The following is a 72,089-nucleotide window of genomic DNA, read 5'->3' as shown; positions in this document are numbered from 1 at the left end:
AAAGCACCAGTGTCGCAGAAACGATGGACAGTGGTGTTCGACGACGACAGATGAGAAAAAATCGGTGCGATTGTTAACGAGACGTCACTCGGACCACAAACAACAATTGCAAATACGAGAAAGAATGGCGTGCCTGAAGATTGTAAGTGCGACGAGAACTTAAATCCAAATTGTTCTAGAAATTAAATATCGTGGTAATTTAACTTACTGCGACGTTGTTTTCTCACCGACGATGAAATATTACAAAATAAATAGAAAATACTTCTTATAATTAAATTAGTATTTGTGTAAATTTAATACTGTGCTATTTTACATTTACATGACATTATTATGAAATTTTGATATTGTGGAATGACAGTCATTAAAGTGATATTTGCTTTATTTTATTACAACACACATGAGTAAAATCTAAGAGGATAGGTACATGTGAAAAATGATAATCTCATTGCGTGATTATCGCATTTCTTGCAACTATCTATTGTATTATATAATATTCCTAATCATTATAAATTTTTTCATTATACAAGATATTTAGTTAATGGAATGAGGCATTAAATGTAAAATTAACACTTAACCCTTTCAATTTTTTAATTTCTTATATTTTAATCCGTAGATAAATCATCAAAAGATTATTTTAAAGTTTATTTGTATTATATCTCGTCAATGTAATTGCAGAGGAGAAAAATAAGGATTTTGCTCATGTAAATTCCGTTTTCCTGATTTTAATTTTCTTCAAGGTACATTTAAGCTGCACTAGTTTCTTGGAATTTTTTTAATAAGTCTAATCTGCTGCTCGCTTTATTGTTGCAGTACCTTGTTCTGCTCTTAGCCGTTGCAATCGGTGTGGCAGTTGCAAAACCGGGATACTTAGGCTATGGATATGGTGGTGGTTACTATCCGTATTCCTATGGATATAGATTCCCATTTTATGGCGGCTACGGCGGATATGGACACGGATATGGACATGGATATGGACATGGATTTGGCTACGGTAGGATTTATAATGAAATTTGTTTAATTTATTTTAGAAGTTACATTGTCGTAGTCTCATTATAGAATTGCCATTTTCTCATACTTATATTTTTTTAATATTCAATTTTTATCATTATTTAATGTAACATTTAATTATAATAATGTATCGTTTTTTATAATAAAATATTATAAAATCAAAAAATTCTAATCCAATTTTAAACAATTTATTGTGACAAATTAATTATATTTCTTTGCAAAAGTATATAGTTTATCCGGTTGAAAAATAGAATAAATTAGTTATTTACGGCGAAATAATACATAGATGTTGAATATAAATGTCTATATAGGACAATTTTTTATTATACAAGTTTATATCACGCAAACTATGCAAACAGCTCACATATGCATGATAATTTGTCTTCATACAAAGAAATCGTTCACGTTCAGATATACACACGCATATTCGCGTTTTCTGAACAAAGAGATCGTTCATACAAAAATATTAAAGTATTTCTTCATTGTTGCTTTATTGTAGGATTTCCGTACTACGGTGGCTATGGTCATTACGGCGGTCATTACGGTTACCATTAAGGTGGACACAAAACAACGGCCTTCTTCTGGATTTTCTCTGAAATACCACCTGAAGAGTGCGTTTAATTGATTTACGTCGTTTTCTCTCTATTCTTTTTGTCGCCAAGATTGATCCAACATCGCGAAGAACATATTTATTCATGTAACGCTTGTGTCAAATTGTGCACGCAATATGTCTACTACAAAGTTCTAAAAAACTAATGACAAAGTTTCTTACAGAAATTATAAAATCACAGTGTTACAAAGTATATTTATATGTTATAAATATAATACTATCAGGTACAAATATATATATATATTTAAAAAAATAAATTGTGCATCATTAAAAAGATTAAATCTTACCGTTGTCGTTTTCAGAGATTTAAAATGGTAATGGGCTTCATCAGCAATTATTATTGTCATAAAAACTTTAATATTACTGATAAGACAAATAAATAAATAACTCGATATGATAACTGAAGAAAATTCAATTCAATGATCTGCTTCTTTGTTTTTAAAAATGCGAAAGGTAACGTCTTCGTCAGCCGAGCAGATCATCCTTGCAATTGTTTATGCAAAATACGACAGGTGCGACTAATGCGAGAATGAAGTTCCGAGTACTCTCGAAGAGGAAGAACGCATATCCGCCTACGCATAGAGGCAAGATGCTCACGGTACAAAGCTCTTTGTCTTCTTATTACAGACTGCGGTCGTCACACCTGTCTTCTTTTCTTTATCTTCTTCTTCTTCTTCTTCTTCTTACGTCACGCTTACGACAGCCGAGGACTGACCGTGTAACATCGCACGCCTCATCATGCCTGCGGCTGCTCTTTCAGTACCTTTGATATTTCATACGAAACGTAAATTCGTGTCTCTCTCTCTCTCTCTCTCTCTCTCTCTCTCTCTCTCTCTCTCTCTCTCTCTCTCTCTCTCTCTCGAATTATCTTTACATTTTTCGTTCGATGATTCATATTTTTACGTACGAGAACGATATTACGAAATGTTATTATGGATTATGGGATTACCAATATAGAGATAAGTAAAACTGATAATTGATGATTATAATAATAAAATAGTAAGTAGATTATTTGAGAATATTGTAGAATTAATTATTTTTCATGCACGACATGAAAAGGTCAGCGAAGATTGTTTTATAAAGAAATAATCAATAATAAATAATTAAATAGTCATTATTTTTAATTGTAATCAACACGGAATTGTTGTTTGACAATAAGAATAACAGTTCCATTAATAATGTAGCAGTTTGGCTAATAATTTATGCAACTATAGCTTCTGGGAACAACTGATAAATTCAGGATTCAGCCAATAAATGCATGTAATGGCTGATATTATTCTGGGAATTAAAAGCCAAGTGTTCGTCGAGCGATATTCTAATCGTGAGAAGTGACTTATAACATTCTCCATTCTACCTCAAGGCCGTAGAGAAGGTTACCGAATTTCAACTATAAAAAACGAAATCTCCCGTCTTGAAAGAACGAGTTTATTCGATCGCAATGCCGCAGAAACATTTTCAATCATGTAACTTATACATTTATTTATAGCCTAAAAGAAGAATAGACTATATACTCTCTTTGATTTTGGTAATTATAATTTTAAGTAATCTTAGGTGAATAATTTATCGAGTTTCACTTTTTGCAGTAAATTGATCTCGCAATGTTTGTCAATATTTTCTTTGGAGTAACCAATAAGAGCTCAATCAATGAGGCATACCTTCGTATTCCATAGAATTCATAAAGTGACCTTGATGGATAATTTATGGAGATATGAAGATAAGTAAAACATATGTGATACACGGCACGTCGATGGTGGTTATTACAGCGGTTAACGAGTCGCCTGCCACAAACAGCTTCGGCGCCCTCGTGACATTTAAATGGCGAAAATTTTGTCCACGAGGCCATAAGTGCATTATCGCTATCATTTTGCTCCTAGCAATACCGAACATTACTGATACAAAGTTGTTTTAAACTTTTTAAAGGATTCACAGTTAAAGAAATTTAGAAATTTCTAATGATATAAAGAAATCGCGATAAATTTGACGGAAAGTTAATTGCTTAGATTTAAGCTGTAAATTTCTCGGGAAATCCGGTAGGTAAGTAAATGATCGAGCATAATTAACAGGAAAAGAAATACCAGCAAGCTTCCGCTCATGTTATCTTGCGTGTTTGCCGAAGAATGCGCTGAATGATTCTGGTGCATCACTCAAAAGAAATGGGAGCTACAATCTCGGCCACGAGTATAAAGCGTCTTCAATAAATCGCCATTAACCGTAGTATATTATTGAATAAATCAGACTGAAATTATCACATTTGTAAATGAAAAAGATACCACAAATTTTTAGACAGAATTTTAATAGACTAAAATATAAATGACAATAATGTACTTTCAAACTTGTTATCTGTTCATCTTATTGTAATTTGCTCCACTTCTTAGGTGTAGCTGAAGTTAATAAACATATTATTATCTTATTGTAATGTGCTAACAACACCATATACTTTTAGCTGATATTATAATTTATTTTTACACTCTCATTACGCACAATCAACCTAATATGCGATGTTAATGATAAAAACGTTTCAGATCTCATTTTCATGCAATGTGTTTATATCGCTCCTCGAAGCGCAACAGAATTAAGAAGTTTTCAAGAAATAATAATGCGAGTGCCTCGACTGTGTGCGTATCTTCAACGAAAGGTTTCGAAGAGAGTCTGAAATCCAACAACAACGAAATGCTACTGCCGCGAGCATTCCTAATGAATTGGGAAATATTATGCGAACATTTTACGCAGTTAATACATTAAATAGAGAAGGCGCTGAATGTAGCAAAAATTTGTTACTTCATAACGCTTATTACCATAAGTAATACGTAATAGCGGCTGACGATGAGGGTAGTGGCGTTTTAAAGTTTCTTTCTCGAATATAAGCTCCTATTCCTTTCGCCAATACGAGATCTTAATCATTTAACGTCATAATTATTATATTATATAAAATGTTCTACGTGGAATGAGTAAATAAAGATAAAGAAAAATAAAATTTTGCAGACATTTCAGACGGAGACTGAAAAACATATACATATAAACTTAATGCTATCCTGTTGCAAGATTTAATTAATTTACAGCACTGCTATATTTAGTTAAAGACTTTATATTTTCTTAGAAGTCTGAAAGAGATGCATTGGTAACGAACTGGCCACGTCCTTCGGGATTTCCAAATTCCAATGACTTTAAGAATGTGGACGATAATATACGAACAATTTAAATGCAAATGCATGATAATGCTTCAATATTCGTTGTATCAAACTCAATTTTTAGTTTTATTTTTGTTCTTTTCACAATATTCTTTAAATCTTGTTAATATACATATATGTATATTTTAATATACCTACATATATGTATTTTTTAATATACATATATGTATTTTTTTCTTGTTTTTATTTTATTTTTTATGTAATCTGATTTAATAAAGAAAGAATTTATGCATCCGAAAATTAATTTAGAAATCCTCAAACTTTTACGCTCCTCAGGGACGCAAGTATTGCTTTTGATCAAGATAGGAGACGCCAAACATTCATCGCGGACGTGTTAATGAGAATCAAATTTGTATTTAAATTCTTAGAAATTCATGAAATCTACGTTTCTGAAAGACGATCTCGTCACGGAATTATAAAATTTATAGTTCATGGACGAGTCGGAAAGCGAATTATTCTAATCTCCAAGGTTGCCAGCTAATCTTAATACGCAGGTGTAGATACGTTGCAATAAACCTTTGCGGGTGATATACACCGTTAATAAAATTTTTCCAGGAGAAGGTGGTAATGCTTTATGTTAGGTCCTTTTTTGCCAAGCGGGCAGACAAATTTATATCAGCGCTGAAAATACTTTTTAGGAAATGTCTGCTTTTTCAAGCGTAGTGTAAACCGATCAGCTATAAAGTTGAAGTTATGAGAGATAGCCAACACTTATTGTTAATATCGCGTATATGCAAACCTACAAGTGTGTCGAAATTCTGAATAACTCATACGACCAATTTGTACATAGCGTTTCACGAAGCAAAAGCTATTTGCATATTCGTCGATAAGCCAATAAAATAATAGCAGTCTTGCCATAGTCATGTTAATGGAGTCGATAGGAACTGGTAGTAATGAAGCGTTTATTACGTTGGATCGATTTTTGTCATAAAACTTCAATGCATTCGACGACGAAACAGGCGCATCCTGATTGCAAAAAGGAACCGTGTCGCCTAAAGATCGATCAAAATTAATTGAAAATTGTGATAAATTTGCGAAAGTGCTTTAATTTCTGACAAAACTATTTTCTTTTTAATAGATAGTTGCTTCGTCGTTTAGAAACCGATTTTCCTGTTCTGTCGAGAGTATCCCTTTAACGACTTATCTGGCAGTAACGACGAGACAAGCGAAGGTCGCGCGGGCAGAGCGATCACGACCTTTTCTGTGGTTGTGTCGAGCCCCTTCATTCAAGAACTAAATACTAAGCGAAAGGTTAGCTTCACGAGAAGCGAATTTCATTCATGGATAATTACAACGTCGCGGGACTTATTTACGGTTCGCGGTCAGATCGAGAAGCGTACAAAAGTGCGGATGTAAGAGTGTCAATCAGGAAAAACATTTCAATTAGTCTTAATGAGGGCCAGCAGCAGCGATCTAAGATCATACCGAACATGATTTTGACCTTTGTGTGATTACATACTAAAACGTCGAGTGCAGTGAGAACGGACGAGAAAATTGCACGTTCTATGGAATCTAGATATGGAAATATCAAAATACTTTATGCATACATATATACCTACATATATTTATTTATTTAATTATAACTAACGATTTCCCCTCGCAGTTTTAATTCGGGAAAATTTACAGGTGGAAATCGTGAATTTTTTTCCCACGCGCGGTCGACACCCACGCCTCTGAAATCACCGCGCATGATGGCGAGTTAACTCGCGATCGGAGAAATTTCTCACGCGACGAGTGGAGGATGCAATCCTTTTTATTTGCGATCATATTTAGCTCGTCTGCATTAAAAATTCATTAGCCTCTATAATCACTCATTCGCATCTGACGTAATTTATATTTCAAGTGTAGTAAAATTAACCTTTTGAATAATAATGATAAGGATATAAACATGATTGCTGCGAACGAGGAAAAATGTAGAATGTATTTATAGTTAAAAAAAATAGATTTATAAAATAATGAAAAATAATAGAAATTCGCAAAAATCAGAATTTTCCAAAATAACTTTTTTATAATATTTTGCTTCATAATTACTCTTAATAATTGCGCAATAAGCATCTTTTATTTAACGCAGAATTTAGGAAACTTATCAAAAGTCGAAGATCTCACGCATTCGGAGACATGCTTTTTTTCAGGATGAATATCACACGGTAATAAATCTGGCGTGATGTTTATCTCTGTTTTTTTTATTAACGCAGCGATTTGCCGACGTTGAAAATATTATAAAGCTACGACAGAGAAAAAAAAACCGACAGTTGGGAGACATACCAAGTCTGTCGTCAAGATGATTGCATCTCTGCGTAATTAGGAATATAGCATTCCACGGAGACTAAACACCTTCGAGGACTTTTTGTTGACTCCTCATTGCTGCTACAATACATACATGTACAATACATACATATACAATACATAGATACGTTATAATTATTATTAATCGTAGGTAGTATGGAGAAGGAAATAAAAAAAATTAATTTATGATGATTTGATAATGTATACAAATAATGAAAATGAATTATTATCTATCAAAATGTTATTGCAGTTGAAATCAATTTCAAATATTTATAAAGTGGACGAGTCCAAGTGCATAATTCTAAAAAATTATCTAGTGTTTTAAGTTGATTCCTCTTCGCACAAAATTTATATGCTGAACAATCGAATCATTTATAATTTTCAGACATCGCAATTGACTGCCACATTGAAACAAACGAGAAGAGCGCACTGACTGAAGATTTCTCTAGATGAGTACTATTCCCGTTAGTAAATAACTTAGGCTGTTATTCTAAGTACTTGCGCCACTGGCACTAAACTTTTATTGGACTCCACGATAGCTGGTGCATCGCCACGCGCAATGCAAGCTCGCGTAACGTTTGCAATGACCCGTTGACGATCGTTGGAGCATCATTGTGTCTAAGCGTCCCGAGCCCGATAACGAGTTTACATGACTCAAGAAGAAACATTAATGCCTCTACTTTGCGCAATGAAAATCTGTCGGATTTTTTCGCCACTTTTTTCCCGCATAAGTGAAAAGTCGCCGTCGTGTAAAATGTGCATCTTGCAGTCAGATGCCCGCCACCCGTGAGATCAAGTAAGATTAATTGAAGAAATTATATATAATTAACGATTACAGAAATAAAATATGTTTTACGTAAAAGTTTTTACGTTAATAAAATTGTATTATAGTAAAATATCAGGGCAGAGACAATTTAAACTGTATATATCAGGTAATTACATATTTCTTTGTCTTATTTATATAATTTTATTGCAAAAAATAGGATATAAAATAAAAATAGAAATGGAAGAAGAAAGGAGTAAATCTAATGCATCGAATAACTTTTAGTCCATAACTAGAGGCAGTTACAGTTTTAATGCTTTTACGATGAGAGAAATTAGAAGATGAATATAAAAATTCTGCCAACAGCTTTCGACGTGCCGGCAATCGTAAATCGATTACATCACGCGCAGTACATAATACTCTTGCGCAGTATTCAAATGTCAACAATATCAAAATCCACAAGCGGTAAATACAAGAGGTCCGTGAAATTCGTGCAAAGCGGTCGTCACCCTCGCTTTACGACGGCAATTAAATTCGATCGCGTGTGCCGGCTCCTGCGTTACGTTATATATCAGCAGAATCGATAGAGACGCCTTTGACAGACATACGCACGGTAGACATTTACGATAGTAAAGTATGTTACAGTCTCTTCCCAGGCCGTCCAATCGCTTACCGTTACACGGCGATATTTATCGCCACTTTGAATTACACCCTTAGAGCTTAAAATGAAAAAGCAGTTGCATAACAGAACAGTGAAATTTATTGTCGTGTTATGGCATAGTAATTATACCCTTTCGTTGCTTAATTATGTAGCAGAAATATAAAAAAACTGAGTCTTGAGCCCGTTTATATTTAAATATGCGTAGGTCAACCCTATTTTGGGGATCACAGTGTGGAAGTTTAGTGTTCTTGTTTTTCCGTAGAGAAAAATGCAGAAAGAGGAGTGGCGATGTTGTAACCGATTATGCAGTTCGATCAAGCATAACTTGATTTATTTTGATCCGTTATTTTTGTTAATTTTATAACGACACAATCCAATCTTTTATATTAAATTTTAAACAACGTTTTAGACAATAAATTCTAGTGGCTCCTTCAATGAAGCTAATCAGAAAAAAATAACTTTAAGTGTGCTACACTATTACGACAGTCGATCAGGTTTTAAAATTAATTATTAACATGAAACTTGCATATACCTTTCAACACACACGATCACTTTCTATCGTTTTCTATCAGAATAAGGACATCGAGAAGCCTCGTTTCGGAGAAACGTCGTTCATCTTGCTGCCATCGAATCCGCGTGTTTTTTTTTAACGTCCACGAGAATGCATATGCACCCGCCGGCGACACGGATGCGATATCAGCATTCCTCTTTTTTGATCGCACGAGTGTCCTTGAGTCTCTCGAAAATCATCATCTCCAAACGTTCGTCGGCGCGCTCTGGGATCAGGGACGAATACGGAGTCCTTCGGCTATCGCCATTCAGCATCCATCGTTCGTTTGGTCGGACCTTTGTAATACCGCGGATGGCTCCGTCCTTCTCACGAGATGCTCACTCTCACTTTCTCTCTCTCTCTCTCTTTCTTCCCCTCTGATCTTCTCCGTCTTTCTCCGGGCTCTTTCTCTCCCTCTACCTTTCCAGTCCAACCCCCACCTGTGCATGTGCGTGGAAGTAGAAGAATTACAGCAGCCTCTCCGTGGACGTTTCATGCTTGGCGATAATCTTCATGGACCGAACGTTCTGTCCTCCCCACCAGCCAATCAGGTGGATCCTATAAATGCTCTTGGTCGTCCGCAAGCGAAGAAGTCACCTCCCGGGACGCTCGCGCTCTCCCGAGTGAGGTATGTGTTCGTTTTGAAGTGTCCGTTTTTGGATCATCTTCATCGGTGATCAGCGCAGCGATCTAGCCATGGTAAGTAGCAGTGCATCACGAATCGTGGACGCGAAGTGACGTGAAAGAAAATAGGCATGGGGGTGGGTGTTGGACTCAACGCGCGAAGGGGTTGCGCAAGTCCTTTTTCTATCGGGAAGTGTTCTTGAGAAGTGAGATATATAGTGAACAAAACTGGTGGAAAATTGCTGCTACTCGAGAACCGAGATCGAGAAATTGAACTTTGCATGATATACCCTTCACCGTTCGTCGATCTTTCATGCTAATGTCCCGAAGTTCTTAGGAATCCTTCTCGTGCAAAACATATCGCAGTAATGATGCATCTCGTGACAGATGGAAATGCAAAATCAGAAGTGATGATAATCTGGTTGCCATATTTAAAAAAAGTGATAGACATCGACATTTGTAAAAAAAAAAGTCGTAAAAGTTTAACGAGAAAACTTATGTAATGGTAAGGTGATTTCGATTTTCACTTGGCGAGCTTTTTATTTGGCATCTTTGGTATAAAATTTTCAAATTTTTAATTATTATTTAATATTAATATTAATATTAATATTAAATTTATTTAATATTACACTCTTTCAATTTTCGCAGGAAAAAATTCTTTAAGAAAGATTTATGATACTATCTAGTCCGCTGTATCGTTACATAAGTTTTTTATTAAATATATTTTGCATTGTGTATTTCAGCTTTAAAGTTTCAATTTTGTCGTGCTGCAATAACGTAAAAAAAAATCGCGGTAGAAAGTATCGAGCTCAGCGAATGTAACGGTAAAGATGCAACGGCGATAATTTATTCCGCATGCATTTTCGTGACAATGGCGAGAACACTCGGTCGCGCCTTCGATTTTCGACTCTTATGAGTATTAACACCCGTCGTATGCACTTTCCTTTCTGTAGAGTAGCGTTTTCGTCGGTGAGCTTGTCGTTTGGTATTTACACATAAACCCAATCTTCTCGCGGGAATTAATAGCGAGACGGCCAGCTGTTGCAGCGGTCGCAAATGTCAAGGGTTATTATTGTTCCTTAACTTAAAATCCTTGTCACATACTTTTTTTAAAATCCTCTTATCACAATAAAAAATATCTTTTTTTTTATCAGAAAAGATTTAAGCTACCGAAGTCATTGTGTACAAGTAAAAAAAGAAAATTAGTTAATAGATATGTTTCGGAAGAGAAATTTTTATTTTTCAAGTATGTTTTATTTAAAGTACGATTTTGGCTATAGTTATTTTGAAATATATTAACATGTTCGATTAGCAAATTTTATTTAGAAGTATTATTTTCATTAAATGTGAAGCTTACATTCTCTTCGCGTAGAACAATTTTAATACATAAAATTTCTGTAGAACACCATTCACTGACTAATCCGCGCCAACTTGTTCACATTTATTTCTACAAAAATCATTTTAGACTATCATCTCCGTCTGCTTCGTGACTTCTAAAAGCATTCTAAAACAAAACGCTATTATTAATTTTTTCTCTTGTAAGATGTATTAGTCACGAGCTGGTAAATTCAGTTAGCTGGTGAATTAATTTTATAGCGATCCTGCATTGATGATGCAGATACGAGATCCCAATCGGAGATCGAGAGTTAGCAACTTATGCAATATCTATATTTCAAATTCTGTCGATCGAGTTAGAAATGCCTAATTCTTGCTTAATACGTGGATTTAAATGGAAATGATCACGTAACAAAGTAAATTTTCGTCCGATAAAGGTCAATCGCGCAGTTCTGCGCGTAAAAAGTTCACGCCATCAAACTGTTCGGTTCGCGTGCCGTTACAAGTCTCGAGGATCTCATGACGTAATACAACCGCGTCTTCTATTCGGTATCAAATAAGACACAGTTACGATACTTACACAAGTCTTTCACTGGTTCACGGCCTAGCACGCCCTATGCAAATTAGACGAACTGTATACGGATCGACAGCGCGGTCTTTTGGCGATCTTAATCGCTTTCATTTGTCGACTCTCACTTTCCATTCATTTCTCTGCTTCGGCAAAACGCAATGTTCCAACATCGCGTTTATTATTTATATTATTTGAAAAATAATAATTGAATAATTGAGTTAAATTTAAAAAATCTATTTTAATTGAGATTTTCGTTACAGAGTACTTTAGTTTTATTAATTTTTTGAACATTGCAGTTTTTCAAATTCTACAACTTCGTATATATGATGTCGATAAATTTCTATTACTTATAACAACATGTGTAGCATTCTTGCTACAAGATTAGCTCGTTAGCTAATCAAATGCTTTCACGGCATAGTCCCTTGATTAAATATAGTCTGGACGTTAACGAATAACTATCGACGCGAGTAGTAGGATTGGCGAAATTGTCGTGCAATAGTTTTGCATCGTACATTTTGCATAATGCATAATTGAAATTCTTGTTCAAGTTAACCGAGGGTTAAAGATCGATGTACGATTAGAAATTGCATAATTCTTTATGTACATATAATTAATTAGTGTCGTCGTTTAGCCTGTAAACAAATTTTTATATTGTCATAAAAATTTATATGATTGATTCGGTGACGAAGTAATTCTACAGTTATGTTTGTGATATTTGCATATAGAAATTATGAATGAGACGTAAATATGTAATGATAATCTTATACGTCATTGGCACAATTCTACATGCAAGAACGTCACACTTTGACGCAACACTCAGCAATATTTAATGCACGACTTAATGGTAAATCGTTAACGGCAAAACTGCGCCAGTCTCACGTGAAAGGTTTTCGCATTATGAAAAATATTAGGATCGATACTTTTCAATTAATGTGATACCACAGTAGCTATGCAAATATTACAGCTATAAAACGTCTTATAATTAAATAAATATATTTTTTAGCTTTTCAGAATGTTAATTAAATGTAGAAATATAAATAAAGAATACATATTAAATGGCAAATTATTAAACTTGCAATTATGAAGGAGTACGTTATAATAATTATTGATTGGTATAACGTAATTTAAAGAAATTAAATCTGATACATTGTATGTAATTAAAGAATCATAAGGAATAAGTAAGTAATAATTATTATAATTAATAATTATTATTTTATTTACAAAATGTATATTTTTTACAAATTGTAATCTACGATTAATCGATTATGATACTAATTGCTTATTTTACAACGCAATCACAACTTTCACTGATCTATTCGCTGCTTGGCATCCATTCGGGCTGAATGTCAATGACTGTGCATCGTTAGCGATCCGCAAAAATGTCGTAATTACTGCCGAAGCATGTGCTCGGCGTGTTACGCAAACAGATCTTTCACCGCGAGAAGAATTCTTCTTCTAAATCCCCAGATTATTGCCTGTCGACAGAATGATAAATCGTCGTGTTGACGATTCGTCACATCCGAGAATCTCGTCGAAGAGATTTAATTCGGTATCTTCGTTTTACTCTGTTCAATGGTCATGATTGCCATCGCGAAACGATTTATTCGATCGCTGAACCATTAGAACTGGTATGTGTTACGAACAATGTGAAGATGATATAGTAATTGAATAATATTTTCGTAATTTACTTTAAGATTATAGTCGTCTTTTGTGTCATAAAATTAATCTTATTTTGATTTTGCACTTATTTCTCGTAAGGTAAAGACTATTTTTAGTTATTTGGAAGTAATTTTCTTGAAAATCAATTACCCTAGTATAAACAAAAACATAAGCATTATAATAAAATTTTTAATCAGTGTAATTTAACAGAAATTATTTATTATGTAATTAAAGCGAGCAGTAAATTTTTACATTTATAATATCGATAGAGTGTTACAAATTGAATTATAATATCAGTTTGTATAGATTGTAAACGCGATCATTTCAGTGAACAAATTGACGACTTATGATCGTCAATATAAATTAATTAAATCCTTGGAACTCCGACGGATTATGATAATTTTGAAATTAATTCGATGCAGTCATATTTATGGCTCATCGTCACATCATATCTCGATAGCGTTAAATAACGTGTTAACATAGAAATACCGGAATTATTTCGATAGTTCGCCAAGTAAAAATGAGAGAACTCTTGATGTCACTTAGCCGTTTTGGAAGTGACTTCCTAAAAATAAACATACCTCTACAATATGCTGTTCGCTTAGCATAAATGCGTGCGTTCATCCAAGTACATTTCGTAAGCGTCCTCGGAAGTCTTCTGACTGTGTATCGATCGAACAGAACACTCGACTTCGTCATTCCATGGTTGTCAAAAAAAATCAATTGATGAAATTTGCGATACCATTAAAAGAGAATCATTGAAATTTATTAAATTGACAGTATTCAAAAAATGCCATTAAAAAACTAAGTTTAGGTCTTCCTCGAGGCTGTCGCGACTTTAAAAAATGTTTCCAAAATTATAAGAAATTTATAAGTTGCGCAAGGAAAATTCTTGAAATTATAAGAATATAATTTAAAAATTCCGAAAAAGCTTTAACATTTAGAGATTAAGGATATTTTGAGATTTTATCGTATTTACATAATACAAGAATGCATTTACAGGAGAAGCATTATTGACTGTTTCGCAATTACATATTTTAAGACTCGGTATTTCAGATATATTTGCAATGCCCAAGCACGTTTTTCAAGACTGCAAAATTTAAATTGCATTCGTTTTATCATAATTATTTCAGTGCTACGTATTTTCACGCAAAAATTTTTTTATTGTTTACAAAGTGCTTTTAAAGTTCACCCACGTAATGGAAAGATGACCGAAAAGAACCAAGTGAAAGTCTATGACAGCTTTCATACGTAATTTAACATCATCGCAAGTAACTTTCAATTTCTTAGCATATTTTTTAGTTTTGTTGCAATTGATTTAATCCGCGACAACCATAGAGTTATTAATTTTACTCATACATCTATATTAGTATATAGAATAGAATACAGAAATTTATCCACAAAAATAATTCCGATATCTTATGGAGGTCTTTAAATATAATATTTTTTATAATGACAAAATTAAAAAATTATAGGAATATAGGAATAAGCAGTATAGCTCAAGCTACGGATAACATAACTTTTAATCGTATCTTGATTTCAATTGAAAAAACTTCTAAACTTGAACTATCAATGCGTGATATGATATCCTCGTTTGAAATACAGTCCTTTGTTACGAAAGAAATGCAAAGCAGCGTTACGCGATATAGAAAGTGATCCGGAGCATCTCAGAATCCATCGTTACAGCGAGCCGATCGCTATCTATCAATATCAAACAGTCACTCGTCAACGAGACTCGAGATTTTCGCGGTAGGACGTCCGTTTCACACGTGACTCACTACCGTGTATTGTACCGCTCGTACGACGTAACGCTGACATAAATACGGAGCGCCGACGTTTATATTTGCATTTATCGGGCACCGTCCTCATCTCCCGTATTCGCATCGATCAGCCGAACTGCAGCCAGGCGACCAGTCGACACCAGCGATGTCGTTGATTGTGGTATTTTTGATTACGCCATAACGGGTCCCTGCGGGACAAAATTGGTCAGTAAATTTCAAGATGAGTCCACGCGTCCTTTCGTAATAACGATAAATACCCGCCTGTCCTTTTTCTTCTCCCACCTCGTGCTCCCCCTCGTTTTTCTCTTCGCGAGCCGGACAGGATCGCCGATCTTGCGAGGTCAACCGCCGGTCCGCTTGCGTAATGCAATTATAATGCGGCCCATCATCATCGCGGCGAGCGCGCGAACTCCTGCCTTTTGGTAGCAGCGAGAAATTCGTCGCGACACGAGATTGAAATCTTTTTAATTATATGCCGAGATATCCCACCACGCTGTTTCATGAAATATAAACTCGTCATTCTCTCTTACCATCGCTCAGATCATTACTCAAAAGAACGCTTCAAAAAATGTAGGATAGCCCGCCAGCGTTGCTTCGACAAATTCGAATAATTAAAAAAAATATATATATATATATTCTTTTCTCTACGTGCTACAAAGTGTTGTATCACGTCTTAAGTATGCTTTTAATTTCAATTTAACTTTTATTTAATTAACATTTTTACAGCGCGATCTTATTGTAGTTTCTGCAATCTAGGTCTTTAACTTACAATCAGATACAACTCGAAGTTTTTACTACAATGCCATCGCAGCATGAAGCAGTGTAATTGCTTACATACCGTTACGCCTAATACGAGGAGGAAAGTGGTACTTTTTACGATATGTCCGCGGCGAACGGATGAGTTACTGCAAGTTTCTTACTATGTAACACGCGATCGGTTGAACGCACGTGGAAATGTCATGGGGTTGAAAAGCAAAGGCACGAGTTTTCCGTTTGCACGTACCGATGCGAAAGAACGGCTCTGTCATGTTAAGCAGTGAAAACACGGTACTACACGACCGGGACTTTTGTCGGCGTTCGACAATAGCTCGTCAGTCTTTCCGAGCCGCGTTGTTCTTCGATGACAGAGACGTGGCACCGTATGCAGAAAGTAATTACGAGTCGCAGGTGCGATAAAACGTCGGTAATTGCAGATGTTTTTATACTTTTTATATATGATTGTACCGTGATGCATAGTAATTAATATTGACTTTATTAATAAACAAATAATTAATAATGACGCATTGATATTGACCGGTGCAAGATATTATCTTTACTTATATTCGTTACTTATACATTATTGTATGATAAGCAACTTAGAATACTTAGAGAATTGTAAGCTGCTAGCGAATTAATAAAGTACACATTGCTCTAAATAGAAAAGGAGCTTCGCAGTTTTTGAGAGAAAGGAATTAATAAAATCTTTTACAAATTTGTGAAGTAGATTAGCTAAATAAATGAGAATCATAATATAGTCCTCATATGTTTGTTAAATTCGAAATTTTGAAAGATAAAGAAGATAAAAGAGTTTATACTTCACAAATTGTATAATACTTTTTTAGATAATTTTTTCTTCTGTTCGTCATTTCGCTGCTATGCATAACACAGTGTATTCAGCGTCGTGACTTTTACTTCATTTTGAGATATGACACAATCAGTGAAGAAAATTATGAAGAAGATTACGCTAATCGATACGAGCATTTATCATCGTTGAGCGAGATAATTGGAAAGCACCTGTCCCGAAGGCTTTAATCGTATTTTGTTAGTGCTAGTAAGACGCAACTCGCTGATGACTCTCTTGCACGAATTATGCAAGAAACTATATTTGCACCTTATAAGGTTGACCCGGCTGTGTACGTTTCACCCATTGAACATACACGCACCCCACGCTGATTAAGCCTGTTTTGCTAAGAGCGGTCGGCCGCGCGCGCGTTAAGCCGAACCTGACAAATTGCTTTCTCCACGGTTAACGTCCACTGACTAAGGCGCGATTCGCAGTCTGGGTGTCGCTCGCGAATTATGGCACCTGCTTTTTTCTGTCAAGGATGCGTGTTACGCGGAGAATCACGTCTTGCGAAAGAAAGTTCTCCCCGAATGTCTGTCGCATGAAATATATTTTTATATATGAATTTTATATATATATATATATATATATATATATATAATTATATATATATATAATTATCTTGTTGCAATAATCTTGCTTACGTTTTATCTGATTTCTGCATATACGACTATAAAATAGGGTATTAATTTTTCCAGAATTTTTTATCATACATGTTTGTTACATTACCTGATTTCGTAATGTATGCTATAGACGAATACTAATAACACGAATACAGCTTTATGAACCGCCAGGTTACCAAAGGCCACATAATCACGAAATGACAACCATTAACTTAGTTAAGTCTTTTTACCGCAAGTTTTTTTTACAATTAATATTCAATCAATGAGTAACGCGATTATATGTTAATAGGCAATGTGATTCGGTAATCCGCTGTTACAAAACACGTAATGTGACTATCAATTAGACATTACCAGAACTTTTTATTGCCATACACATTCTTCACGTGAACACCATTCGGAATATTGATTCGACAATATTCCCCAATGCTACTGCTTTAGCTATTAGCAACTTTTTAATCCTTGACATTTATTTAAGGAAAGGTTACGTGATTTGCATAAATCCGGTACAATCCTTCGAAAACACTACTGATACTAGGATCCACTTGTTCGTGAAAAACATTATTAAATAAACTTTCTTTGATAAGATTTGATTAAAGTCTCTCGTGAAGATTTTTCAAGCCTTATATCACTTTTGACATTTATAGAAATTAATATAAGTCTTTTATTAAGTGGTTATATTTATATCAATTGAAATTTTATTATTCTAAGATTATGTAGAAAGTTTTTAATTGGATCTTGCTGTTTTTAATTATTATAATAAAATCTACTTTTTTATAAACTGGGCTTGCAACATTTCCTGGAGAACCCCTTTATTTATTCGTGCAATTATCTCGGAAAGGTTTATACAAAAAAAATCTATACCTTTAGCGATCACCTCGCGATTTGATCGACTCTCTTCCGTATGTCCATTAGCGACAATCGCGCGATTAGAAATTTCAACGCTCGATTACGTTGCGCAAGACATTTTGCACCTTACACGAGCCATACGTCGACCCAATGAGAAAAAGGCCATCGAGGTCCATGTCGCTTATCGGCCAGCATCTCGCGGACTCTCGCTTTCTCCAAATGTAAATGAAGCGTCTGAGGATACTTTGTGAGAGTGATCGATTGTTTACTTAATCGGCACGGACCCTCGCACAGCGCTGAACAAACAGGATAGCGCACTGCCGGGTGTCCGCACAGTTAATATGCTCTAATAATTGTCCTACTTATCGCGTCCAGCGAGATAATCGTTCGCGATAAAGTAACGTGCGTGTACTCGTACAATAAAGTTTCGAAATTAACTCCTTTACGTTCTATTGCGTTGCATTTTAAATTTAAATGATCTCTCGAGACTCTTGAGAAAGCGCAACCTCTCCTCTTTCTTAAAACCTTTTGAGCATTCTACAGTTGCAAGGATAGAATGATTACTCATGTCACTGGTAAATGGTTTGCAAATAAGTCCTGTCATAAATTCCATCAAAGACTACTTCTGGCACTCGGCAGGGGAAACGGTCTACATCATGCAAATCACAGTCTTGTCTTTTTCACGAAATAATGTGCCGTCTCGCAGTTGCAAGGCGCTTTGCAAGAATGTTGTTCACGAGTCCCTTTACATTTACATAACTGCGACCTGCGTAATCTGCCGAGAGACTTGAGCGAACTTACGCCGTCCTCAATAAAACTAGTAACGTTATTACCGAATACTTCCTATACAGAATTTTTATTTACATATATAATTTTAATAAATGACTTGAAGTCTTTGTCATGATTCGAGTTCATGGTTAATCATTTTAAAACAAATGAATTTTTGAACGAGGAATTGAATGAGAATATTAACAAAATAAATTCAAAATTACATTAAAATTAGCAAATATATATAAAACAAATTTTACAAATAGCAGACTAGTTACACAAAATAGTTTTAAGTATAATATAAAATATAATAAAGGAATCTCTCTCTCTCTCTCTCTCAGTTTAAAAAAATCAATCTTATAAGTAGACTTCAATAGCACCTTGAAACTTTTTAAAAACTTTGAACAGTCTTTGCATAAGCAGTGAAAATCTGTTCGAGATCATAAGTTGCCATTGACTTATCCGACATGACTGGTTAGGTTCTTGTGATTATTGTGTCGCCTCAAGCAAAAGAGAACTCCCTGTTGTTAGCACAATAAGGTTCCTACAATGGCACGTTACGAGAGAAAGCTGTCTAAAGCAAATATAGAAAAGGCCAAAGGTGGAACAGATATAGTGACGAGTTAATGGATCGTAATTCGATTGACTTAGATGATGCCATAGATATATCATCAGGGAAGTGCAGAAATTATCTGATAGGTACATTGTTTCTTATAATACCAATCTTCAAAATAACAATGTATTATAATAAGCTTCCTTGTGAATTGTAAAAATTTTGCTCACACTATTTTTAAACTATTTACAATAAGTTCTAATTTAAATTAATTATTTCTTCGGTTTTTGGTCAATTTTTGTTTTCGAATGAGTTATAAATTTAAATACTTTACACTTTTATCATTGCTATTTTATATACTTGTGCTCTTATATCATTATATACCTAAAAAGTTTAAAAATATTTGCTCATCAGTTACAATTCCTGCACTTCTTTTATAATAATTTTATTACACGTATTGTGCCATAAATATGATATGCATGACGATATTACTATTACATGTTTAATGCTAACAAATGTTGATATTCCATTAGATCTCTCCATTAAAACAATTCTAATTACACAGCAATTAGAAAGGGACTGTACAATCGGTACATAAAAGTCAATGTTAAATTCAAGCTCCGCTATATCATTTTTAACTTTTTATCGGTAAAATATTTAAACATTTATTTTAAAATTTAAATAATTTGCCTCAAAGCCCAGAAATCAGAATATTAATTTGGAATCATTATTCTCTTCATGAAAAAAATTAGAATATTAAAAATGTTTATTTTAATAAGATTTTAATACTTTAAGAATATTAATGTTTTTGAAAAAGTGTAAATTATAATTTAGGAATCTTACTACATTGTTAATTTTGGGACATATAGTGTTGGTGATCTGTATCGCTTCTTTCACCGATTCCAGCACTTCTACAACAAAAACCTTTCACATACTAGCAAGATACAAGTCGAGAGAGGCTATCTTTTCCCCGTGACACACGCGCGCACGCTGCCATCTTTCTATATAAATTATAAAGCTAAAGGTTACCAGACGCGCTTCTTCGAGACAGAATCATCATTCGTCGAACACACATGCCGTCGCACAAACGTTACGGCGATTTAATTCGCAAGTCAAAAGTGCCAGTTGAATCTGATGAAATGAAACGGACGCCTTTGAATCCGCTAACGAGACCGCGATGTATCTGCTTGGAAGTGTGAGATTATCCCTATAGATTACAAAAACAAATACAGTGAATTATAGAAAGACATCTTTATTTTAATATAAAAGAACTTAAATATAAAACATGTTATATACTACAAATATTAAATAATAAAAATTAAACAAAAAAAAGATAAAATAATAAAAGCAGCATAGTATAAACACTTAAAACTGCCGTATAAAAATTTTTATATATTAACGGGAAGCATTTTGCCTAGTTGCAGTAAATGGCACTTTAGTTTGCATCGTCGAACGTTAATCAATGAAGAGACGATACACCGTATTCTACGCTCGCGAACCTTTCACGATCATCATCGTCATAATACATAGCGCCTCGTGGCCGAGATGCGTTATGTAAGATCACCGTGGGTGAAGCGTGAGATTATCCCACGGAGATGATCTCCAATCTATTACGATTGCATACGTAAACGCTCGACTAATTATCGCGAGAAAGAGTGAATAAAATGATTTTTATTTATTCTTTCAATCGGCGATCGTTGACGCAATAATTATCTAGGAAGCTTAAATGCAAAAAAATATTTGTAATGATAATTACCGTTAATCTAATATATATACAAACAGAATCAAGTTAGTTTTATATTATTTGGAATTGTGAAAATTTAACGAAAGCTATGTTGCAGTGGAAGCTGCTGTGGGCGGCCGTACTGGTGGCCGTGCTCTCCACGTGTCATGCAGATGCAATCCGTGAGAGAAGCAAACGTGCGATAGAGAACAGCCCACAGTTCCAGGGTTACATCTATGAGCCACCATCTAAGCCTTTTACTTTACCCCCTGAGTAAGTAATTAAGAATTTTAATGCTTCTAACACTATCAGCTTGAGATTAAATTTGCCTTTAAAAAAGGCATTTGTAATCAAACAATACTTACGTAAAAATAAATAATAATTTCTTATCGAACCCATATTGTAAATTATGTTTATGTTGACAGAGGATCACGGACAAGCATAGTGACGTTAAGGCCAACGACGGTGACATTGCCACCGTATACTTATACAACTCCGAGGACTCCCTTCCCGACGCCGCCTAGAACACCACCACCGCCACCAAGAACCCCACCACCACCACCAAGAACGACAACACGTGTAGTGACAGATGGATATACATATACAACTCCGAGGACTCCATTCCCGACGCCGCCTAGAACACCACCGCCGCCACCAAGAACCCCACCACCACCACCAAGAACGACAACACGTGTAGTGACAGATGGATATACATATACAACTCCGAGGACTCCATTCCCGACGCCGCCTAGAACACCACCACCGCCACCAAGAACCCCACCACCACCACCAAGAACGACAACACGTGTAGTAACAGATGGATATACATATACAACTCCGAGGACTCCATTCCCGACGCCGCCTAGAACACCACCACCGCCACCAAGAACCCCACCACCACCACCAAGAACGACAACACGTGTAGTGACAGATGGATATACATATACAACTCCGAGGACTCCATTCCCGACGCCGCCTAGAACACCACCACCGCCACCAAGAACCCCACCACCACCACCAAGAACGACAACACGTGTAGTGACAGATGGATATACATATACAACTCCGAGGACTCCATTCCCGACGCCGCCTAGAACACCACCGCCGCCGCCTAAAACACTACCTCCAGTAACTACAGGAGGATACGTTTATTCAACTCCAGCTACAGAGTTTACGTTGCCACCGAGAACGCCACCACCATACGTACCACCCCCACAAACTCCGCCACCGAGAACGCCACCACCATATACACGTCCCCCACAAACTCCACCTCCGAGAACGCCACCACCATACGTACCACCCCCACAAACTCCGCCACCGAGAACGCCACCACCATATACACGTCCCCCACAAACTCCACCTCCGAGAACGCCACCACCATATGTACCACCCCCACAAACTCCTCCACCAAGAACACCCCCACCATATGTACCACCCCCACAAACTCCGCCACCGAGAACGCCACCACCATATACACGTCCCCCACAAACACCCCCACCAAGAACACCTCCACCAAGAACACCTCCACCATATGTACCACCCTCACCAACTCCACCACCAAGAACGCCACCACCGTACTTACCACCTGTTAAGACTCCTCCTCCGAGAACACCGCCACCGAGAACGCCGCCACCATATACTCGACCCCCACAAACACCCCCACCAAGAACACCACCACCATATATACCACCCTCACCAACTCCACCACCAAGAACACCACCACCATATATACCACCCTCACCAACTCCACCACCAAGAACACCACCACCATATGTACCACCCTCACCAACTCCACCTCCGAGAACGCCACCACCATACGTACCACCCTCACCAACTCCACCTCCGAGAACGCCACCACCATACGTACCACCCTCGCCAACTCCACCACCAAGAACACCCCCACCATATGTACCACCCCCACAAACTCCACCTCCGAGAACGCCACCACCATACGTACCACCCTCGCCAACTCCACCACCAAGAACACCCCCACCATATGTACCACCTCCACAAACTCCACCTCCGAGAACGCCACCACCATACTTACCACCTGTCAAGACTCCTCCTCCGAGAACACCGCCACCGAGAACGCCGCCACCATATACTCGACCCCCACAAACTCCGCCGCCGAGAACGCCACCACCATACACACCTCCCCCACAAACACCCCCACCAAGAACACCACCACCATATGTACCACCCCCACAAACTCCACCTCCAAGAACGCCACCACCATACGTACCACCCCCACAAACACCTCCACCAAGAACACCACCACCATATACACGTCCCCCACAAACTCCACCTCCGAGAACGCCACCACCATATGTACCACCCCCGCAAACACCTCCACCAAGAACGCCACCACCAAGGACACTACCTCCGCAAACGCCACCACCATATACTCCGCCTCCCCAAACTCCTCCACCAAGAACACCACCACCTCCTCCACCCCCACCTAAAACCGCACCTCCTTACCTGCCGCCATCTTCAGCTAGACCTCCTTACGTACCCCCAACTCCAAGAACAACAACAGAAATATATACAGATTATGGAGCTGGATCATTTGAGACTGGAATTGGAATATATACTACGAGACAGCCATCTACCGCGAGAACTACGACAAGAATTCCTACACAATATACAACGCGACCTACCACTCGATTCAGTACGAGAGTTACTGCTCAACCATCTACCTACCTTCCGCCTTACTCTACGCCATCCACCAAATATACTCCAACTGTATACACGACAACTCCTTCCACGACCAGATACACTCCAACCACGACCAGATACACTCCAACCCCGACTAGATACACTCCAACCACGACCAGATATACGCCCACCACAAGCAGATATACACCTACCATAACTAGATATACGCCTACCACTACAAGATATACATCAACGACCTACGTGCCTCCCCCGGAAACGCCGAAAACCCGACCACCACCGTATCTTCCTCCGTCAACCCCGAGGCCGGTATATCCAACCGTGACGGCTCCGCCGCCACCCTCGCCCATTTACAGCATCACACCCAGCACGCCGACCTTGCCGCCACCAACCGGAAGACCGGCACCACCCCCAACTCTGCCGCCCACGACAGTTAAGCCATACGTAGGATACAATTACCCGATTCCCGACATCCCGTTTGAAACTCGCAAACGATGAGAGCCGCTGACGCGGGAGGCTTGCAATGTGTTACCGATCAACAAAATCTTGGATATTAGTATGCGTAATATTAATATTAGCAAAGATTATTATTTAATGACCGATGATAGCGCTGATTCGTTCACCGGACATTTAGAGAGTATTGCCTTTTTATATATCAATCGTTTTCGCCACACTGCTTCCAGATAAGGATTTAGTGTCGACCAACCAGTGTCTTTTTACATGTGTAACGAGTGTGGAAAAGGAATAAAAGTTTTTTTTTAAATGCTACCTACATACCTTTCCGCCTTAACGTAAAATGTGTTTTTGATTCGTGCGAACGTTGAAATCAGAAATATTTCCCAGATGTTAAGTATATTACATTATTATAAAATTCAGCAACATATTTGTATTTAACGTGTGAAAATAAGACGTGTAAAAGATTGCATTAATTGCGTTAATCAGTGGGAAGTGTACTTAAAAACGCAATTATAACAATACATATACGTTTAAACTGTAACTACACAGTTTTATTTCGTTTTTTAAATAAATTAACAAATTAACATATAACGCGCTATCCATTAAAATACATTTAATTAAAATGTTTTTGTTATAGATATATTTTAAGAGCTTTTGATGTATATAAGATTATTAGTACTATTATACCCCAGTCGATGTTTATTTACAGGCTCTCTCACATGATAGTCACACGTAAATATATATATATATATATACTTTTCTTTTAAGGAATAATATTTTAATAAGTCAGTTTTTTAAATAGAAATATATTAATTTTTATTTATAGCTTGCAGCAACTTACAGTATAGATTTCTATAAATACCTACTCCGTGTAACTTAACATGTTAAAATCTGAAGGACTTTGCTGTAAACGTCCGACCGCTTTCTATTATTTTTGATATTAGCATGTAGACATTTGTGACAAAAGTGCACATCACGAGTAAGAAATTGCGGTGTCGCTTTGGCGAACGAGCGGACGAAAATGGAGCGTTAGAAGCGTATTTAGCAGGTCAAGCACCGGAACGGTGAGAGATTTTCCTCGCATGTCGTGCGCGCTCGGTGGCACTCGAGTCGTAGTAAGTAGCCCATAACCACCTGCCTTCTACTTACCATAACGAGCCTCCCCCACGAACAAAGGAAATCTCTACGGCGCTGATAGAATCACCAGTGAAAACTGCGTGCCGAGAAATGTGCGATCGTTAGTTGCGTGGGAAGCGGCGAAAGAGCAACGTCGCGTGCTCCATATAGACCGAAATAGCGGCTGTACCATCGGGCTAAAGCAGTCTTCTTTCGTTCGTCAAAATAATCGTTGCCGAGGAACACCTGTTGTCGATCGTTCGCGATTACATCTGACAATGGCGAGGTGAAACAAATTGACAAATCGCGGCATGTCAACGGTAAGCTGATTAATTAAGGATGTTCAGTATCGTCAATGTGTAATCGTAAAGGATACAAATCGCCAGACCTCTCGGAAGGCGATGCTTGAAACCGGCAGGAGATCCGCCATAAGTACATCCGAGCTAGGGCTTTATTCTGACCGCGGTGATCGTTATAACAGGAGTCGCTACGGTTTAATTGTGAGAAAACTTGCGATCGGAGTTATGGTGGTGGTAACGGTGATATTGGTGAGTAATCGTGAGCAGAATTGCAGACATTATTGATTATTGATTTGTTACACTCGTTGTTAGGAAATATTTCAGAACACAGCTGAAGCTTATAACTAAAATTCACAATTGAAGTTCACAGTCAAAGCTCAAAAGCAGAAAAGTTGAAAAAGCATGGTAACTAATTCTAATCAAGTGTACCGCAATTACACGGCAAATAGCTTGAATTGTAGCATTTAATTAGGTATTTTCTTACATATTCTAACAATCGATATCTCTTTCTTCGTGGCGTGAACATGGATATCTCTTGATTGCATCTGTCGTGGCATAACAATGATCCTATTCAATGAGGAAGCATTAATACCGTACTACAAACAGCTTGTTAAAATCATTGAATCTTCAGGATTAGGAATATACAACCGAAGGTTGGCAGCAGTCGGGAGAAAAATAATGCGTTACAACTGAATAGATAAAGCGGTGCTTGTGGCTTGACACTATTCATCACCTTTGTGCACATCTTACAATCAATGATTTCGCTGCATTGTTCTGTCGTACAATTTCTATCGGACAATGACCTTGCACGACAAAACGTCTGCACAATGATTCGCGACGTATCCTGTTTCGCACAATTTTGTTACACGCGCCACCGAGATTATGATAATTAAACGGTACGGAGTTTTTCGCGAGTTTCTTCCACGCGTGAGGAACAATAGACGTAATTACAATTCGCGCGTTTTCTCCGGTAATTAATGTCGGAGACGCGTGTGGAATTGTAATTTCACCGTGAATCTTCGGCTATCCCTTCCATGCATGGGGAGCCAAGCGAGCGAAGATTTCTGCACGCTTCACATATAGGGCGTTAACTGTGTTTCGGTACGAATTAACCGTCGTTCGCCAGTTGGGAACGTCGGTTAATTGCATCTTTGTTGTTTCAGAAGCTGGCTAAACATCGTTCGCGGCATTATAAACGGTTGATTATACAATTTTGCGTTGCAATCGCTCATTTTCTTTCTGCAGTCAAATTCGACATTAACGTTTTTCATTAAGAACTAACATCGTGTCAATCTTGTTAAAAAGTAACGCAATATTTAATTTATTGAAATCTTATAGAAAGTACTAAATTTTATTTCTCCTTCTCAGATATTAAAAGCAATAATTTTATTAATATCTTCGTATTACTAATTATTAAGCTCCGCTTGAGAACTTTTTATTTATTCATCGTCAAATGCTATAAATGCTATTTAAATATTCGAATTTTAATGGTTTAATATTATTATAGGTGGCGATATTTATGTACGATTTTACATCCACCACATCGGGGAATAGTAAAATCAATCAGGAAACAAAACACATATATATACTACAGAATGCTCTCAAGAAATCACCGAATCTCTCGAAAAAACCTACGAATACCACGATCCTGTACGAAACCACGATTAATCGTACAGACGATCTTTCCATGGAAGATCGTTCGGACGATGAGAACTACGAAAGTTTCATGCAACGAAATACAACGAGCATTTTAATGCCGATCGAGACACGCATCGCGAACGAGCCCGAGATGAGAGCGCAGAATCTGCACAATTTCAAGCAGCGAAAGAGAGTGCTGAAGTCCGTGGGAGATGCTAATGAAAATGAAGAATTCGATACCAAGCCATTGTTCGACAATCATTCAATCATTTATCGTGTGAGACAGAGGTAAACGATACGTCATCGTCATTAATCTCCTCAATCAACTTAATAGCGTATCCGATTTCTCCGATCGTTATTCATCAAAATAAACGAAAATATTAAGAACCGAAATTTTTTTTTTCTTGAATAGCGATTTGTAACGATTTGTAAATATCGATTTGACACGACATTACAACCTTCGCACGATGCAACGCAAAAAATTAATACACCTGCAACTAGCGATACTATTCTTTCATTAATAATCCCGAAAATATCATGAATATCATTGACATCTTTTTTATGATGTCAATGATACAAGGAATACTTTCTGTGTTATGTAACATTGTGCCATTGCGCGCGCTAAATCGATTCTAAAAATTGTACATTGCATAGATCTCGCCGATGTAATTCATCATCCGCTCACATTTTATCGTGATGCGTAGAGAGATTAATGATATCGCAAAAATTTACATAATGCGTCAGATAATTTTTTACGCACTGGCCAGTTTTACCCGATGGTTCTTCATCAATTTGGCAGGCACAAATATCCGGATACGGACGAGGACGTGAGCACGGAGGATACACGACCTACGCCGTTTCACTGGGAATTCAAGACACCACATCCGTCATCGTTTAAACGGCCAAGATATCCACAGCTGTCGCAATATCGATACCCGCACACGTCCAGGAGCATTCAGGACATCATCAAGTATCTGACGAACAGAGGTGAGATGCCGAATCGCGGCATCAAGTTCACCGGCGTCTACGTGAATCCGAAGAAGTACGATCTAATCCCCGACATGGGCGAGATGATGTCCAGTAGCGATAAATCCGAGGAAAACGAGATGCCCCCCTATCCGATCAAATCGGGGTCGTACAGTAACGATCCCTTTTACCAGTACAAACCGAAACACCCGGCGGACGTCAATCTCCTAGCCACGTCTAACGTGAGGTTTGTAACGAAAAGAAGTTATTATTTAATGCTTGAATCTAAAAGAATATTAGATATTAATGAATCGAGTTGTAGGTGAGATAAAAATTTATTATATTATTATACAAAATTATCTTTTATCTCATAATAAAATATACAACTTTCTATTTGATGAATAAATCATTATATTATTGTGTCACAGATTAATTAATAACAAGTACTAATCAAATCGTTTTCTTTAAGATTCTCTCCGAGCGGGATACATCGATACAGCCCTTATTACGATCCCGTATATTCTCGACCTTTAATCAATTACAACAAACCGATCATAACGGAACCGCAATACGAAAGCGCCGGCTCCTACTCGATGAACACCGTAACGAAGAGCCGGAAACCGAAGCCGTTCAGCGTAATGCTCGACATTTATCCTATTACCGATATCATGGAGCAGAATAAGAAGACGACGTGGCCTAGGCCTCAAGGATCCACGGACGATTACGATATCAGAAGGCCCATCCAATATCGTGGACAAAAATTTTATGGGCCATCCCCGCAACCTATACCCATTATGGCTGTACCTAGTCCTACGACTGTATCGGAAGAAGAGGAGAGAAAGCAAATGATACTTCATCTAAACTTGTATCCTCGGAAAAAGAATAAGTTTAACAGGTGCGGTTCTTAATACCTTTTCGTTAATCACCTTTGGTTTTTATTATTTCTATAAAATTCGCTTTAAAAAATTGAATTTGAAGTTTGTCTTGCCACTAGAAATCGTAGCTTAATAAAATTGTTTCGCTCTTATATTTATCGAGAAAAATTAAAAACACTTGATATCTTTGTTATCAAAAATTTAATTTGATTTTTAATTTAATAATTTTAATTTTATTTCTAGAAACGATATCATACATAAATCGGCATCGATGAAACCCGCAGAGCAGCAGGAATTTGCAAAGAAGATAATGTCTCCCTTGGAATCGATCACCAAACATTTGACTGATCATTCCGCGATCGAGGAGTCGAAGTTGGAGGAGAATCAAAACTCAGAGACAACCAGTCTTCCGATAACGCGATATCACGAGATGAGTTTGGACGATAAGAACGAGAAAGAGGGAGATCTTCTATTGGATAATGATTCAGAAACCTATTCGGATCTGGTTAATAGCGATGTTACCGTAGGAGATGCTATCGTGCCTTCCAATCATAAATTAAGCGTCGACGAGGATTATGCCAGCACGGAAAAGTATGATATTAATGCGCAAAAAATGATTGTGACTACGGAGAAAGATAGCGCGAATTGCGACAACACAACGATGATCGACAGCCCGGAGGCCAACGCGAACAAAAGCATCGATCTTTCGAAGGATATCGATATCTTCGAAGGATCTCAACGTTTCAGCCTCTTCCGCTGAGATTAAAAATGTTATTGGAGACGTGATTCGTGATTTGTGAGGAAAGATTATCAAATATCTCTTGATAATTCAATGTTAAACGAGACACTCTAATGTTACATAAAAGATTTCACGTCACGTCACTATTACTTGAATCATCAAAAATATCTTTATGCAATGCAATTGTTATCGTATTTTGTTTTGACGAAATATATTTTTGTAGTTCTGCCATTGTGTTTTAATCACAACTTCTCCGCAAGAATTTATTTTAGATTTTTGGAAACGTGTGCTGTTGTTAATTTGGAGAGATACTGCCGAAAGAGAAGGCAAAAAAAGTAATTAACTTGTAATAAGATACAGCATATATCTGTAAGGATATCTACAAGGTAATATGGAGATTTCAACTGAGTTCAATAATCGCGCGACAAACTTTCATTAATCACCGGCGCGGAAAGTGACTCGTTTCTGTTATACGTTAAGTAATTTTGGAGAAAAGAATGACGTCAACGTGCTTTTCACGTAACCAGACAAATATTTCAATACTGTGTTTATAGTCCGTTCGAATCCAGCTCGGCTTGCTTCTTCGCCTTGACATTTTCGTCGAAGGCATTCGGAAATCTCTCGTGATCTTCAGCGAGAATGGACGGGAGATATTCGTCGCTTAATAGAAGATTGCATCATAGGCCACTACGTTGGATGTAATGCACATTTACTAGATGAGATTATCAAATTTAAACAACTAGAAATCTTCAATTCTTTTGCATATAAGTTCTGCTGCAATATAACAAATTTTGAAGAAGTTTAAATCGATTTAAAATAATAGAGCCTGAGTATAAATTTATTTATTTTATTTTTAATTTAATTTATAATATATCTCGGTTTTTACAAGCAGAAAAAATTTTCGACAATGTAAATTTTTATTGTTTCGAGCAATTCTAATGGCCAGGACAACTTTCAATTGACATTTATCTGACATATATACTTATTATATATATATAAACTAATTCTATGTATTACGTTATTATTAACTAAAAAAGGATGTATAACACATTTATAAATTATTTGTTGTAGTTTTAGATATAGGTAGATGTTCATCACATTCTTCTATTTAAACACAGAAATAAAAATCAAAACTAGTTTATACAAATTTGAAAATGTATATATTGTCGGCTATAAAATGTACAACTTTATTTTGTCTTACATTATATTACAACAGAGAACGCACTTGAAGCTTCTTAACAATATCACAAGCATAGTACAAGTAAAATATACAATTCTAAATTCGTCTAAAGTTTACAGTTGTACATTGTACTTATACTATGTTTGTATAATTATAATATATATACTATTAGTCTAATCTTAAAGTTACTTAAGGATAACACATCGTAAAATTTTACAATTTATGTGCTTCATTACATGTGTGTGTCTTACAATCGTACAAATACTTTTTACATTTGCGAGTATAGCACCATCGATTTTTTTCTTCCAAACGCTTCTCTACGTTCTCGAACCCAGCGTACTCGGATGGTAAAGCGTCGTGTCGGCGCCCCATTCGTACGGGCCCTCATGTGGGCCCAGCGTGACCATCGTGCCAGGACCCAAAGTTGTATGAGATCCAGAACTGACCATAGCTGGCCCGGAAGACACGTAACTGAGAGGTGGTCGCGGTTGATCGCGCAAACGCGCGTGTTTCACTTGTCGTTTATACCTGAAGGAGAAATATAGTTTGCAATATTAGGAGAAAATATAGATATTAAAAATTAATAAAGTAATAAAAAACACATCACATTACTGTCAAAAATAAAATAATTTTATAAAACTTCTACTTTTAGACAATTTTGCTGTTATTATATATAAACTACTAACTACTAATAAATAATTGATAGATTGACAGAGAGAAAGAGAGAGAAAGAGAAAAGGAGAGTTACCTGGCATGCATGCAACACAATGTACAGCTGGAGACTATGGTAGCGATTCCGACGAGGACCGCGATGGCCAAGACCCATATCTGCGTCATGGAGGCATCAGCGCGGGCTACCACGGCTGCACAATGCTGCACTTTCTCTACATGATATGTCTTATACACTTTCCTCAGTTCTTTATTCCTCGGGTCAGTCAGCAACGATCGCATCTCGTCCAGGTCGTAGGACTCCTTGCCGACCATCTGGAAGCACGAACTGGTCGAAGAAAAGTCCAGGGAGTTATCCTCCTTCGAGTAGAACTGCGTGTCGTAGACATTGACACTGATCGGCAGCGAAAGAGCCTGTTGAACCGCTCTTTCGAAGTCCTCCAACGTCTTCCTGACTTCGACCGGCGGCTTCGAGAACACGAACTTCAGCATGTCGCGGTCGCGCAACAGGAAGATCCTCACAGTAATATTAGTCTCGCCTCCCGGCGTCACCGAATTGTTCGCCGATACAATCATCTCCATAAAGCCGTCCGCGTATCCCGCCATGGAACCCGTCGTCCTGAGCTCGCCAGTGCGCGCATTCAAGGACAATTGCGACGGTATTTCCTTCTGTGACATGGAGGGATCAACCAGAGACGTGAAAGACACCTTGCTCATGTTGTAATTGATGGACAACGCGCTGGAGTCGGCATCATAGGCCTCTAGGGTGATTAAGCTGGTGTCAATTGGCACGTTCAAGCGAACCCCCAGAGTCACGTTGTCCTTCTTGAAACGCGGTTTATTGTCGTCGATGTCCAGGACCCTGACGAGTACCTGCCTCTCCGATGGGTCCTGTCTATTGTACGGTTTCGGTACTGTGTCTGACTTTTTGGAAGAGTATTTGAAACATTTCACGGTCAATAAATGAAACTCGGCGGTTTCCCGATCGAGACGACCATTCGATTTGATGATCGCGGAATTATTTTCCAGGCGTTCCACCACGAACAACCCCGCCTCGTTCCCATACACGATTTCATAGCCGATCATTCCGTTCTCACCGATATCTTCATCGACCGCTTCGATCACGCCGACTTTGGAACCCACCGGCTCTTCTTCCAGGACGTTCAGCTCAATCGGCGGGCTATCCAGGTTACGTTTGAAGTGCGGTTTGTGATCGTCGATGTCGTTCACGATCACCTGGAGCACCCTGGTCGCCTGTTGAGGCGGCTCACCGAGATCCTGCGCTACCAAGATCAACGTATAGCTGTCTTTGGTTTCTCGATCGAGTAACTTTCGCGTGCTGATCAAACCGGTGTCGCTGTTAATCCTGAAGGCGCTCGCATCCTTGCCAAAATTACCGTCCTCCAGGAAACGGAAGGTTATTCTGCCGTTCGGCAAATTTGGGTCGTCGGGATCGGACGCCACCACTTGGAACACGGGACTACCAACGGTGGAGTTCTCCGCGATGTAGGCTACCTCCTCCAATGTTGGTCTGATAAATAGAGGTACGCCGTCGTTGCTCACCACATCGCCGATGTACAGGGTAAGGCTCACGTCCGAGTACAGAGTTGGCTCGCCGCCGTCTTGTGCTCGCACTCGCATATTGTATGGCTCGGTCCTGCCTTTGCCCGTCAATGCTCGTGCCGAGTAAATCTCGCCCGTTGTATGATTTATTTTAAATAATCCTGAAAGAGTAATCAAATACACAATCAATATTCTAACAATTTATTATCACAAATGTACAAACTATTTTTTATTTCTTTTTTATGTCTTAAAATGTTTCATTTTGCTTAATTTCTCTCTATACATAAAAATAGAAAGAAATATTCTTAAACTTATAAAATAATTTTAATTTCAAATCATGTGACATTTTTATATCTATATTTGTAACTAACTTTAATACTTTGACCCTACCATTAGCTTCGCCTTCGTCGATGATCTCGAAGTGGATCGTCCCGCCTTCACCTTCGTCCGGATCGGTAGCCGTGGTGTTCACCACGCTGATTCCCACCGGTGCGTTCTCCGGAATCACCGCGGTGTAAGATTCCTGTTCGAAGCTAGGAGCGTTATCATTAACATCGAGGACATCGATCGTCACCAAGGCTCGACTACTTCGTTGCTCGGCTCCACCTTGGGGCATGTCTGATGCCACGACATAAAAACGCAACACCGATTGTCTCTCTCTGTCGAGAGTCGTGTTTGCGGCGATCTATAAATTATTTCTTTCATTATTCGTCTTATTTTAAAAACTATAAAAATCATGTAAGAAGACATAGTTTAAAAAAATTGGAGTATTTTTTATATATTCTTTAGATTTTACGTTATTCTTTAGATTAGCTTTGAAGAAATAGAATCTTTCAGATATTTTTGGAATATTTTTTTATTTTTTAAGTTCTAAAATTTAAATTAGAACATTGTTAGAGATCACTAGGGGAGTTTTACCTGGATATTGCCCATTATGGGATCCACTTCAAAAAGATTGGCGTTCTCGCCTGTTAAAGAGTATCTCACTTCACCATATCCTCTTTGGACTTCTTGTTCAGTTTTAGAGCTATCCATATCCAATGCCTGCACATTCAACACGATTTTCGAAGGTTTAGCTGACTCCAATACAGAGATCTTGTAATCTTTTTGTCCAAACACGGGACTGTTGTCGTTGATATCGTGAACTTCGACGATTACGTTGGCCTCCGACATCTTTCGCGTTATATCGTAATCTCTGGCAAGCGCTCGTACTTTAAAGCGAATAAACTGAAAGTAGGAGCAAAATTTTACATCTTAAAACATACATTAATAAATATCTCTATAATCTTGCTAAAATTTTATTTTAGATTTTCCGATTTTTTTATTACACAATTTTTAGTCTCAACATTTATGATCTGCATTTAAACCATGTAGTTTTAAAATTACAATTACCTTCTGATTCAGCACTTCGTAATCCAGCCTCTTGCTTAGCACCACGTTACCGCTCTGAACACCCACATTAACGTAGCCTTCGTCATCGTCCTCTCTCACCAATTCGAACCTTTGAACCGAATATCCTGTCGTCGGCTCTTTCGCCGACAACATTAACAATGTCGTACCCAAGGGTTGTTCTTCCGGAATCGTGATTTTTATCGTCGGATTATTTGGTGACCACCCGGAATTGGTGAACGTCGGATTGTCATCGCTGTAAGCTTGTATGTAAATTATTACCTCCACCTTGGCTATCTGTTCATCCTTGTCGACGACGGCATTCAAATCCTTCGCCTGCACCGTAAGTATTATAACAGCGGCCACTTGATAATCTAGCATTCGGTTCACAGTTATTACACCGGTCGTCGAATTTATTCGAAACGCCGTTTTGTAATCGTAAGAGGCAGTGCTCTTCAAGGCGACGCCGGTCTTGTCGACAGCCCGTATCGGTTCTACCAGAGAATACTCCAAATATGCGTCTGCGTCGGGATCATTTGCTACCGCCCTCAATACAACTTCACCTGTTCATAAGAAATTCTTCATAAGCAACAATAATTTACCGACAAGTAGTTAAAGCATCGGAAATAAAACCATTATGCGATATTTTCACAGAAGCTATATTGTCTGAAAGTATTTAATAATAGCCAAGTATAGAAAATCTAGGATCTTTAGTTTTAATTCTAAAAATGACTCGTTTGATGTAAAGTTAATTTTTAATAGGTAACTGTTTATTAGCAACGTACCGATGGCTGCGCGTTCCGAAACATGAACAGTGCACGTTGATTCATTGAATGTCGGCGGTTTATTATTTACATCTATGATGTTCACGGTGACGGTAGTGGTGGCAGTCTCTCTGACAGGTGTACCTGAATCAACGGCGTACACAATCACCTCGTATTTTTCACCGCCAGTCTCCAGATCCAAGCGAGCGTCAGGTGAGACAGTTATGATGCCAGAACTGTAATCAGCCGCTCTTATTAACTTTGCTGGTGTCGATCTTTATTTTATTGTATCATGACTATTAAATCTTGCGAGTTAAAATAGCGAAATAAAATAATTATAATAAAAACAGGCCAGAAAAAAATTAATAAGAGAACGGCTCTAAATTCTCTAACATATTACATTTCAGTTATCTAGTGGACTTTATATTGCACCTGGAATCGATAACGAAATTATCCTTGGAACCGGACGCGATATAATACTGCAGCAAATTATCTCTTCCGTCGGGATCGTTAGCGATTACTCGAATGACTTCCGTTCCGGGAGATGCGTTTTCCAAGAGCCTTGCACGATAAGCATTAGGACCTGGTAAGTTCGACTTGTAGTTTCCTCGGAAGATAGGCTTCTGGTTTCCAGGAACACCGACGCGAACAAAAAGCTTCGCCTCGGAATATAATGGCGGTGTGCCGGTATCAGTCGCGCGAATCATCAATTCGTAAATGCCCCTTTCAGTGTCGCCAGAACGAACCGGTTTCGACATAGTTACCTCGCCTGAGTCCGGATTAATCTGTAAAATTCATATTTAAAAGCAAACGTTAAAAAAATGCATCCCTATAAAAAGATGTAAAAGCATTTTAACGACGAACCTTGAAGACGTCATCTGTCATACTATTATGCCGGCTAATCGAATACACGACTTTCCCATTGCCCTGCATAGGTCCGTCAACGTCGGTCGCCCTGACGAACATTTGCGGATCAAAGCTGGTAGCATCTTCGCGAACGGTCCTAGAATACTCCGGCTGTTCAAACGTCGGCTTGTTATCATTAACGTCGTCGAGTTCAATAAGAATATTAACGGCGGACACTCGACCGCCGCCGTCCGTCGCCTCCATCGTCAAGGAATAAGACTTCTGCGCTTCGTAGTCCAATTTGTTCGCCACGAATATCCCGCCCATCTGCGAATCGGTCTTGAATTTGTCCGCGCCGAAACCACGCAGAGTGTACGTTAATTTGCCGAAAGAACCGCTGTCGTAGTCCTTTGCATAAACATCACCGAAACGAGTGCCGGGTTCCGCGTCTTCCGAGACCGACAGTTTGTACACCGACCGAGAGAATTCGGGGCTGTGATCGTTGGCGTCTAATAGCTGGATGTGCACTCTGCAAGTGGCTACCTACAAAACAATGATTTTCTCTATAAAAACCACATTGGCAAGGAGGAATAAAATAACTGATTATTTCTATTTTACGTAAGAATATAGAAAATGATATACATTTCAAAGTTATTTAAATGATTTCTAATTGACTTATTATAAGTTAATCACAAATTCTTTAAGCGATATAATTAAGCTATGTAATGATATTTTTAATTTTAAATATTACAAAGAACTAACCACTTCGCTCGCTACAGTCGCGATGACGTCGAACTCAATTTCTCTCTTTGCAGGATCGTCAACATCGTAATCGAGAACATTGACATCCTTAGCCTTGATCACTACCGGTACTCGACCCTGAGCCTCTTCGGGACTAACAATGAATGCTTTGCTGATTCCAGGGTATCGCGGCACATCTCGCAACGCCAGGAAATACTTGGCATTGTCGCCCACGTCGCCATCGCTCACAATCATATTCAGACCTGCTTAATCATGATGTCGTCAAACACGAGGATCTCCCCGAAGAGGAAACAAAAACGGTAAGTAGAGAAACGCGAAATAAAGAAAATCCCAAATTTTACTACTATCATTTTTATAAATAATCAACACTTATATCTGTTTTATAATTAAAAGAGTAAAGAATATATAATAAAATTTAAAATTATCCTTTAATCGTTGAAACAAATTAGAGAAAAATATCTCAAATTAATGATGTGGAAACACTGATTCATTTAACTTTACAGAAGGAACACGATTTTTAGCAAGCTCAACGACCTGGTAGAGGAGTGTCCTTTCCAATATCCTCGGAGATCTTGATGCTGAAATAATCCTCGTTGAAAGTAGGCACGAGGTCGTCCACGTCTGTGACGACGATTGTGACGATCGACGTCGCGGTGTCGGCTGGTATTTCATTGTTGATCAGCTCGGTGGCTCTAACTTGGAAGGTGTAAATACCGCCGTTCTGCAGGATCCTGGGATCCTCGCGATCGAGAGACACGTTAGTCGTGACCAGTCTGCCAACCGTGACATCACCGTCACGGGACATCTCGAGATCGAAGTGACCCGCGTCGTCGTCCTCCAGCGTCAGCAACAGATTTCTCGATTGACCGGTGTCACCGTCACGTGCTCGTACTATCAAAACCGTGTGACTAGCTGCTGTGTTTTCCGGAAGCGCCGCGCTGTAAGGCGCATTCAGGAAGATAGGTGGCTGATCCTGAGAGAGAAATTTGTGCAAAAGTTTATTTCGCCGTTTACAATATAGCTCTTTTACAAGGAATTACTTTCTTATCTGTTTCTATTGATTTTATAAGGCCTATACTTTGCTGATTTAGATTAACATTACTTCTATCATTAAAAATTGAAAAATTGTGCGTTTAAGTAAATTAAATTGTAATCACTGAGATAACGAGTCTCGCAATTTTTTGGCTATTATAAGTTAATATTCGTCTCTATTATTCAAGATTTCTACAATACAATTAAACTTAGCTTAATAAAAAGTGACATTAAATTTAAAATCAATATCTAAAAATAGAATATACCAAGTATTTAGTAGTGCGAGGAATATGAGATAAAAATAAAATTGCGATAATCTCGTTACTTTAACGTGAATGACCCCTGTGCGTTACTCGTGACCGAGATGAGTCTTCACTTGATAGCGTTCGCGCTGACAGGCAGAGATTGAATAACAGGTTGATGATTTCCTACTAATTTTATCGTAAACGATGTTATTATCCAATATAGAACTACCGCCACGCCGACTTTGTGCACAGTTATCTTAGTGATGATCAAGACCTACTTACCTGAACATCGAGGACATCAACGGCAACGGTCGCTCTGGCCTGCAACCTCTTCGACGGATCATTGGCTCCGTCGACAGCCAGCAAATTAATCAAATATGAATTTCTCCTCTCATAATCTAACGGTTTCACTAACGTGATTTGCACGTCGTATTTCCCTTCAGCGAGCTGAAACAAACCGCAATAATCTCAATCATTTTCCATCAAAACTAAAGAATAATATACATATGTATATTTTAAACATATTTATATTTATGCTTAATTTAATTTGAGCAATTAATTTTCTTAATTTAATTTTTCTAATAATCACAAATTAGTTACCTTCTCCGTGGAGACGTTGAAGACCTCGCAGACGTCGTCGTCGCGCGACGCCGAGACGCATTGCACGTGAACATCGGCGTTCACACCACCGTCGCGATCGGTGATCATGATCGTGCCCGAAGGAAGTAACAGGTCACCCACGTGCGCACTTTCCGGCACTCTGGCTGCATACGGCCGGCCGTGATAAACCGGTGGATTATCGTTTTCGTCGAGCACCGCTATTTCGCGACGAAGTGACACCGTATTAGGTTCCGACCCGGCGACACCTTCATCTGGAACGAGCAAATTTATTCTCAATAAATTCAATCAATTTTTCTCTTATTGTGACTCGATAAAATAACTTTGTTATATTTCATTCGATACACAGTAATACTTATATATGAAGATATCTAATATAATGGTACATAAAAAAATATAGAGCAAGTTTTTTAAATTTTAATTTTGTAAGGATTGTTTATAGAAATTTAGCTATGCATGATGATTTAATTTTGTGAGGATTGTTTATAGAAATTTAGCTATATATTAATGTATGATGATTTTGTTATGTAATAGATTAGCCATGTCATTTTACCTGTTATGCTAATAATGACTTCGATGAGGTCTTGTACTTCTCTGTCTAAGGCTTTCCTCAGGGTCACTACCCCAGTCTCCCTGTTCACGGTGAAGTATTCGCCGCTGATAGAGTAATGCAATCTGGATTCTTCAGGATCCTCCCCCCGGAGAGTATAAACGGGAGCACCGGGTGGTGCACCCTCTGACACAGCCAACCTGGCCATGTCTCCACCTTGAATGAAGTGGGGCGCCCTGTTTATCACTTGACCCCATGACGAAGACCACGTGGAGACCAACAGCAAAAAAATCGCCCACATCGTCACCTGCGATTAATTTGTGCTATAAGTCAGTCATAGCGACAAAAAGCAAAACAATAAGATAAACCAATTAAAGTTAATCAAATTTAATTTAAAAATTAAACATAATAATAGAAAATAAAATATGGCTTATTATTTAAATATAAATCTTGGAGACATAAATCAGACAATTAATTTTATTCTTATTTAAATGGCAATAAATAAAATTAACGCTTATCTCCGATACACAAAAGAGAATTAGATTACAATTATCGAAGCAGAAAAATCTGCTACCGAAAATTATTATTAAAGCCTGTAGGATTGTCGTGCCCAAGTTCGTCGAACCATTATTCGAAAAGTTACGATCGACGCATGCAAACGAGCGTGCGGATAGGAAACAGCTATCGCGTGAGTAGGATACAAGATTCGCGCTTTAGCCTCCACTTAAATGCGACTATCTGCCGTCTACTACTACATTCTTCTTAGTCGTTGTACGGGAGAGAGAAGTTTGGCGTGCAGGCGATCCGCGACCGGTACTACCGACAACCTCCGCAATCGCCAGTCGGTCGGCTCGTCGAAATGCGTTTTCCGCCGAGTGAAATGCCGTTAGAAATCAGATTCCATTTCAGGAGTTCGCAGAAGCCGATCTATATGTGAGAATGGCTCGACGACGTGACCAAATCGAATCGCAGGGAGAATCGAACGGCAGAAATGCGTGACTTTTCATAGTTTGCATGAAGAAATCGTGCGAGTTCGAAGAAAGCTATTTTTATAGGGGAAAAAATAGGGTCTGCTTTAAGGGCCTAATTCATCTTCTAAGAAAATTTATGTTACAAGAAAAATTTGTTTTGTAGAGAGAGATCTTTTTATATCTTACGATACAAGAAGAAGGCTTTAACTTCGAAAAAAGTGTATAATAATGTATCACACCAACATTATTGTATGTATCTAATATAAATTTTTATATAAATATCTAAATTTTACATAGGCTTAAACATTTCTTTTTAATAACGAAAACGGCTAATTTAGAATTTACAAATTTAGAAATGCAAATTTGCAAATTTAGAATTTACATTAGCAGATTATTATTGACCGTCGTAAAAAATTGTGCTCGCTTTCTTAACTACTACTCCCACGCAACGTTCGCAACGAGACATCAGTCGCGTCCTACCCTTGATATCGCGTGGGCAAATACGACGCCTTGCGTTACCGTATTACTAGGCACTAGAAAGGAATGATGCCGGCAAGAGCAACAGTGACACACAGCGTGGGGTAATGGCCCTGCATTTCCTCGACGCCTTGGTGCGTGCAGAGCGACCTCGACTTCCGCGTTCTGCCGGCCGCGGCCGGCATCGAGAATCGCGTCTCGCAGCCCCGGAAGATGTAATTATCAATCGGCCGGAGGAGGAAAATTTACGGTTGCCGTACATACTTGATGCTACCCTACCCCCTTCTTTTCGTACATCTTAAGAACAGCTCTCGAATGCGAATCCATATTTACACGCCGCGCCGGCTAGAAGGAAGCGCGTGTTACGCGCGATGCAAGATGCAATCTCCTGCAGCGAGGATAAGTGCGACACGCGAACGAACGCGCACGAGCGAGTTCGTAATAAGACGAGAAGCAATGCTCTCTAAGGATACGAAGACGATGGTTGATAAATGCGAATAATACGTGCTTGTGTATGCTGTGGAATGTCTGAAGCTGCTAGTATTAATACGGATTTAAGTTTTATATAATAATTATTTTAGATAACTAGATATTTTTTGGGCTAAAAATTTCTTCAAAACTCTTCAAATATTTCTTTCGTATGATCGTATGATCGTTATAACTTGAGCTCTATTTGGTAACGTTACATTACGTCATAATGCTGGCAAAGGCACCGTACGTATTAAATCTTAGTTTTCATCATTGTTCCTTTGTACCACCGTGATTAGATAAAATGCAATTTTCTTCAGTCTCTTGTCTTCCTTTAGTTTTTATAAACGAACAGAATTGAGAATCAAGCACTCGACTGTGAATGCGCAATGAAAGTAGAGGCCTGTAATTACCATACACTAAAAGCGAGATTTCACTACCTAGAACAATTACTCTTAATTGTTGAACGTGAGTCAATGCAGATTCGCGGACAATGAAGCAAATTTATCCTTTTAACGAAATGTCTAAAACTTGAAACTTAAAACATTAATACTTAGTTTCATGTTCTGAATACTTAAGATAAGATAAATGTACTCCTATACTATATACGAAAGAAAGAGAAAGAGAGAAGAATGAATTTAATAATATTAAATTTTTGTAGAGTTTATTTATCAAATATAAAAATTTCAAAGTTCAAACAAGATTCTTTATGCAACTAATCCATAATTGAAAGCCCCTATTATGATTTCGCAACTCTTATTTAACACGAACATTGAATGATGCACACGTTAACGAGAGCGCATTATCTCGAAACGAACTCGGTTTCTCCGACTTCGTGTACTTGGAGTAATGCGGAAAACTGCGAGGTGCGAAAACCGTGACGATAACCGCGTGCGTATCGACGCTTTACCGAGTAGATTGTGACACGTACGGAGAACCTTAAACAGAAGCGACTGTTACTGCAAGCCAAGTATAAAATGATACCGAAAGATTGAATGATGACTGCGGTCGCAGCTGTGCAGACGAGAAAGGAGTCAAGTGCAACTCCCATGCAACGAAACTGTTTGGAAATTAACGCTTGCGAAAGATCGCCACGGACTCATCGCTACTCTATGTTTAATTATTGTGGTTTTACAACTACTGCAATTTTATTTTTATGACAAGCAAATTTGTTACTATTGTTTTTACACATGCCTGCGTATTTGTATTAAGAATTTAAATATATGCATTGAACAGGCAAATGAAAAATACATTGCAGATAATATAAAATAATTCCTTAGTTTGTCTATAATAATTCTTATTCTTTTATATCAATAGCATTTTTTACTATAATAAAACGGTATAAATCAATTTCAAATTTAATTAATGTTTTACATCTTGCAAGTTGATTACTCAGCGCGAATAAATTTCTTGGACATTTAATAAATAAGATGCTGATTTCTGCGAATAATGTGTGTCATATATTAATCATTGATTCTGGGAATAATTTCTACAAATCTATATAATATATCAAATTGAATATTCTTTCGTTACAGAATGTGCATACATTCTTATCTGCAATTTTTTTTAAAATTTAAATAACATTTCTTTAGCAAATAAAGAAATATTGATAACTTATAGATAATTTACGCTTTTGTTAAAGTGATGCTAGACATCAATAAAAAAAAGAGTAAAATTTTATATTGTAATTCGTAAATATTTTAATTTATTACTTATAAATCTGTACAACTTTCTGCAAATCATAGAAGTGAGTTTAATTTACCGCGAAACTTTCTATTATCTTTTTATTTCCTTGGAGGTAAACAATAACAGGAATGAATTAAAATTATGTAGGTGATGAGATTCAAGCTTATCGGACCTATTCTAGAAATAATTTTAAAAATAGATGGTTAGTTCTAAGGAAAGGGGAAGTGGGGGAAACGGGGAAAGAAGAGCGCAAGTGGGACAAATAGCAGGAACGAGCGAAAGAGGAAGCCATAAGCAAGGAAAGAGCAAGAGAGAAAGAAAAAAACCGTTACACCCCTCTTCCTCTGGTCTCCGTTACGTTACGCGGTTGGAATCCTGACACTGCGTGACCAAGTGATGCCAGGATGAATGACGAAGAAAAGGAATATTCTGGTGTGCGCATCTTTTCCTGCAGATCTTCACTTTCATCAGCACGCTTCGTAAAGGACACGGCAATTTTTTGAATTTCTTAAACCCTCGTAAATGATCCTTAAAATAAACTAGTAAACCACTTATTTTTTAATTCTTCGTATTATATGAGAATTTCGCGTATACGGTTTATGATTTGTTCGCGAATATAAGACTGCTCGCTCCTTTCGGGTTACTGGAAATTCCGACAATCTCTGGAATCATTTGTCCTCTTAATTGACGGAAGTCACGCAGCACGCGCGCAAGAAAATTGCCGTCGAAAAATTCGCGCCCACGGCTTTTCCTGTTCCTCGAACTTGACACTGGTTCCTTGAATCCAGGACTTCGCCAGACCGCAAACTCACTGCCGGAACTGGTTTCTCCGCGACGACTGACGAAAAAGACAATAAGAATTTGATCGAAGACTTACGTGGCCTCGCCAGACTAAGTCAATTATCCGTAGCAATATGTTGGAATTTTTGACAATGCATCAATCAATTCTCAAAAATTCTAACACAGCACGAATTAATTTAATATATTATATATAACATCGCGATAAGTTATAATATAATATATTGTATAAAATATTTAACATATGAATATCCAAATTCTTTTCTCTATTTTTCGATATTATTTGAAGTTGTTTTATTGAATTTATATATGTCGTAACATATAGATATTATTAAAACCAGATAACCGATACAGGTTTCAGTGCCGTCGATGTATCACCGTTCTTCAGGTACCCAACAAAAGGAGAAGCACGATTATACCGTTGCACCAAGAAATCGTCGAAGAACGAGACGACATCCTCAATCGACGACCCCGATTCCTCGATTTGCATGAGCGTCGATTTGCAATCGTGTTCAGATCCAGTGTCCAATTTGGATCCCTCTTTTTCTGTTATATTATTTCATCAATGTGCAATGAATTTAGAAATTGTAAATAGCGCTCTCTAATGTATTCAACTGAGAATAATAATTACGAAAAGAGTGACGCAAACACAAACTAGAAATAGAACAGAAACGGAAAACCACAAGTCACTCGAATTTCCAGTAATCCGAAAGGAGCGAGCAGATCTCACACTCACGAACAAATCATAAACTGCATACACAATTCTTATTATATGATACGAAGAATTAAAAAGTAAATAGCTTATTAGCTTTATTTCAAGGATGATTTAAGAATATTTGATAAATTCAAAAAATTCCTGTGTCTTTTGCAAAGAGTATAGAGATATAAAATCCTAGCGAAACATTTCTCTAGTGGTGGAGACAATAAGAACTCTTCCAATCAGCAATTAAAACAAGAAATAAATCAGCAGCCATCTAACTCATATTTTATTGTTTCAGGACGAGCAAATCTTCAATATTGGCAGTATTCTCAGACACCTGTCGAGTTCACGGAAATCGAAACTGATCGGTCGTCATCACCTCCACAAAGGACTCTCCGTTATTTGATCAGTCTCTTCACATCAAAAGTAAGTACCCAGGTCGACGTTTTCGGCAATTAACACGTGTCACGAAATCAAGAAGTTCATCTCACACTTCTCCATAAGCTCACACGACTTACCTTCCAAAGTCGCTCCAAGATACCGCGCTCTGCACAACACGGTTTATCACCTCATCGTGTCACGACACCGCACGTGCTATATTCCCGCGCACCATTCGTTCTATGTTCACTTAAACGTATTCGCGAAATCGCGTCGAATCCGCATGACACACCTGCGGAGAAGTAACTATAAAGTAAATAAAAGGACGAACAGAGGCGCGAGAAAGTGTCTCTTCTACTCTCTCGGTATCATTGAACGTCGGCGTCGTTCCGGACCGAAAAGAGAACCAACCGGTGTCTGCCAGCCAATGGACAGGTCTATACTGCATCCTAAGGAGGTATGCGGCCTCCACCACGGGAATGGAAGGTATGGAGAGAGAAAAAGAGAGAAAGAGAAAGAGAAGCCGCGCGCCTCGGAGTAAGGAGAGCCTATAGTCTGTACTCGGTAAAGCTCGACCGAGGACGACGACGACCTGAGGTGCGAGCCTTTTTTCTCCCATTGTTACTCAGAGTGACCCTCGAAATCAGTTTGATTCGACCTTCGGTAGCAAATCTAAAGATTGCGTTTAGTCTAAAAAAATTTAATAGTTTGCAAAACGATTTTTCTACGATTAGAAATCTATTGGATAAAAATAATTTCAGTTTTTGTAATATATAGTTAATTTTTATTTCTCTATATTTTATAACAATTTATATGCAAAATAAATGAAATTTTCTGTAATATAGGTATTACAATAGCAAATTTTTGCGGCAAGGATTTAATAATGCAAAACGAGAAAGAAAAAATTCTGCTTCAGTCTTTTGCTAATAACATATGATTTGACATTTTTAATGAAAAATGACAGAAGATTGGGACTATAATAAGAAGCGAATCGATGATGAGAACGGAATTGCGTCATCAGTTTTCCTGACATTTCGTTTGCTAGAAGCAATCTTGAAGGTGTTGTGACCTTTCAATGCAGCTCCTTGATTAATCTTCAGGTACATTATGAAAGTTATTTTTTTGGATCAAGTATATTCACGTTAAAAAATGAAGTTAATCTTATCTTTAGTCATACAAACGTTGCGATGAAGAAATGCATGTCAATAATTATGCTTTAAAGAGAGAAAGTCAATTTTTTTTGTTCAATAAAGTGTGTCAGTATCTATAAAAATTAAACAATTATCTTCTTTAAGAATCTCTTTATAATCTCAAGTTTTAAGAGCCGCTTCAACTTCAATATCCAATCAACAAGATGTTGCCACTTAAAATGAAGATTATTAAAAGCAATATAATATTACAGTACCTAATTTATAATATTAATATAGAAGTACATTTAACGGCAATATGTATATTGTTTAAATATTATTAAAGTATTATTCCCTCATTATAACATATTATCAAAGATACAATTTTCAATTTTTTCAAGTATACTTTGAACAAGCTGGTTTTTGTAAAATTCAAACAGATTACAAAAAAGTATAACACAATTTATGTCAGTAATTAAATAGCATTTTAAAGATGGTATCTAGATGCAGTGTAAGCTGCGGCTAAGTTTATCTTCAAGTTCCTCGTTCTCGTCCATCTCATCAGAGAGATAGTTCAAAAGGTCTCTTTCTCTCTCATTCTTTCTTAAGGCGAACGTTTAACGTGTACAGGCTGTAAAAGAGCAATGTTAAAATGCCGAAGGCTTGATGTGCTTCGTCCCTCTCCGTTCTCTTCACCCGTTCTTCCACTTCTCTCTCTCTCTCTCTCTCTCTCTCTCTCTCTCTCTCTCTCTCTCTCTCTCTCTCTCTCTCTCTCTCTCTCTCTCTCTCTCTCTCTCTCCCCTCCCCTTCCACTCCCTCTTCTTCCTTTCTCGCTCTTTCGCTCGGTGGGGATAAAAAGGACGCGGAAAAGGGGTATCCGTGAATCGTAGCGTGAAAGGGGAATAAGAACGACGAGAGAGGAACCGAGAGATAGGTATAGAAAATCAGTCAGGTAAGAGGAGGACGACCTCGCTACGGCGAGCGTGCGGGGAAGGGGATTTGTACAGTTAGCAAAGGTTGTGCGGCAAGCGCGACTCCACCTTCGATAGAGTATCATGCCAGCATCTAAAGTCGGACGGAGATTGTTTTCCTCTCTATAGAAACGGGACAACACGGTGATCAAGACCTATCCAAGTCTGTCGGGGATCGGGCAGACCGGATTCTGGGTTTCCAATCGCGGTGCACGCGCCTCGGCTTCCATAGCATGCTGTCGAAATCGCCACGCTGGTGAACGGACAATTGCCTTGGCGTTCGGTCTCAAGAATTTATGTTTTGATTTCTATAATTGAGTTAGCTGATTGTCGATTGATGAAACATACAATTCATAAAAAGAAATAACAATTAAAAAGCGGTATAATATATTTTTATTAGAAAATATTGTAAAATATACTATAATCTTCACAGCATTATACATAATTATAGTCATCCGTCATTAAATTAACTTATTAATATCAAGCTACGTTATATGTCAATCATACATTACACAATTACACAGTTCTTATCGTTTATAATTTATGATTAAATATAATTAGAGATGTCTCGCGTATCGCAAGGAATTAGCAAGGATTCTAGCAAGGATTTCATGTTTGCGAGGCTGCAGAAATCTAGAAGACACGTAACACGTTGTGTCCGCGTGCGACACGTTTGTAGGATAATAAATTACGTTAATAAGACTATACACAAGGAAGAAAAGAACGCGTCGTGGGAGAGATCGTGTCTGCCAGCATCATCTCCCGACGCAATCCCTCCCTCCCTCTTTCTTTCTCTTTCTTCCCATCTTTTTGTTTTTGCAACTCGTTTCTGCAGACGTTTGTGTCCTGTTACGACTTATGGGAAAACTCTCGTGAACTATATGAAGAACAGGGTGTTGTCAGTTAGATAACCCACTTCTCACGCGCGCGCCCGCGCGCGCCTCTCACACGCGAGAGACCTTTCGAATCAGCATGGCGATTCCTCTCGCGCAATAATCGCGATCGCGAACCGATCGCACGGAAGATCGCAATTTCGAGAGGCCGTACCGTCCCTGTCGCAACATTTTCGAAAAAAAAAGTGGAAAGTGACCTATCGCGCCTTCATTTTTATTCGTGTAACTCGCGTAAATAATTCAATAGCTCGGTATAAGAATGAAAGAAATCCGTAATTTATATGATACGATTTTGTATAAAGCGAATCTTTCAAATTACGGATTTGTTTCCCATTTGTACATTAAAGCCTTCAGGTACAATTACTTTTATAAAGATATAATTTTAACGAAAAATGGGCTGATGACACAGCTGATTCTATGGACGTGTCTTTGAAGTAAATCATTATTTGACTCAATGTTATTCTATCAGTTTCAATTTCTCTAAATAAAGTAGAGTCGATACAACCAATAACTGATCAATTTTGCAAAAAACATGAATTTACTTTGCGGAACTACTTTCAAACTGCATTCGTGTGGTTTGCACGTAACAGCACGTAACTTTCTGTTTATTCATGAGCTTCATGATGTGCTATAATAAATCCACTCAACTTTCCTCACATCATTATAATAGCATGATACATATGCCAATCGTTTAATGTGGTAGGATAAATGATCCGACATTACAATTAAACATTATTACTGGTTCATCAATATTTATATGTAAAGTAAGAATATTAATTAAATAATTTTTTTATTCAATGATAACTGCTCAGCCTAAATTCCCATTTAAGAAATTTGAAGAAATAGTTTCACAAAGGTTTCTCTCTTCCCTAGTTCGCAGAAATATTTCACGGATACCTGCGAAACCAGTTGGCGCGATTTCGTTGATTGCACTTCGCCGATAAATTATCCAATCAGAGCGAATCGCCTTTATCGCTCTGTCGAACCCTTTTTTTTTGGGGGGGCTTGACAGTTTCGGGCGAACGCGATCCGCGTACTACACGCCCCTTTTTTATTTGATTTTCGATTCTGCACGCCTCTGGGACAAATCTTTCGTGTAATTTCCAATATTTTCGCCGGCCGATCGAACATGTGTCTGCAACGGCATCGATTTCACGGCAACCTTTTATCGGCGCTGCGAATTTTCAAAGTGTGAAAAGGGTTGGGGCTCTATGCTTTAAAGGGTGCGCAAATAGCGTTGCTGAAAAAATATGTGTTAGAAAAAGCCATAAATATAAGCATCTTTTTGCGCGGAATCTATATTTTTCTGAAAAAAATAAATTATATTTTTGTTTAATTATAAAAAATATATAACATGTATATATGCCAGATGCATATATACATGTTATATTGCATTATAAAAATCTTAAATTATTTTATTTTCTTTAAATAAAATTTTTTCTTTTCTTTTTTCTACAGAATCTTCGTCAAAGATCAAACACACGTATATACTTTTAGATTTTTTGTTAAGTATTCTGTCACGATTGTTGTATCTCCATAAGGTAGTAACACGTGACGCACGAAATAATAATGACCATTCCAAGAAAGCGTGTCAGCAATAAAAAGTTTAACGGAGTTTTTTTTTTGTAGCGATGAATTGCCTCCGGGAAGTAAATCAGATAAATGCCATCCACATAGGAAATCATTTTCCATGACCAACTCGCGCAAGCATCGTTTCGTGAATATTGAACGTCTAATTTCTTTTCTTACTTTGGGGCCCCCAAGCATCCAAAGGCACATAATACCAAACATAGTGGCATAGTCTCACGAGGAGAAAGTGGTTTTATTCCGATCCGTGTGGTGAGATTTAACCGTTGTAGTTAAATCTTTACAACACCCGGAAAAATTATATAAGTTGTTTTTCTATGACACTATTTATTCTGTCATAAAAATCTTAGATTTTTATATTTTACATGCTTTACGCTGAAAATGGCTGTTGCTAAACAAATAAATAGAAAAATTGTCTAAAATGGTCTGAAAAAAATAAAATTTTTAGATCTTCGTAATTTGTATTTCTAAATATTCAAGCAATCATTATTATCACATTATCACCGATCTGAAAATAATAAATATCTTTTTCTTATTATTATATAAATATTTCGTATGTTCATCGGCAATTATTTCTAATTTAAACTCAGTCTATAAAAAAGAAGCTAGCGGAATATGGATGATACCTCTTCTTTTCTATGCAAATAATAGCACGTTGAACCGTTGCAATGCGTTCGGAAGAATGGCGTGAGATACGTTAAAGATAGATCTGTGCTAAGTCGGTCGATGTACCTCTACTAGGTGCAACGTTCACAAACACACGATGCGTTCGGAAAATTACTTAGGAGCATTATAATTATGCAAATTGATCGAACGGTGCCGTAATATCCTCGCATTAAACGCTCCATCTTCCGTTTATGGCATAAGAGAAATTTAGCGCAAGAACCCGCGGCGCGCGACGAAAGTAACCGCGCAACTCACGTGTGCTACTGCTGCTCGTTATCAGATTACAACCGGGGGTCTGAAAAGCGATTTCACGATGATCCGAGCAATTTCCCGACGTAATGCAATTTTGGAAAAATATCTTGCAATTGTATCCAGTCGCACAGTACGGATAGTAACACTTTTTAATACAGAACAGAACCAATTGATAACTCGATCGATTGATATTGCGTCCTATTAATATTTTGCAGTTTGCTAATCGTAAAAATAATGAAGATGGACGTTGACAATTATAAAATAATAACGATAATAACCAATTTTGACATTTTAATGTATTCTAGTTTTTTCTTTATATATAATAAATGTGGATGCAGAAGTTTCAAGATATTTTGTATAAACTATCAAAAAACTATCGAAATTTTGTGCTGCAATCGTAGGCCAGAATCCTCTCAACGCAACTCTAGCGAAGATACTTGTTATTTATATGACGAGTATCTTCCAATGTCTCGAATTTTTCTCATATAACTTTCCGTGCTTGGGAATTGTATAAATAAGTAAACAATATTTACAATCGTCCCCCCCAGTGACATGTGTTCAATCTGGTAAAATCGCACGCGATTTACCACAAATATCAGACTTGAGAAGTAAAAATTTCATCTAATCATCACCGGAAGGCGGATCTGTTTGTTTCGGTAGAACAAATTATTGACAGTACACTCAAAATGTATGTGAATATCCTTCGATAACACGAATCCTCGTGTAAACAGACGACACGTGTTCTTGATATTTTTCGTTCCCGAAGTGTATGTAGGCGCCGGTCTTATATTATTCACTATAGAATCGCGCGCGATCACGAGAATCAAATCCCGGAGTTTGCTGATACCGACCGTGAATGTGGTATTAAAGTTGTCATTCCGAAATACTTCATATCAAAAATTGATGATACCCTGATCGATGGCAGCTAATACTTCGCACAAGTCAAATTGATTAGTGCCCGTATATCTTCGTTTCATTGATCCCTGTGCAAACTAATATCCTGCGGTATTAAAGGCGCAAGATACACTTTTTGATAGTCTCGTTTAATGGGCACTGCACACTTTCTTTCACATTACAACACGATAAGCGCAGTAACAATTGTTGTCTGCATATATGGCTGTCTATCCTTGTCATATTATTTTTCGAATATGACTAGACTAATGTATAGGTAATCAAATATAGGAATAAAATAAAGTGTGTCTCTTTCTTACAGGATAACGCAGGCCGAATTCGAGGAGAAGATTATCAAGATTTAATTTATATATAGAAAAAATGATGAAGTAATCGCTGTAATAAAACGATCGATTCTTGCAGTATTTCGTAATTTTGCTCGTTGAAATTCTTCCTCGAGTATCCCGTTAACGCGGTACTGGTTTCTATAGTGATATATCTGACATTATCAGCTGATTAGCGTATATGACATATGGTCACCGTTGATTTTATTAGATTATCTGCAACTTATTTTCAGCCATATATTGTGCACGAGCCTTAGATAACCACAAGACTACGAACTCTCACGAGGAAATATTGTAAGTAATAAGAATATATTTTTTTATAATCTTCCACGTTATCTCTCACGCAATATAATATTTAATTGAAGATATATTAAGTATTAAAATATTTATATATAAGGTTTAATAATCTATATAATTAAATTATATAATTTATTTATATGCGAAAGACTGTTTTTTTCCCTTAAAATAGAATTTTGTGCCTTGCACTCACTTCTAAGATGAAAACGCCTGTTTGTGGTTAACCCGTTGTACCTTACAGACAGACGGTATTCGAAAGTATCTAAACATTGTAGAAGACATAGTACGTTACAACATTTATACAATCTTTTCTTTGCAGCATTAATAATGGAAAAATGTTTTTATTTTTACTAAAAAGATTGTTGTACAATCCTCGACTTAAAAATAAAAAGATAATCTGTAAACATTTGAGATAAGAAGAAATTTAAAATTCAAGATTTTTCTTTATAAAATTTCTCAGGCTATAAACGTTAATTTTGACCTTTGTTTCTTTAAATATTGTATATCTCAATTTTTCGACGCAAATACGGTAAAAATGCATTCGAGAATTGATTGTAAATTCGGGAACCGTTTATATATCATAATCTCAAAGTGGCGTAATCGTCCTAAAAACCTCTAATCTTCTAACAAGGCGGCTACATCGCCGTGGCACGCGTCTAATGCATACACGAGTAGAGGAGCGGGGAGAACGCTAGACGTACCCCTCTATGGTGATTATGGGGTGAACTCTCTCGGTGCCCCATAGAGCCTCACGGTGGCCCTAGGTTCGTGGAGGGGACGAAATACCCCCGGGACGGTATATATGCTCTAAGAGCCCCTTGCCACATGCACAGTACCAAATTGTACCCCGCCTAGTCCGCTCGTCGGTGAATTCTTATTTTCTCGTTTCGATCGACGTTACGTCGTTACGTGAATTTCCATTAATGTTTGTTCTTACCTTCCGAGAGTGCAATTTCTACTCTGTGCTGTGCGCTATTTCGGGAAATTTGTCTTGCCTCTAAGTTGCCAAAAGACTTTTGGCAAAGTACAAGTGTGGATTTTGATATGGTACGTGGAAATGTATTCTGCAAAATTTTCTGAACAAAGCTCGATAAACTGGTTTTATCGAGCTTTGTTCAGAGATTATAAAAAATTTAATAATTTAATTTAGAAATCTTGGAAAAAAAAATAAGAACTATAAAATACAATTAAATAAGAATATATATTTTGAAGGAAACTATTTTTTTAACGCTCATGTTGTGATCATAACAATCTTCGTACACGCAATGGGTATAAAAACATCAGGGTAAAATTTTTATCGCTTTGCGTTACAGCAAGACACGACGATGTCGTCAGAGTACTCATTCTGTAGCGAGGGAGGCTTCGACGAACTCTCGAGTTCCTCCGATTCTGGTTTCGATGTTAGCTTTGAATCGCCGAAACACGAAGTACCAGCCGACGCTCTATTCCCTCCTGCTAAAGAAGAGAAACGCAAAAAAACGCGGAATACTCGTTGCAAAAGTCCCACGCAGGTATATAAATTAATCAATGTCTCTCAATACTTAATTCATCTCTATAGAGGATTCCATTAATAATGAAATAGTTTTTACTACTTTTAAATACAATTTTTCAAAAGTTTCCTAAACAACAAAAGATTAAAAGTTTATTTAAAATATATTCAAGAATCAAGATATCTTTTAGGCATTCCTGAGATCCGTAGTCTACCCAGTTACAACTCTTATCTACTTGTCAGCCTGAGTTTTTATCTACTTGTTCCTATCTGCTTACTTAAAGCTTATATTCTCGTAGTGCAGGCATTGATTCCTTCTCTCAATACCCAATTCTGCAAATAGGTGCTCAGATTAAAGAGGAATCGGCGGATAAAGGCGAACGACCGCGAGCGTCACAGAATGCATACGCTGAACGATGCTCTGGAACGTCTGAGGATGGCCCTGCCGACCTTCCCCGAGGATACGAAGCTCACGAAGATCGAGACGCTCCGTTTCGCGCACAACTACATCTGGGCACTGTCGCAGACTCTGGGCAACTCCGACGGCGGTGAGATTACGGTGAATGTCGGCAACGTTACCGTCAGCATCACCGAAAACGGCAACATGATCACCTCGTCAAGTGGAAGTTGCGCGGTGGCGGCTCAGAAGAGACTCGGGCCGCAACATACCGCCGGTTTCCCGTATCCACCTCAGGAGCGATTCGTCGCGCCGGAATGGCAGGAATACGATTGCTACAGCGATCAGAGCGTGAGCCCGCCGATGCAATATCAACCCTGCTACGATCAGAGGATGTACCAGGTTCACCGTCCTCAGCATCAGCTAGCGCCGCCGTCTCATCATCACATGTCTCATCACAACAACATGTATCAGTGTCTTTAAACGTCGACGAAGTGCAGATAAATTCTAATGGCTTGAACGAGCCGGTTTCTTCAGCGTTGATTATCTTTATCCGTAGATTCAGCTCAATCTCTCCGTCTACGCTGTTACAAATAATTTAAGAGATACACAAGAATGATTATCTCTTGGGTAACTTAATTAAAGACTCAACGAGAGGAAGAAATCGAGTATAACTGAAGCTAAAAAGTGTTTTCCAAAGAGCTGACGTGATTGTAAAAAGAAAGGACAGTGCTATGATTATCGTTATCTACTTTATAAGAGAGTATTTTATTCGAGAAGAGTATCAAATCGCTTTTACTTACGGTGTAAGTCGATTAGATGTTTTTTCAGTTTTACTTTTAATCCTCCATAAGCATATTTTGCTGTACATCAATCAGAAAAATGGTAAAGATGGTATAATCAACAGGAATAACAATATTTTTGCAAGATTGACACTTTTATTTCAAAATTATGTAAATTTTTTTCTATGTTAATATTAGAAGTAGTTTAATTTTATGTTTCAGTGCGGAAAATGTTGGATTTGTCATTGAAGATTAATTGTAGATAATTAATGAATGATGAATTTCTTACGTTTCAAGTACTGTATTACACCTGCGTTCCTTTGTTCTAGTCAGAAATATTCTTAGTTGATCTCGAACGCTCGATCTCATTTTTGTTCAGCATATCTTAAGATATATATAAGCTTTTAAATTAATTTAAAAAAGTATATAATGCCCACCAGTGCTCTTATTATAATACGCAACTGCTGATTCAGGGAATATATTGTATATAATTTATACGTAATCAAAAAAAATAAAAACATATTTTACCTAAATTTCTTTTTAAACCTTTTTTCAGCTACATATGTATCATATTATTTACATTTAAACATTTCTATCTTATTAATTATAATACATTTATATATAAATTTCTAGAATAAAAAGTTTTAGTTTTGAAGTTTCGTAATACGAGGGAGAAATAGAATTTATAGAAAAGTATGTAATATTATTTTCATATCTTATTGTCATATTTTTATTATTTTATAAAAGATTGAAAAGTTGCTAGAACACAGAAGTCTCAATTTATAGATTCTATTCTCCCAACAAAATGTTCTGATCCACTTTACAGGAATGGAATAGTAGCTTGAGAATGAACGAGCACGTGTCAGGACACGCGTTCTGCACTGAAGCCACCGCAGAGCAGATGTATCACAAATCGTGCCTGAAGTTACATCCACCCATATAATCCGTGAGATTACATGTAAAACATGACTACGATTCGTCCAATCAATGTAAGTATTGAATAACCAATTTACACAATTAGCTGATTATCCCAAAATAAGTTCTCTCCCGTTAGGTTTATTGTTATTACAATCAGCTTCAACTACTTTGTTACATACTCTATTTTATTTACTTTATTACAGTATTTTATAATAAATAACAAATGAACATTATAAGCATAAATAAGGTGTAAAAAGTTGTATGCATTAACAGTTTTTTAAGAACAATATAAAAATTAATATGGAATAATTATTATAATATAATAGCATTCTTTCGCATTACGAAATTATATTTAGCATTTTAAAATAAAAGATTCAAAATTATATATATAGCGTTGCGAATTTTTTCCAAACATCTGCATAACAGAAAATAAATTATAATACTTTCGTAATAATTTTCCATAATTCCATAATTGTGTATAAATTCTACCGTGCTTGAATAATATTTGCTCGTTGCTATGCAAGAGCATCTTGATGAAGAAAGCAATTTACATAACGATAGCAAGTGGATATCCCCTTATAGTGTAACGGCCAAGTGTTAGCAAAATAAATAGGCGAATTCGATCGTTCGATCAAACGGAGTACGAGTGAGAGAAGATCTGTCAAAACAGCCCTTCGGAGCGTCCAAAATGGAAAGATAATATTTTCCTGTCTAATCTTTGACAAAAATTCACTTTACTTCCAAGATCCACCCGTTCGTTGTGATAATATTAATTTATGATTAACCATCACGACGTTATTCAATTAAAAATTACATCACGTATTTATTACCCATTCTTTTATTTTTTATTGATAACATATTATATGTTTAATTTTTCATAATCATATATTTATCTCATAAGTCATGAAAATTATTTTATATAAACGGAAAAATAATGCCTCCTGTTTTTACTTAAATTTCTGTATTTACTTTAATTTATTTAGATTTACATTCTAATTATCATATTTATAACGTGAATTTTTAATTAACATGGTATTATTGTAATAAAATATTTTTGGTTATTGTTTTTTCACACATTGCAAAGATTAAAGCTTCTAATGATCTTTTGCTATCTACATTATTTTTCCGCACTAAAACTTAATTTCTGTACAAATAAATGTAATAAGTTGAGAGAACTTCGCGGAATGCTAATGTAGACGCACTGATCCATCAAGACTACTGCTGCGCGAACAATAATTTCCTATACAAGATCTATTTGCAAACAGCGTGCAAGCTGCGACGAATCCGTTAGCACGCTCGATCGTTTCCCCAAATCTTGCCAATAATAGTAATGCCTCAATGGTGCCATTATGTGGACGATATATCAATGTGTGCATAGCGCACGACAGACGGCCAGCATCCATAAAGGTGTTGGATTTTGGGGGATTCAATCAGTTTTTGCCGAGAGCTTACATCCCGTCCACGTATCCAGTAAGTTAAAAAAAAAGATAATAATGTATAAACGGGCGCAACAAACAGTTCCATCGCTTACTTTTTTACCTTTACAGAGTGCTATAGAGTGTTTTTCGAAAAACGTGCCGAAACTTTATCTATAAATTCCTTTTTGATCAATCTAACAATTAATACTTTTTTGAAAAAAATTAGATGCACCTCTTTTGACATCTTTTTTTACAACACTGAGTATCAAGCCTTATAAGTAATAAGATTTGTTTATATCGTAGAATACCTGCAATTGTAAGTTGCGCCATTCAATTAAAAATAACCACGTTATTTTTGCATAATGAGTATTAATTAATTTTTCAACCAGACACATCTATCTGTCATTAATTACAGGAACATAATTTTGATCGTTTATTCCGTTGTGCAGAAGCATGACATCTTTTTTCAAAATATATAGCTTGTGGGTGTAGATGCAAGAGGGATTTATAGTGATTTACGTCAGGTTCTCGTAATAATTTACGTTATTCCCGATTGTACGGTGTTCTTTTTTGTTTTTTTGTTTTTTTTTGCACGTCGCGAGGTCGCAGACGTAGTGATTTCGCTTCGATCGACCTTTCGTTAGGTCGTTTCCGTCGAGTGCACATATCGATCGCCACGGTCGGCCCTCATTGTACCGGCGCGCTGGTCTGTACGGTGACATACTGGTGGCTGACAGAGACGGTAGTTTCCCCCCCACAGAAAGAGAGAAAGCCGCACGGCAACGAAGGGAACGAAGCACGGGTACGGGGGGCCACGGTCATCGGGAGGGTGAGACGGTCTTTCCTAATTCAGGAAAACTCGTTAAATTACCTTGACCGATCGTTGAGCACTTAATCGAAGATTAATGGCCGTAGCTTTTGAAGGCCCGGAGCTCCACGAGCGCGATTCATCCCCGCGTTGGAGATTTAATTCGTTTCACGAATCGGTAGTCGCGTGTCATTCGCGACCGAAACTGCCGAGATTAACAATTAAATTCCGCATTATCCAAACGATCGTGCTGTTATAGATGTGTGATCATTATTCTGAAAAGACAGTGAGACGATTTTAATGTTCTTCAAAGAAGAAAATACGGGAAATCAGCTTCCGTGACAATAAATCCTGAATCTCTAATGTAGCGGAATTAATTTTGAACGCTATATATAGACATTCTAAACATAACAAAAATATTTTATAAAATAATCTTTTCAAAGAACTTCACAAGAATTTATTTTTATTTTTATTTTTATTTTATCTTAGAATCTCTCTGGGGTCTCGATGTGTTTATTTGCAAGCGTACAAACAACGTTTACTCATACGCCGGAGGAAAATTCGGTGAGCATCGTATTTCCGCATCTGTTTAGACGCGTCGTGTGCAGGGTAGCCGGTTTTCCATTGCAAGTCGGCATTTGCAGGCCTTTGTGGTAAACCACGAACAATACCGGTTATGCTACCACGTTGTGCGATCAGCTCTGACACACCACGGAGCACACCACGCTTTCTCTATTCGCGGCGACTCGCTCGTGCTAAAATATGGAAAGCCTTATTTGAGTTGCGGCTGATCGGTCGCCCCCATCACCCGAGATTCACGAAATTAATTAGTATGAACCGCGGATTAATGTGCGCACCCTCGTCTCAAATAATGCATTGTCGGATAAATGAAACGCCGAAGAAAGAAGCATGTACGAATTGCTGTGCGTTTACGCATCGGCGTTACTAACAATAAAATTTACGGAGTGAGTAGAATCGGAGTGAGTAGAAAAATTAATTACAGTTAACTGCGGTTGAAGCACTTGTAGATAGAAACACTTATAGTTATTATGTGAATTTGGAATAGCATTTATAAGTCCAAAATGAAAATTTTGTTATATGATAATTTATTCTTTTCAAATCAAATATATTATTTGTTATTTTATTAAGAAAGATTAAATTAAATTAAAAATATATAATATCAGATTAATTCATTTAAGATAATAAGACAAAATTTTTTCGGAATAAGTTTTATAATGAGAAATAGTGAAACGAGAAAGGAAATTCAAATAATCTAAAGTTTAAAATATTGTTATATATTTTTTGTGTATTTTATAATAAATACTTAGAGAACAATTTCGGAAACGTTATCCGGCAGCCGTTATTCTGCCATTCTTTAATCATCGGTGTCGCGAAAATTGACGGTTTCGCAAAACGTCAAGCCGATGACAGAGACTTGTGATGAAAAAGAGAGAAAGAGAAAAAGAGGGGGGGTCATTGCCGCATACAGACATACGCACAAACATATTCACGTACGTACGCGCATACGTACCCCATGGTTTGACTCCAGCGCTAGACGCACAGGGGGACAGATGTCTACGGGGGGCAGGTGTACCCCAGTGGTGCGCGTGCCAACCAACCCCCCGCCGCGCCACCCATTCAAGACTATAATTTACTTGAAGAATGCCCGACCCAGCCAGGCATTCATCCCAGAGTGACGTGGGTTGCTGCCTTAGATTTAACAGCGAGGTTCTCGATCGCGAGAAGCCGATCGCAGATGAGTCCGATTGCCACCCTCGACGTCGGACATCGGTAGACGTATCGCGTCTATCACAACAATAACGATGACATCGATGAATGCTTAACAAATTAGCGGGAATTATAATTGTCGAGAATTTAGAAATCAGATTACAGTTGGATGAAGATATTACTCAAATTTATTTGTCCTAACATCCGCTTGATCCGTAAATGTATAATACATTTCTTCGTTATCGCAAATCACCTTTTTTTTTAAATTTTTTAAAATAAGGGAAGGTGTATATTTGTATATATTTGACTGTTTGTAATATTGCTCGGATTTAGATGCGAATGATGCATTTTCGTAATGGCATCAACCGTCTTGACACTTCCTCACCCCGGACTTTAATCACATGTAAAACTGGGATTAAGTCCGCGCCAAAGCCCCGTCGGACAAATCATTGATTTAGCTTTATTGTGAAGCAAGTTGGAAGCGCACGCGTTTTATTGGGCTGGTAGGACCGAGATTATGCAGGATTACATGCGCGCTGAAAGTATGTTTGATCTCTCGTCTCCTATCTGCCTGAGTTTTATTTGAATCAGAGGGGCTCGAAAAAAGACAGTCCATTTAAACCCTACTAAAATGGAGCTTAGTAGACTTATTGAAACAAACGAATATTTACCCTGCTTACGCTTTACTGTTAATTTAAAATATTAACATTTATTAAATTGTAATTGGAAGTTAATTAGTGCTTATCTGACGTTCGTGCTAATCGTTTCATGCTAATTAAAATATTTAAATGTCAAATACATGACATAGCATACAAAAAAAAATTATGTAATTAATACCGGTGTAAGTAGTTGAAATTTTTAGCACATTATATACATTAATAAATAATTATTATTACATTATTGATCATGTTTTAACGGGAACGTTTTGTATAGCTTGTTTATTTCTGTAGCGGCTATTTACGTTATACGAGCTATATTTCATCTGGAATTCGTCTTTAAAAGATTTACCTGTACAGATGATGGATAGAGTTTCCTTTTCATGGCCAATTATCGAACCGCTGAGCGGTTTTCCCTAACTGTTCAAATCGCCCGCAAATAGTAACTTAATCTAGTAACCAAACGTAGCCCTTCGTTTTGAAATCGCTAACTACTGTGTCAGCAAATTAGTAATTTAATATCATACATCGACTCTTTTATGGAGGAGATTCAATGGGAAGAAGCTACTAGTTTTATTTCACGGGAACATTCTTTTCTTGAATAGCGGAACAACCGCTAGAAATCAACGATCAGTTGAGCATAAAATCTGGTCGACACGTAAGTAAAATAGCATGAAGATACAAAAAAGGAGAAATATCTTAAATGCATTAATCGTAAGTTGTTTGTGTTAAGGAATTCCGAATAAAAGAAATTATTCTAACACATTCTCATATATTCAGTCTCGTTGTTAGATCAAACGCCAATAACGTTATTCCATATTTACCTAAAAACTTCAGAATTAATTCTTATTATTCTTTTGATCAGGTGACACGTCGTAGTCAATTTTTTCCGCGACTGAACCCCGAAAATTAAAAATGACGAAAGCGCATTGCGCGCGGAGATCCTTTTAAATATATTCAATGTTATTCCTACACTTTACACGGGTGCTGGTCCCATAAGCAGTCAAGTGGTGCCGTAGCTCGTGCCCCACGCGAATCCCCCCCGTCCTCGTCGCACCAACGGGTACCACGAAATCCCGAATTCAGAGACTCCCCCTGCGGGCCCCCCTCGTCATCCCCCTTCAGTCACTGGCTGGCAGCTCATTAAACACCCACAGCGCCCTTGGTCGCCCCTCGTCCTGATTTAACTATTGTTTAGCGGACGTGTGTACGTGTGTATGTGCATCGTCGTCCGCACGGAGCGGACCCGATGAAGACTCGTCGCAGCGTGTATGGGGTGCTCGAGAAATTAATGGCACGAGAAGAAGAAGTCGTTCATTGGGAGGGAAAGAGCTCCTTGCAGCACGCGTCTCTCGAATTACACGATAAAAGAAGCGAGGAGATTTACATGCATTTACAGGTGCGAGAAAATATGAAATAAAACGTTGCAAATAGAAGATTTATAAAAAAAAAAAGCGTAAATTGAAGGACCGATGAAAATAAAAGTATGCGCTTCTCGAAACTAAACACCCAGGGAAGTACAGTCTATGGCTCTGAAGCAATCTGAGATCCTGGATTTATAAGAATCTAATCATATTAAACGAAATTTCACAGAATTATCCTCTTTTATATCAAAAGGACGATTGCTTCCGGGTTGCATCCACAATTTTCAAGCACCCTGTATACGACCATGCTAATGTGTGCGCGATCAGCAACATCGTCACAACCACTATGCGTTCACCATCACCAGCAAAGAGCTCGAACGAGCCATCTGTCCGTATTTTCGTGTCGTACGTACGAATGGCAGTGGTTCTTATTTTGATGCACTTCGCGCAGTTCATGCGATGAGTTATGCAGGCGGGGTGAGAAGGCGAAATTTCGCGCCCGTCCGTCGCGCGGGTCATCCTTCAGGCAAACCTCGAGGGAACTTCTAACGAGGTCGACAGCGATCAGCTAAATTTGTTGCTTCAATTGCTTTCGATTTAATTGCGACATTGTCATGCAGCCATTATTTGAATTACGAGGCTTGCAAAAAGATAATTAAAAAAGGCCAGGGAAAAGTGTAATAAACGTGAATACATCTTACATAAATTTTATTCATAAATCTCAAAATATATTACATGTATATCAGACATTTTTAAAAAATCGCATTAATATACAATCTTTTCACATTTTATTTATTAAATAAATTAAATTAATTAAATCTTTAATTTAAAATTTACATATTCTTGAACTTTATTTTAAAGTCGTATGTTCCATGTAATAAATACGCTCGAGATTTCCGGCGCCAGGCTTTTAATCATCGTTCATTATCTACCTAAACCAGTCACGGATTTTGAGCACCGCCGGAAATACAGAAATGACGTGTCCCTCTCGCAGTATACACCGGCTCGAGCTTTGATTGCGATCGTTCAACCCCAGCAACGTACCTCACCCCTTTGCGCCTTTCTTGCTCGCGCCAACGCCACCCCGCACATTATTATTTCATAACAATCACACCGTGCGTGGAACGATAACTGACTGTTACGAGCAAGCGACGAGTTAAAGGCGATCATAATGTGCTCGATAACGAAAATCGAATTGTACGCTTATTAATTTTTGCGTGATGACAGATCATTATTTGGTATTAATATTTTTTTATTTATTTTTCCCACATTATTTTTTATATTTGCTCATACACGCATTCACATTTTTATGCATATATATAGTTTAAAAATAATTTTGATGATAACGAAATTCGAGATAATATAAAGGATAATATAAAGGAAGGAGGAGAGAAGAAACAGAAGAAGAATAGTTATAAATTTCTTTATTTCATACTTTATTAATAACACAGCTTAAGTTTTTTATAAAAGAGGCATAATCTATTCGAAGGCGGAACACTTAAGCGCGTTTTAACTTTCTAATTACTTCCATCGAAGTAATAGGAGAAGACGGACAATTGTCCGCTGGTTTGTCCGGTTGTCCATCCGTCTATTGAATCATCTGCCAACGAGTTTAAATTTCATCCACGTCCGTCCAACGATGGCAAGCAAGAAGTTAATTAAATCGTCTGCTATCCATCTCGACTAAAGGATCGACAAAAAAGCTTTTACTCGCTTGGAGTGGACTCTGTCCACTCTCATTATTCCTACGCAAGGATAAGAGATATTAATATAACCCTCTATTACGTGATTAGACACGCATTTAGAAATAATTACATTAAGCAAAAAACTGAATAATTAATAAATTAACAATGGCTACAACAGCTTCAGGTATTCTTTAGTACAAATATGAGATATATTTTAAATGTATATTATTTTTATATATAAGCACAGATTTGTAAAAGATATAAATTCTTCATAAACAGAAACGTTCAGTCGAAAAAATTGTATTTATTACCGAGAACTTCTTTGAATAAAACAAGTAGATTTTAAGATCGTAGTCTTTGATCTCGTACACTGTGTAATGCACAGCTCTGCCTAAGAATATATATTTATATATTTTATAAATCTCTCATTTCACGCAAACCTGTGCTTTCTCACGCGTATCAGCGGCCGTTTAGTGCGTCCTCGAGAAATAAGCGCCCTGACCATCGCTTCGGCCACCCCGAAATCCTGCTGAAGCGTGCGCCCCATTTCACGGTTGTTTCGTAAGAAGCCGGCCGGGCCGCGGCCCTTTGAAATCCACCACTTCGCGGCGAAGATCTGAGGCGAGCCGCCGAGAAAGGATTTTCGCGCTCTTGAGCCCTCAGTTTCGCCCCTTTTCGACGGGATTCTTCGACGGGCGCGATATACACTCTCTCGATTTACCCAACTTTCGGAAATATCGATCCGGCCGGATCCTTTTGATCCTTAGAACGTAACCGATGCGCCAGATCGAGCATGAGAAGAGGAGGGCCATGCGAGGGTGGATTTCCTCATTTTTCTTTCCGACCGCATATGCCTCGTGGGAGTTTATTAGATACCGATATCGCACCTGAGTAACGGGCAAATCATCAAACGGAGATATGTAGGAAGCAGGAAGTACTACATGTAGGTTCAGAAAGTCCCCGTTATATATGTTCTCGTAGAATTTAAAAGGATTGAAAAAAGAAGGGTTAGACCGTTTAGATACCTGCCACTTTGCTCAGCGGATGAGTTTACTTAGGAGGATTTTAATAAGGGTTAAGGGTGAATAAATATCTAGTGCATAATGTAAAGTATCGATGTCATTCATCACTAAATTTGTTAAATAATGAAAAAAAATGTCATATTACAAGAAAATTATTTACAACGAAAATTTACATTTTTAAATTATAGAAAAACTTATATTTTTAGTCACATATTCGCTACAATCATCAAATATAATATTTTAGAATAAAAAATATACTTTTATCTATTACAAATAATCTGCTCTGTGGAAATTCTATAAAGAAAAAACATATCCGTCCCTTGATCATAATCTTCGGACATATGTCTATATTCCGGAAACGATTGGCGAGAAACGAATCGGTATCACGGTCGACATTTCAATTTTTTATCGTGCGTCGCTTCCGGAAGGTGGAAAAAAGCTTCCGTGGGACACACACACACAACTTGCGGGTCGGCAGACGGCTTTAACACGCTAAGGACTAAGTTATGCATTTTTCACGGTGGTCCGGAGTGGAGCGAGGGGAAAGCGCCAGCATGCAGGAAAATCGAAGTCACGACGACCATGTCGAATCGATTAGAATGCGGTGTACGGGGGTGCTCGTCCACCTTTGTGAACCACCGAACGTGTAATTTCAAGGTACTTAAGCCGCTTAACGAGATTTTCATCCCATTTGCCCATTCCCTAAGGAATGAGATCATTTTCAATATTAAATATTTTTACGTAACTCTGAAATTATTTCAAAAAAATATGAAACTTTGAAATTATATTTCGGATTTGAGAAGTGATAATAAAAGATAATATTAATATACATATATCTTTATATTAAAACTGTTTACGTATTACTTTAATAAATTGTTTCTTATAATATCAATTTTTTATTTTTATTTTAACATATTTTTTTAGGAAAAATAAAATTGTATTATTTTCATATCTTTATTTTTATAATAGAAAAGTACAACAAAGATAAATGATATGTTATAAAATGGACTCTTAATACTGTGATATCAAAAATAGTATAAAATTCTTGCTTATTTATAGATATTATACTTCTATATTATCTAAAATGTTTTCCTATGACAAAGATGAGATAATTTAACAGACTATGCACGTTATCATGTCAAATCATGTGATAATCCTTTCCAGCCAATTGGCTGGTGAAATCGTGCCACGCTTTACCTTCGCACTGCAAACTACCGCACACGACACGTGTCGGTCACGTGCCAGAACCAGAACTGTAATAGTGCATCTCTGTGCGTATATTTGCCCACAAAGTGCGTGTCAGTTCGACCAAGAATTGCCCATAGATAACGGGTGTCTCGATAAAAAATATCGGACAGTGATAAAATAATAATCCGCTCATCTGCGGCGTGTGTCACGTGGCGACATGAGTGGCTTTAAAAAAGTGATTTAAAAAGCGGAGAATAGCATTTAAGTAAAATACTATAAAGACGAATAGGTGTTATTTCGGCACTTAGAGTCTCGAACCATTTGATCCATATGTCAATGGAATTAAGGCAAGCGTCATTTTGAATGAATAATATCGCTTATTTTCACAATATATGTTATGTACAAACGAATAAATATATTTTTATATTAAATAAACATTATTTAAAGAAATTTTACATTAAATTTTTATATTAAATTAAATATTTATATATCAAGTTTATCAATTTGCGAGAAGAAGTGATAAAAGCATAGAGAGTATACATGAATAACATATCACTAATTTATTATAAAATGCAATTGTGTGCACTATCTACAAGTAAACATATTTCAAATGACACGTTAGTCTAATTTTACTAATTGTAAGTATACAGATATACGAGGTGGTGAGAATATTTTGAAAGATAATCCGGCATGATTAATCATCGCTTCTTCATGCCTTCGTCATATTTCTCACCGTTATCAGCCGCATACCCATTGATCGCATCCGTCATCGATCTTCTTCTTTAAACGGATATCTCGAGTTAACGCGATGAACGACGGCGGTCACGTGCGGCTCGCTGTGCACGTGAATGAAGACTACGAAACGAGGAGGAGTGAGCGCGAACGAACGCCTTCGCCACGTGTCCGTATCGCACCAACCCCGAATTCGGCGACACGTGTCAAACGAGCAACGTGTAAAAGTGACCGTAATTGAGATATCATAGCCGAACGAGAGATTCTCGGCTAATCTCTCGGTGGTTTCACACCGTGGCCGCACGCACGTGCGGCTGCCACGTGTTGACTGCTCGCCTGGCAAATTCGTTATTTGTGGCACTTGGCGTGTCGATTATTGTAATTAACATCACAGTGATTGGAAGTGTAGCTAACAAGTTTAAGCAGATACTCTTTAACCCTGAATTATTATTCACGCCAGTGACTTTCTTCGGTCTTCGGTCTTCTATCGTTGCGTTGTATCCTCTATCGCGATCCTTTTTGCATGCATGTTCATTTCTTCTTCCTTTTCTTGATCCTCCTTCGACAAACTTCTCTTCCTTCTTGTTCTATTTCTTTCTTCATTCTTCGTTCTTGTATCGTTATCTGCGTTGCGTTGTCTTCTTTGTCTCAATGTACCGCCAAAAGATTCTTGTTCATTTCATTTAATAATGACGATCTACAATTCTCTTTCTTCCCCCTTATTCTTTCTGCTGATTTTGACCCTTAACAATTCTTCAAAATTTTTCTTCTCCAATGTCCATCGTCGATATTGCTTGATTTTTGTTGATGCTTCTTGTATCTCGTTTGTACGTTCCGTCCGTTTCTATCGTTGTTTTTCTTTCTTACTTCGATTCCTCGTCAACAAAATCTTCATAATTTTTCTTACGTAATTTCCATCGTCGATACTGTTATTTCTTGACGCTGCTTATACTTTATTTGTTCATTTTGTTCTTTATCTCTTGAATTTCTTTGAATGATAATCTAAAGGCTGAAAATAAAAGCTGAAAATAAAAGCTGAAAATAAAGGCTGATAATAACTGCTGAAAATAATGAGGCGCCTCCCTTTTTTCCGGGGGCATCTCTTTCATTAATTTAATTACTTATATTACTTATATTACATTACATGTTACCAACTTGTTAATATTATAATTGTATTACTGTTTTATAAAACTTTATACCGAGAGAAAAGGACCCACTTTTACCGGACATCGTTGCAATTTAATGTACCTTGGTTAAACTTGGCCTAGATTTTTCTTAAAAAATTAAGTTACACTTTCAATTTTATAGCCAAACTTTCATCCGATAAAAATGGAACCTGTAAAGGCCCTCCACCACCCCCGCCGATTCCAATCAGCAGTCCTCATTTCCCTAGATATAAGCTTTATATTTTTTGTTTTTACTTTTTTTATACAATTTCTATTTTTTACACAAGTCTATGCCAAAATCTAATAATCTGTAAAAAAACAATAAAACAATACAAAATTACATAGGTAATATAAGATAAAATTGTATACATATAAGATATCTTATTAATTCCGGATTACACAAAAACGTTGGAAATGTGTATCTATATTAACACATCGTCCGTAATTTATAGCAATATAACTATAGAGTATTGATAAATGACATCTATAGTTATGCAATATTTATTATCAATTATAAATTTAAAATTATGTAGCTTACAAAATTTTACGTAGCGCAAGCAACCGCACTCAGAAAATTATTAAACAAATTTACAATTACCCTTCTTCAATCATAGAAAAAAATATTCCCAATACTGACATGTTTAACAATATTTTGGAAAAAAGAATTTCGTAGTAAATATTATTGCGCGAAAATTCAAGCAAAACTTCAGGTTAAGCCAATGATTAAATAAGATAAATCACGATCGAACATTTGGCAATAAATCGATCCGCAATACTTGTGATACCTAATTGTGATATTCGTAATTTCTATAATATATCACTGATACACAATGCAAGTCCTCCATACTTATTTTTATTTTACGCGATAATGAATATAACTTCAGAAGCATTAAGCGTTTACGTACGTGTCTCTTATGTCCATTTCTACCAATGTAGATTAACTTTAATCGCGGTTTAACTTACTTTTCATCTTTTTCTAGTTCTTAAAATTAGAGAAAGATAAAAGGTAAGTTAAACCAAAATTAAAGTTAATCTGCATTGATAATACACATATTTATTTAGAATTAGATATTTTTACTTAATTTAAATTAAAAAATTTAATTCTAAATAAATATGTGTATTATATTAAGTAAATAAGCTATTGGCAGCAATCTAAATAAATATTTTTTTGGATCTATAAATATTTGTTTTCTCAGTGAAGAAATTGCGACAATGACCGTTTTTGCCACGTTTAAGGAAGGATAACAAACTCAACAATTTGGCCAGATCAAGGCCCCTTCGCCGAGTGGCACGCTAGTTAGCAACCAACGCAGAAAAGAAAGATCTTTATGGTGACGAGCGACTTGAGTCTTGCCTCTTATCACTCTCCTTAAGATCGACATGCGAAGGATAGTTAAGCGATCCGTCAAATATCGGCGCTCCCGGTGTAGGAGGAAATTAAATTTTGTATCTTCCGAGCTGCTTCCGATAGTAGTGATTTCAGCAGCGAGTCAATAACATTTACCGTTTTTTAATAATATAATTATACAATTCCCGAATATTTATTTTAATCGCTATTTATCATATTGTAATATGCGAAATCAAAATTCGTGCGAGAAAATATAATATTCTCCCATTATAGTATTACAAGATACATATAAATTTCTATTAAAAAAATACATGGTGAGGACAGTTTTTTAATGGAAAAGTAATTACAAACGAGTACATTTAAGAATAATGAAATACATGCGCCTTCATCTTCTTTAATATATACGCGGATACAAATAATTCCGGGGTACCAACTCAATTCGAGACGAGTCGAACCCGATAATAGATTCTGAAAAATTTTATATAGAAATATTTTAAAATATATGTCTTATCAATTACCAGTTTTTTTATTATGTTTAAATTTAAGTTATCGATACTTCATAATCTAATATCAGGGTACCCATTCGACTTGTATCGAATTTTTTAAGTATCCGCACATTTTTTATTACATTCATAGATGTATAACAAAGAAAAACTTTAAATCTTTTCTAAAAATTAAAATTAAAATTTATAGAATAAAATGTCACCGTTTGCGCATGTATTTTATTATAAAAACATCTAAACTATTTAAATACTTAAAAATTAATCTTTACGATTTAAATCAGCTAACACCCATGTATCTGGAAATGGTCCCTAAAAAGAGACCAAAAATTAAAGAAAATAAACACGTTTGTAATTAACATTCTTAAGCACGATTCGAATATATCGACAAGAGTGTGCACAAATTCTTAATTTAAATTTATTTTCTTAAAAGTATAAATTTATTGTTATATCCATGCACATTTTACTATTAACAAATTTCATTATTGTAAAAATAATATTAATGTTATTTATTAATGGGAGAACATTTAATGAGAAGAATAAAATCTTCTCTAAGAATGTAATAATTAATTTAGCAATTGTGAAACATGTGGTTAGGCGTCATGGACTCACTGCCAAAACTACTGCTTTCGGAAACCACTAAGAAAATCTTGGATTAATTTCGCTCCTGCATCGATAGCCCCCAATTTTCAATGAGACGCCGAACTAGGCGTTGCAGATAGTTCTTTCGGAAATCGGCGAGAAGTTACTCATCACGACAAAGATCATTCCGACTCTACGCCGGTACGAACCACAGATTCGTTCGCGTTCACCTGACGTGAGGGACAGCGATAAAGCCCATCGCCGAGACAGCAATCCCAACTAGAAACGTGGAAAAAACGCGATGTTCGCAAATATTTACCGCGAAAAGAAATGTAAGAAATTAATTTAGAACTAAATTCTGGACTAAATTTAGAACTAAGCAATTTTGCAACTTTTGAAGTACCTGACGATAATGCTCCTGAATCTCGAAACTATTTTAGAATACATTATTCGTGATACATTCGATCGTGACTCAGTAAAATGCAGATGTCAAATTTTACGAGTAGAAAGTTAACATTCGATCACTAGCTTAGCATGAAATCTTTGTATTTTTATTTGAAAAATTCTTATTATTGTACATTATAAAAATTGGCGATAACTTTGAACGCTATTAAAGAAGGATAAAATAAGAAATTTAAAAAGAAAATATTTAATTATGTTTTAATTTAGAAAATTTCGTGTTATATACGCGTTTCGATTTTGTGTAATCCAGATTACACAAATTAAACATACACTTTTCTACAATTACATTTTACAATTTCATATAACAGAATATAATGTTTTGTACATAATTCTGAACCTTATATTATTGTATTTCTATAAAAATATATTTAAATTTCTTAAAATTATAAAGCACATTAATTTTTTTCATTATCGAATTACCCCTCCCTTATCCCTACCTATTCGTATCCCTACCTACCCAATTTTTATCTAGTTTTTACCCGTATCCCTACCTACCCGATTTTTTATCTATTTTTTACACATATTCCTACCTATTTACGCATAATATTCCTACCTACCCGTGTCTTTATCTGGGATACCTATAGTTACGATCGCGGTTACGCGAAATCAGAATTTAGTTTTAAATTGGAACCGTTTAGGAATTTATTGAAAGTTTTACGCAAAATAGAGATTTGAGACGGTACCTTTCCGTCTCTGATTACATGCAACCGCACATATACAAGATAACCTTATATAGGCTTACCAATATCTGTATTTTTTGTACTTTGGTGTGGTACACCAACCTACCTTAATCCTCTTCGTCTTCTTTCTTCCGGCCAGAGACTCACCTTTTGTAACACCTGGCCGTATCATGGCTCATATATAGCCAGAGATCGATAACAAGAAGAAATACTCCTTCTGCTGCCGGCTAATCATCGCCGGCAATAAGCGTAAGAATTTACGCTTTTGTATGATCCGCGAAACACGAACGCGTCGCGAAGGGGCCATTATATTAATTAAATCAATTCAGTACAAAGTTAAAAAATTAACAATAACAATAATAGTTTCTTTAGAACATGAATTATTTCACATTTAGTCTTTGCGCGAGTTTATTCGTAGCAATTAAGATATATATTCAATAATTAAATTATATATTCAATAAAAAACAAATTTGAATTTAAAAAAATCTTTATATCGACAGTTTTAATTCGAAGAGATTCGATTATGACTATAAACTTTATATTAAACTTTATATTATTTTAAATACTAACTTTATAATATGAACAAACTTTAATTTAAAACTATTATTTATAATTTAAAACTGAATAAACGAAAAATGCTAGACGCGCCATTCGATAGAATCTAAGGCCCATATACGTGTGTTCATCGATTCGAACGATTCGTTACTAAATCTCATCTCAAAAGCATGCAGAGATGAAAAATTCAGATGAATGACGCAAGATCCGGAAAGGATAATAAATTTTTCACACAATTAGAATTAATAAAAATATCTCTTTGTATGGTGCTAATTATTAAAATTATTTTTTTTATAATATGTTATTTTAAAATTATTTTCAAATGATGTAAAACTGTTCGATTCTAAAATAATTACCTAGATAATTAACTAGAAAGAAATCTTCTATTTTATAGCAATAAATATATATGGGATCTTACGTCATATTATTATTTCAACTGGTAAAATCCAGTTATCAATTACCTCAACAGACATATTAATTTATCACTCACCGACCCCGATGCGCAACAGCGGAATTACATCTGCCACGTAGCTACGTTGTATCTGTAATATACAAACATAAAATTCATATT

General features: G+C 37.0%; 4 protein-coding genes across 4 annotated transcripts in view; 3 read left to right on the top strand and 1 right to left on the bottom strand.

Moving 5' to 3' along the window:
* LOC139777919 (uncharacterized) overlaps nucleotides 1-1,875 on the top strand; it is a 1,878-nt gene extending 3 nt beyond the window's left edge. The window contains exons 1-3 of the mRNA XM_071715608.1: nucleotides 1-142; nucleotides 811-991; nucleotides 1,508-1,875. The exon at nucleotides 1-142 is cut by the window's left edge and continues 3 nt beyond it. Coding sequence (XP_071571709.1) covers nucleotides 125-142; nucleotides 811-991; nucleotides 1,508-1,563 — 255 coding nt within the window. The 5' untranslated portion in view covers nucleotides 1-124 and the 3' untranslated portion in view covers nucleotides 1,564-1,875. The remainder of the gene's footprint in view (nucleotides 143-810; nucleotides 992-1,507) is intronic.
* Nucleotides 1,876-25,377: 23,502 nt separating this feature from the next.
* On the top strand, nucleotides 25,378-29,943 carry LOC139777931 (uncharacterized). The gene is made up of 6 exons (XM_071715628.1): nucleotides 25,378-25,717; nucleotides 25,784-25,945; nucleotides 27,204-27,622; nucleotides 28,134-28,547; nucleotides 28,770-29,195; nucleotides 29,419-29,943. Exons 1-6 carry the CDS (start codon nucleotides 25,709-25,711, stop codon nucleotides 29,933-29,935), a joined length of 1,947 nt encoding a protein of 648 aa, XP_071571729.1. The 5' UTR covers nucleotides 25,378-25,708; the 3' UTR covers nucleotides 29,936-29,943.
* Nucleotides 29,944-31,048: 1,105 nt separating this feature from the next.
* Nucleotides 31,049-45,435, bottom strand: Cad74a (cadherin 74A). Its single transcript, XM_071715591.1, has 14 exons — nucleotides 45,151-45,435; nucleotides 39,536-39,839; nucleotides 38,965-39,236; nucleotides 38,647-38,811; nucleotides 37,622-38,060; nucleotides 37,088-37,329; nucleotides 36,344-36,868; nucleotides 35,912-36,264; nucleotides 35,501-35,715; nucleotides 34,719-35,278; nucleotides 34,245-34,553; nucleotides 33,717-34,011; nucleotides 31,843-33,487; nucleotides 31,049-31,622 (listed from the first exon to the last, which is right to left on the bottom strand). The coding sequence occupies exons 2-14, from the start codon at nucleotides 39,831-39,833 to the stop codon at nucleotides 31,412-31,414; spliced, it is 5,529 nt and encodes a 1,842-aa protein (XP_071571692.1). The 5' UTR covers nucleotides 39,834-39,839; nucleotides 45,151-45,435; the 3' UTR covers nucleotides 31,049-31,411.
* Nucleotides 45,436-53,318: 7,883 nt separating this feature from the next.
* Nucleotides 53,319-55,239, top strand: Tap (uncharacterized). Its single transcript, XM_071715627.1, has 2 exons — nucleotides 53,319-53,549; nucleotides 53,871-55,239. The coding sequence occupies exons 1-2, from the start codon at nucleotides 53,364-53,366 to the stop codon at nucleotides 54,405-54,407; spliced, it is 723 nt and encodes a 240-aa protein (XP_071571728.1). The 5' UTR covers nucleotides 53,319-53,363; the 3' UTR covers nucleotides 54,408-55,239.
* The last annotated feature ends 16,850 nt before the right edge of the window (nucleotides 55,240-72,089 follow it).

This window comes from Temnothorax nylanderi, unplaced genomic scaffold (genome assembly GCF_030848795.1).
Source record: "Temnothorax nylanderi isolate EJ_2023f unplaced genomic scaffold, tnyl_v1.0 TNYL_tig0168_pilon, whole genome shotgun sequence".
NCBI lineage: Eukaryota > Metazoa > Arthropoda > Insecta > Hymenoptera > Formicidae > Temnothorax > Temnothorax nylanderi.
This window is presented reverse-complemented; position numbering and strand designations above follow the sequence as displayed.

What these genes read in the sequence shown, in the direction of transcription:
- LOC139777931 (XM_071715628.1), top strand. An exon ending in TGGTGGTAACGGTGATATTG is followed by an intron (nt 25,946 to 27,203) that starts GTGAGTAATCGT and finishes ATATTATTATAG; the next exon opens with GTGGCGATATTTATGTACGA. An exon ending in ATTTATCGTGTGAGACAGAG is followed by an intron (nt 27,623 to 28,133) that starts GTAAACGATACG and finishes TCAATTTGGCAG; the next exon opens with GCACAAATATCCGGATACGG.
- Cad74a (XM_071715591.1), bottom strand. Translation starts at nt 39,833, where the DNA reads ATGTGGGCGATTTTTTTGCTGTTGGTCTCCACGTGGTCTTCGTCATGG. An exon ending in TGACAGATGACGTCTTCAAG is followed by an intron (nt 36,265 to 36,343) that starts GTTCGTCGTTAA and finishes TGAATTTTACAG; the next exon opens with ATTAATCCGGACTCAGGCGA. An exon ending in ACGAAGTGCTGAATCAGAAG is followed by an intron (nt 34,554 to 34,718) that starts GTAATTGTAATT and finishes TCCTACTTTCAG; the next exon opens with TTTATTCGCTTTAAAGTACG.
- Tap (XM_071715627.1), top strand. Translation starts at nt 53,364, where the DNA reads ATGTCGTCAGAGTACTCATTCTGTAGCGAGGGAGGCTTCGACGAACTC. An exon ending in GTTGCAAAAGTCCCACGCAG is followed by an intron (nt 53,550 to 53,870) that starts GTATATAAATTA and finishes TTCTGCAAATAG; the next exon opens with GTGCTCAGATTAAAGAGGAA.